The sequence below is a fragment of the Lycium barbarum genome, chromosome 10 (genome assembly GCF_019175385.1).
Source record: "Lycium barbarum isolate Lr01 chromosome 10, ASM1917538v2, whole genome shotgun sequence".
Taxonomy (NCBI): domain Eukaryota; kingdom Viridiplantae; phylum Streptophyta; class Magnoliopsida; order Solanales; family Solanaceae; genus Lycium; species Lycium barbarum.
The window spans coordinates 2,666,781-2,738,869 of NC_083346.1; the positions used below are offsets into that span (position 1 = coordinate 2,666,781).

The 72,089-nt window shown below is 34.1% G+C and overlaps 4 protein-coding genes and 1 pseudogene across 7 annotated transcripts; 2 read left to right on the forward strand and 3 right to left on the reverse strand.

Moving 5' to 3' along the window:
• Positions 1 to 4,604: 4,604 nt before the first annotated feature.
• LOC132614370 (F-box/FBD/LRR-repeat protein At1g13570-like) lies at positions 4,605 to 6,731 on the reverse strand. The gene is made up of 3 exons (XM_060328812.1): positions 5,428 to 6,731; positions 5,165 to 5,335; positions 4,605 to 5,058 (listed from the first exon to the last, which is right to left on the reverse strand). Exons 1-3 carry the CDS (start codon positions 6,247 to 6,249, stop codon positions 4,768 to 4,770), a joined length of 1,284 nt encoding a protein of 427 aa, XP_060184795.1. The 5' UTR covers positions 6,250 to 6,731; the 3' UTR covers positions 4,605 to 4,767.
• A 24,097-nt stretch (positions 6,732 to 30,828) lies between these two features.
• LOC132615881 (F-box/FBD/LRR-repeat protein At1g13570-like) lies at positions 30,829 to 34,170 on the reverse strand. 3 transcript variants are annotated; one of them, XM_060330477.1, is made up of 4 exons: positions 34,039 to 34,170; positions 31,741 to 32,580; positions 31,481 to 31,645; positions 30,829 to 31,324 (listed from the first exon to the last, which is right to left on the reverse strand). In XM_060330477.1, exons 2-4 carry the CDS (start codon positions 32,557 to 32,559, stop codon positions 31,022 to 31,024), a joined length of 1,287 nt encoding a protein of 428 aa, XP_060186460.1. In that variant the 5' UTR covers positions 32,560 to 32,580; positions 34,039 to 34,170; the 3' UTR covers positions 30,829 to 31,021. The 3 variants fall into 3 exon arrangements, with proteins under 3 accessions (XP_060186460.1, XP_060186461.1, XP_060186459.1); XM_060330478.1 differs by lacking the exon at positions 34,039 to 34,170 and adding an exon at positions 33,293 to 33,992; XM_060330476.1 differs by lacking the exon at positions 34,039 to 34,170 and adding an exon at positions 32,776 to 33,992.
• Positions 34,171 to 35,693: 1,523 nt separating this feature from the next.
• On the forward strand, positions 35,694 to 38,970 carry LOC132615519 (F-box/FBD/LRR-repeat protein At1g13570-like). 2 transcript variants are annotated; one of them, XM_060330122.1, is made up of 4 exons: positions 35,694 to 35,830; positions 37,201 to 38,003; positions 38,098 to 38,244; positions 38,355 to 38,969. In XM_060330122.1, the coding sequence occupies exons 2-4, from the start codon at positions 37,218 to 37,220 to the stop codon at positions 38,646 to 38,648; spliced, it is 1,227 nt and encodes a 408-aa protein (XP_060186105.1). In that variant the 5' UTR covers positions 35,694 to 35,830; positions 37,201 to 37,217; the 3' UTR covers positions 38,649 to 38,969. The 2 variants fall into 2 exon arrangements, with proteins under 2 accessions (XP_060186105.1, XP_060186104.1); XM_060330121.1 differs by lacking the exon at positions 35,694 to 35,830 and adding an exon at positions 36,479 to 36,734 and having other exon boundaries at positions 38,355 to 38,970.
• Positions 38,971 to 41,103: 2,133 nt separating this feature from the next.
• On the forward strand, positions 41,104 to 43,965 carry LOC132615899 (F-box/FBD/LRR-repeat protein At1g13570-like; annotated as a pseudogene).
• Positions 43,966 to 49,937: 5,972 nt separating this feature from the next.
• LOC132614762 (potassium channel SKOR-like) lies at positions 49,938 to 59,743 on the reverse strand. The gene is made up of 13 exons (XM_060329287.1): positions 59,253 to 59,743; positions 55,265 to 55,489; positions 55,100 to 55,163; positions 54,034 to 54,373; positions 53,606 to 53,901; positions 53,369 to 53,449; positions 53,093 to 53,191; positions 52,780 to 53,001; positions 52,296 to 52,484; positions 52,115 to 52,190; positions 51,731 to 52,025; positions 51,018 to 51,139; positions 49,938 to 50,633 (listed from the first exon to the last, which is right to left on the reverse strand). Exons 1-13 carry the CDS (start codon positions 59,447 to 59,449, stop codon positions 50,392 to 50,394), a joined length of 2,448 nt encoding a protein of 815 aa, XP_060185270.1. The 5' UTR covers positions 59,450 to 59,743; the 3' UTR covers positions 49,938 to 50,391.
• Between the last annotated feature and the right edge of the window lie 12,346 nt (positions 59,744 to 72,089).

The following is a 72,089-nucleotide window of genomic DNA, read 5'->3' on the forward strand; positions in this document are numbered from 1 at the left end:
TAAGGGGTGTGTGCATGAGCTAAAAGAGACACTTATTTTGAAATGGAAGGAGTATTAAGTAGACTATTATATGAGCCATTAAAGTGAAATTATTTAGAGAATTAATGATGGAACTTTTGGGCTTCCAAAACTACTCCTCTCATGCACGTTGTCCATGTTAATTATAACTTATAACTGCTGCTAGTATTAATTCCCTTTGCTTTTAATTCTCTGACATTTAACTTATGTCATAATAGTTGGTACAGATGAGTAGCAGAAATTAATCAAAACTATAATAAAAAAAAGAGAAAAATGCCAAAAAAAGGAGAAAAAAGATAAATGCAAATGCTGGTCATAGAGAGGTGTCACATCACCTTATCTATGCTTAGCTTTATAATATATACTGATATTGATGATTGATGTATTATGCCAACCGAGCAACTAAAGCGACTGAAATGAACATATACTAGGAATATCGTCTATATAGAAGTATTAGATGAGATACGTTCAGTCACATGCTGTACCTCATTTCATAGATATATGAAAAATCATATTCCTAATATAGATATATGAAAATTTTATTGTCCATCTTTGTAGGTTTTTACGATATTCAATCATTTTGACATGACAAAGAATTTATTGTACGATGATCCACGTTGATAGACCCTGAACATTATTCTTTCATGTATAATTATTTAGTTATTTTTTTAATAGTATTGATATTATTTTGCACTAACATGTACTACATGACTCGGCATACACGTGCTGAGAAACTATTAAAATAAACATAAGCTTTTTTTTCTCTAGATTTAGAACATCAAATCAGTGACTTTACTAGTATTAAAATTTGCAAACTCTAAAGAGCGGATATAATTGCAGCATAACAGTAATGATTTTTATTTTTTCTTAAAATGGCAGTAAATATCAAATACCTTTTATGAATGCTTCAGCTGTAGGGCACTATTTGGACTCTTCAAGTCTTCAATATGAGTTTCAACTCTTTAGAGGGAGAGAGGAATTAGGAAAGTGGATTTATAGTTGGGAAAAGGGCCTGATTTACCCTTCTACTTTAAAAAAAAGTTCATATTTACCCCTCGTTATACTATCAGGCCATTTATACCCCTACCGTTACAATAGTTGAAATATTTGCCCCTATTTTTAACGGAGGGGTAAATATGAACCTTTTCCAAAGTAGAGGGGTAAATCATGCCCTAAAAAATAAAACACCCTAAAGTTTCCAAACAAAACTTACTTCGGGTACATTTTCAACCCCTAAAATGACTATCCGAACGTCTACATATCCTTGATGTATTGAGCCTACATTATTGTACGTAGAAAAAATATCAGGTTCTATATAAAATATTAACGTTTCGGAATCTTGACACACCACTAATCATTGGTCAAAGTATGAATAAAAAACTAAATTTTTTCAAACAAAACTTAACTTCGGGCACCTTTTCAACCCCTAAAATGACGATCCGAACGTCTACGAATCCTTGATGTATTGAGCCTACATTATTGTATGCAGAAAAAAATATCAGGTTCTATATAAAATATTAACGTTTCGGAGCCTTGGCACACGACTAATTATTAGTCAAAGTATGGAAAATAACACTAAGTGTTGCAAAAAATAAAATTGGCCAATTTTTGTTTACTGTTTATATAACGCAGTAAAATACTGTGTTATAGGAGCACCAATTTTTTTTTCTATAACGCAGTAAAATACTGCATTATAGCACTTAACGGGTCTGTCTCCGTTAGTGCTATAGCGCAGTAAAATACTGCGCTATAGGTACTTTAGTAACTTTTTTTTTGTTGGAGTATTTTGGTTCAAACTGTTTTTTTTTTAGGCATTTTGGTTCCGGACTCACCAGTTTCGTTTGAAAAAACTTAGTGTTATTTTTCATACTTTGACCAATGATTAGTCGTGTGGCAAGATTCCGAAACGTCAATATTTTATATAGAACCTGATATTTTTTCTGCGTACAATAATGTAGGCTCAATACATCAAGGATTCGTGGACGTTCGGATCGTCATTTTAGGGGTTGAAAAGGTGCCCGAAGTAAGTTTTGTTTGAAAAAATTTAGTTTTTTATTCATACTTTGACCAATGATTAATGGTGTGTCAAGATTCTGAAACGTCAATATTTTATATAGAACCTGATATTTTTTCTGCGTACAATAATGTAGGCTCAATACATCAAGGATATGTAGACGTTCGGATAATCATTTTAGGGGTTGAAAAGGTACCCGAAGTAAGTTTTGTTTGGAAACTTTAGGGTGTTTTATTTTTTAGGGCCTGATTTACCCCTCTACTTTGGAAAAGGTTCATATTTACCCCTCCGTTAAAAATAGGGGCAAATATTTCAACTATTGTAACGGTAGGAGTATAAATAGCCTGATAGTATAACAATGGGTAAATATGAACTTTTTTTAAAGTAGAGGGGTAAATCAGGCCCTTCTCCCTTTATAGTTTTATTGAAAAGCAGGGAAAGAGTAAATGAAAAACATCACACTTTAACTGCAGGTCTTGGGATTGAGCAGTCGGTATGAAAAAATCATATTAAGAAAGCATTTTCATTGAATGTATCTTATCTTACGTAGCACGAAATCAAATTAATCGAATCCCAATGCAAATACTGAATACTAGGTGAGAAATAAGTTTTTTTTTTTAAAGGGAAACCAAGGTAGGGTGAAAAAAATTGGTACGAAGTATTTATAATTATACGTAGTGCAAATATGAATTAATCAAGTTAGAAAACATGAAATTTCAAATAATTAACAAGGAGCGAAAAGGTATGACATTGTAACTTGTAAGATTTGAATTAATAATCTTCGGGTTATTTACTTGGTTTGTTTTAAAAACAATAGAACTCCTGTAAGATTATCTTTAGAAGGGTAACTTTGATAATTGTTATCTGGATATTAGATATTATAATTTTCAGGTTGTTAATTTCATGTTGAATGTCGGTGTCGTATTAAATAATACTAGTAAGATTCATGTATAAAGTTATATTGGGTATTAACTATACAAAAACTGAAATGATCACTGCTCAACCCTTAAACTATAAAAGAAAAAAGTCATACTCGAAATGTTTAACAACTTGAATTTGATGGAAGAGGAATGAGAAATGTTAAATTTGTTTGTTGAAAAGAAATGCAAAAGAGAATAAGATCAAGAGTAGTAAACTTACATAGACCACAGATGCAAATTGACGCAAATTTTGTGATTTAGAGCAGATATATCTCTCGTTAAAAAAGTGATGTATATATACCATTACCGTTACATAAATGGTGCACCTATACCCTTTTTCCTTAACGTAATTTATTTTAAAATTAAAAAACTTACATGTGTTGTAATTGATTGACTTGTATTAATTACCCATTCTCATGGACGTAAAAATCAGGGTCCGTGGCATTTTGCACCCTTAATGTGTGCTCTTTTTTTCAACTTGCACCCTATCCTATTTTTTTTTATGATTTAAACCCCAATCTCTTTATTTCCTTGCAAAACAATAAATTCACCCTTTTTATAAATTTACCATGAGGGCAAAATAGGAATACAAATAATATATCTTTTTTTCCTTCAATTTATTTATTTTATTAGAACTGCAACAACAATAAATTTTATTTTCAAAGCTCTTTTTTATTTTTTTATTTTAAGTGATATTTCTCTATCAATAGTTGCTAAACATTTGGAGTTCTTATTGTTACAAATTTGTCGCTTTTCCTTTATAATTTAATTACTACTAATTTATAAAGGAAAAACGACAAACTTGTAACAATAAGAACTTCAAATGTTTAGCAACTATTGATAGAGAAATATCACTTAAAATAAAAAAATAAAAAAAAGAGCTTTGAAAATAAAATTTATTGTTGTTGCAGTTCTAATAAAATAAATAAATTGAAGGAAAAAAAGATATATTATTTGTATTCCTATTTTGCCCTCATGAAAAATTTATAAAAAGGGTGAATTTATTGTTTTGCAAGGAAATAAAGAGATTGGGGTTTAAATCATAAAAAAAAATAGGATAGGGTGCAAGTTGAAAAAAAGAGCACACATTAAGGGTGCAAAATGCCACGGACTCTAAAAATCATCAAGAAATACAAAGAAGTTTTTTCTCCCTCTTTAAATCTTCCGTTAAAAAAAAATTAGTTTTATCACTTTCTCGCAATAATACTAAATCGTTTTCAACCCATCTAAATCTAATCCCCTCATTTGTCGTACGTCTATCACACACATCACACTAGAACAAAAGCCATGAGAGCTATAGAAAATGAAGTTTATACCCATGCAAATATTAAGAAAACAGTGAACATGAACAATGTAACTTCGGGTCGGAAACAGAAAGCTCCATAAAATAGGAGATTACATGAATAATTTATCATACAATATTAAGTTACTTTGAAAAAAAAAAAAAGTTACATATGTGCTGACTGGTAGACAAACTATAATATTCATACCAGCACTAAATCTCAAATCTCCATGTCTCTACCTTAGCATAGCTTCAAGCTGTGCATATACATGGAATTGACCAGGTAGAGAATCAACACACTGCAACCCACAACAAAATATTGAAACAAACCACCACAATATCTATCATTCCATAAATCCAGCACTAAATGTAAAAATCCCTAACATGTAATGATAATGTTATGGCAAACAAACTAATCAAAACATCCATCCAGAAATGCTCATGTTCCCAACATATATTCACTTGTCTCTTTATCTTATTACAGAAACTCAGCAAAGGCAAAACATGCTGTTATACTACTACATCGACAAAGATCATGATTTTTTTACTACTTCTGCTTTAGGTGACGCACGCCAATATTTTGATAGCTCAGTGAATGCATCTGGTCTTATTCTTGTTACAATAGCTTCATCTGGAAGCCATGTATCAATTAGAATTCTCACCAATACTGGGGACTTGGCTAACAAAAGCTTGACAAGCTGCATCTCAGGCATTGTTCCTTCAAAGCGTTCTATCTTAACTTCCCTGAGGTGATTAAATTTCACATCTGAGAAATGTTCGAGTTCAAGGGATTCTACAATACCATTATCCTCTTCAATGGCAACCTAAGAAAGATAACAAGAAGTCAACTCTCAGATCATTGAGGATCTTAGAAGTATGACAAAAAAATCACTAAATAAGAGAGAAAGAAAGAGTCAAAGCACTAAGAACCTGTATTTCGAGATACTCTAAATATGGGAAGCTTCTTATCAAGCAAAGAACACATGAGAGCTCATATGATTCCCCCAGAATAAGAAAAGGCAGGTAAAAACACTTGACACAGTTAACATCAAAGGGAAGCCTTGTTGGTACTTCGTCTTCATCTGGTTCGCCAGGCTCTAACTGAAAAAGATAGCAAAATTCAAGATGAGTCTGCCCACAAGAAGTTCCATCTGTTAAAGTGCATAACAATGAAGTAGTGAAGCATTATCTACCTCAGGAAAACTGAAGTGCAAGAGGAGTCCCTCGAGAGCAGTACAAGACTCAAAAAACTTTGCAAAACCAAAATAGTCTGCCTCCATAGAAGAACTGCGATCACAGTGCAGACATGCTTTTGCCAGAAGAGAGACATTCGTGAGACAGATAGAACCTATACAGCCTATGAAATCAAAGGATCTCAGATTGGGGGCATTAATTTCTATTATATTTGAAACTTCTGAGATTTCCAGCACCAACTTCTCAAGCAATGGACAATGAGATATTAAACTCCCGAGTAATTCAGAAGAGATTGTGACATTACGTAGTTCCAGGCTAATTAACCTATCAAATCCTTGAAAGGCCGATGGAGGATGTATTAAGCAGTTATTAAGAGTTAGATGCCTCAGCTGCAAACATGTAAAAAGTGAGGAAGGCAAGTTGTACAGTTTACCCCCTGGAAGCCGAAGAACAAGCTGTTGAATGTCATTCCTAGACAGGAAATATATGAAGTTGTCAATCTTAGGACAGCTTTTCAGAGAAGCAATGTCGAGGGTGAACTTAGTAATGGGTCCTTCATGAAGGGTCAAAAGCTGGTAGATAATCTTTGTAAATTTAACTGTAGGGTATAGCTTATCCTTTTTTGTTTCCCAAAGAGATGTATCAATCGTCAATTCTGTAATTCTACACCAGTGATACCTCCATTTCTTTGATAAGATGCTTGTCCTCACAGCTTCTTCACAAGGCAAACGCATTAGAATGACATCGATTACGTTATTAGGAAGGTTGCTAAGGAAGTCAGGAGGTAAACTTCGGCAATGCTTTCTTCCCTCAGTAGGCATCACATAACACTGATCACTAAGAATCTGTAGAAAATAAGCAACAATACAAAGTAAGGAATCTCCAAACTATATGGACAGAACTGACAAAATCTCCAAACTATCTGAACAGAGCCGCTATTCACATGGCCAAATTAACACAAGAATGAAAGGATCACTTATAAAAATAATCACCAAGAACCCGTAGAAAATAAACAACAATACGAAATGAGATATCTCCAAACTATCTAGACAGAACAGCTATTCACATTGTCAAATCAACATAAGGCATAAAGTTGCATTCTAGTTGAAATTAAATCAGTCAACATCTCCTCTTTTTTCTTTTGACAGGTAGTGAGTAATAATTTTTTTTTTTTTTTGGGAACTGATAACTAAAGAAATAGTAGTGAGTAACTTTTCTTATAATACCAGCATAAAGGAAATGGCGACCAAAATTACAACCAAAATGTGCCAACATCACAAGTTGTGTAATGAGATAAGAAAGTCAACAACGGCGTTACTATCATTTACATCAAAGGGAGCAGCGTTGCACCAAAGACTAAGCAAAAATATACAATTGTTCTTGATATTAAGTATTGAATGCATGAACTGTCTCCTCTTAATATCTATGCTATATGGATATTTAATTTTCCTTCAGATACCCATGTAGAACGGGTATGATAACGGGCATGGATATTTCGTGCAGATTCTTCAAAATATATGAAAAATTAGAAGGAAAAAAGAACTTTGACATACCCATAGAGTATTTGTAACATAGCTATCCATTAATATCATTTTTACAGCAAAAACACCTTCCATCAATACTTCATACTTCACAAAATACATTTGTGGATTGAAGGGAAAAAATCCAAAGAATAGAAACCAGAATCACATTATCAGTTTGCTTCTTCTAAGCTTATCAACCATCATGGCTACAATAAGGAGGAAAAATAATTTCCAAGATTTGGTCATTCTTAACTTATAAAATAAGCATAAGAAGCTGTTCACCAGATTTATTTATTTTTGGCAAGTAACTGTCACATTTTATTTACCAAGTGTTCCGTACAAAGCAAGTAAATTCAGAAGTCTGAGCTTTAGCAGCCTCATCCTTCAAGCCTATTACATCAGTTCTCCCTAACCAGTATGCTAGTCTAAACCAAGGATAAAATTTTAAACTAGACAGTTTCCTACTTAGTCTACCTTTGACACTTCCCCTACAAAGAACCTCATCCTTCAAGTCTATTACATCAGTTCTCCCTAACCAGTATGCTAGTCTAAACTAAGGATAAAATTTTAAACTAGCCAGTTCCCTACTTAGTCTACCTTTGACACTTCCCCTACAAAGAACCTCTTGTACAACCAGCTTGACAATAATATCTTCACTTTTCTGTTCAACATATTTTGCTTAAATTGAACATCAAATTAGTAGTGTTAACAACAACAACAACATACCCAGTGTGGTCCCACAAGAGGGGTCTGGGGAGGGTAAGATGTATGCAGACCTTACCCCTATCTTTATGAGGTATAGAGAGGCTGTTTCCGATAGACCCTCGGATCGAAAGAAAAGACAGTGATGTGACAACAAATATCAAGATAAAAAGCATGGTATCAAGAGAAATATGGCAACAAAAATAGCATAACAAAAAGCAAATGAGGTAACAGATGGTAATACACATTGAAGAAACAAAACTACAGGACTACTGCCTAATTAGAAGTGTTATGAGTATTAATATTTGAGTAATTAATATTAATTAATTACTCAAAGATTAGGGTAGTAGTCAGTCAAGTATGCTTGTCGCACTGTAGGTGGGAGAGGTAGGGGCCAACCCCTATACAAGTATTTCTTAGAAGTAATATTATTTAGTAATCACATAGTTGTCTACTCTTCGATGTGTATCACTATCTCTTGTGTTGTTGCTTTGTATCTTGCTCTTTTGCTGTCATCTTCCTTTTTATACTTTATTATTTTTTAATGATTGCATCGATTACTCCTTTTCCTTTAATTTCCTTTGCTTTTCTTTAATTTTCTTTCCTTTCGAGCCGAGGGTCCTTGGGAATAGCCTCTCTGCCCCACAAAGGTAGAGGCAAAGGCGGATCCAGGATTTAAATTCCAGGGATTCAATTTTAAGATTTTAAGTATTGAACCTATTATATTTTAAAGTTAAGGGTTCATCTCTACTAATTATTACAATTTTAATAATTTTTTAAATATAAATTTACGCTTCGCGTCGAAAGTTAGGGGCTCAATTGAACCCCAATTTACCGTGCTAGATACGCCCCTGGGTAGAGGTAAGGTCTGCGTGCATCCTATCCTCCCCAGACCCCACTTGTGAGATTACACTGGGTATGTTGTTGTTGTTGTTGTTGTTATGAGTATTAATATTTGCAAACCCTAAAGAAGCTATATAACTGCAGCACAACACAAGTGCAACTACTGAATGTTTTGAACATACATACCCTAGGAAAAAACAACATTCTAAAATGAGTATTAAAGGGAAGAATATAAAGCATTTTGTTTCACAGATTAATATAATCCAAAAGGGAAAATAATAATTTTGACTATATAAGAAAAGGAGAGAAATATTCCTCAACAGTAAAAATGATAGAAATCAGCTGGAATCCAAAATATTCAATGCCTCAATATATATAAATTGTCCTAATAATAACTCAAAATAACAAAAGAATATCAATAGATAAGTTAATGACTTACCTAAAGTTAATGACTTACCTAAAATCGAAAAAAAAAATAAAAAAAAATAAAAAAAAATATATATATATATATATATATATATATATATATATATATATATATATATATTGGAAGCTCTGTCGGCGACAATGGTGAATTTGGTAGCAAGGAAGAAATGAAAATTGGGAGAAATATATTAGTATAGCACTTTATTCTATAAATATATGCGACTATATATATGTCCCGCCTTTTGCAACGGTTATCACTCGAGAATATTATCAGAATGGGCCTTAATTTATGTGGGTGGTGGGGTTTGGATTGTTTATATATATAAAAGGTGATAGGGGGTTATATTTTTTGTTTCAATAGATATATGGTATCAAAAGGTGATAGAGGGGTTATATTTTTTGTTTCAATAGATATATTATTTTGATAGAAAGAAAGATAGCAATATTATGTGTTTTTTTACTAGTATGTTAAACAATCCTACTCGGTACTCCCTTAGTCCTTGATTCCTCTTATCATGTAGGTATATTCTTATTTTCTGCCTATTCTCCCTTTTTTATAATTTTCATTTTTTTTTTTTTAATAAATCCGTTTAGTTATGAATCTTTATTACACTGTTCATCTCTTTCTCTTAATTTTGGTTCTTAATATTCGTCTTCTTCAATCACACCCCGGTTACCATGGCCAACATTGTCCTTTATCATTTGGACATTAAAACGGTCTTTCAAACACCTAGGAATTTACAGGTTAATCCATCGAGTCCATTAAGAAATTAAGAGAATAACCATATACTAAGAGTAATATATTCATAACAACAGGTAAGTAATTACTCAAATATTATTAACATAATATTTTAACTAAACATAAAATAATTTATATATGATCTCCGTTACTAAAATTACACTTTATAATACTATGGTCTGTTAATGCTCTATATTTCTTTTCTGGGTATATTTTTAAGTCTAAGTATTCTAGATTTTTTAAGGTATCTATTTTTCTAGGCTTATTTATTATCCTAACGGAATTGTTATTTTACAAACTTTCTTATGGTGCTCTATAATAGTTGTAAGTCTTGCCATATCTTCTCTTAGACCGTGTAATTCCCACGTCATAGCAGAGATTGTCTCTTCGTTAATCTGACTTTGTAAGTGTCTATTTTGTATTAGTAATGATAATGTTTCTGAATTTATTATTTCTAGATATGTACTTAGGGCTTTTTCTACTTGTTGATATTCTCGTCTTTTCTTTATATCTCTATATAAATACCAATGATTAATATGTATTTGTCTAACAAAAGGTAGCGTTCTCATACAATTAATATGGTCTAAATCGTTTTTGTTTTTTTGAGGTTTTTCTAGATTTTATATATCCTAATAATTTATATTCTAATCCTGATATTATATCTATTAATGTTTGTAGTCTTAACTGATTTTCGTGAGTAATACTTAGTCTAGTATATTCTGGATATAATTTCTGTAGCTCTTGTTTTATGGCTAAATAATTATCTTGCATTACCTAAAAAAAATTTAAGTGAAACTAGTTTGTATTTTTGTCTAAAATATGGGTTTAAGATATAGATTTAGGTCCAAAAATCTTCTTGCTCTGATACCAAGATTTTGAAGGAGGTGATATTAATTTTCAAGATAATGCATTACAAGCTTTGTCATAGGACTGGACTTTATGTTACTGTTATACCCCGTATATTTATATGTCAAATTATTCGCAAGCAAGTCGAATCAAGTTAAAGGCGGAATTATTTTCGGACACAAAATAGAAATCTTTAATTCTCAATTTTAATTAAAACATAAATTGTTTATAAATTTTATTGGTATAAAGATATTATTGGAGATTAGGGGTAAATTAACTATGATTATATTATTAAGTGGGATTAAAATTTAATCACTTCATTAATTAAGCCTAAGGGGCCGTGTGGGCCCCACCTGAATATAAAAAAATATATAATGAAAGCATCAAAATCTGGAAATTAAAGAAACAAGGTGCAAAAGTGAGTCATCAAAAGAGGGAATACGTGTAGCAATATGGGGAATAATATATAAAATAAGGCATAGTGCAAATGACACTTTCCAACTCCATTTGTTGAAAAATCAGCTTTCAAGAACTAAACAAACCAAGAAAAAGAAGAGTTGAAAGAGAAGGAGGTCACGGCCAGATTGGAGGAAAAAAAAATCAGTTTTGTGATTTAATATAATTCTAAGGAGAAGACAAGGAGAGGGAGGTGGAGAAGCAAGAATAAGTATAAGAATTTAAGACACAAATTGGAGCCAAGTATTCAAGGTAAGAATTGGTTATTTCTTTTACATTTAGAATGAGTTTGGATACATTATGAACATGTATAGATGATGAATGAATGTATATAATTTTTTGCATGTTGGTATTGGATTGTTGTTGTTGAAGTTGAAGTGAGCCGTGGGTGATAGGTTTAGATGGAATCATGCTTAATCTTCTTGTACATGTATTGGGAGTAAATTGAATGTGTTGTGGTGTGGATAAATGGATAAAAATCATGAAGTTGTCGTAGTTGTGTTGAAGCCGTGTAGGGGGCTGTTTTCGGCCAACATAGAAAAAAATTGTGGATTGTTGGAAATATTATGTGAATTGTTTAGAATGTTGTTGGTATGGGTTTGGGTTAATAATCGAATGTACGAACGATATTGTGGCTTTAAAGTAAGCCATTAAATTGAATAATTGGAAAGTTGTCGAATGGTGTAAAAGAGAGCTACTAATGTTGTTTTGCCTTTCGGATTGATTATTGATGATACTAGGTTGGTTATTGTGGTTGTTGTTGTTGATTTTGAGCGAGTTAAATTCTCGGGATGACCTATTTACAAGGGAAATGCTGCCGAATTTTCTGTAGAATTGAGAGTTAGTTTGGAATGAATAATTACTTAAGTGCCTATGGTTAACATTGGATATTCATTGGCATATTTGTAGACCTTGGGGAGCCCGAGGCGTAGATTTGGATTAGCGTTAGATTGGCTAGCTTGGAGTGCGTACAAGGTATGTAAAGCGCAACCCTTCTTTCTTTTGGCATATCTTAGTCTTCAATAGGCTAGATTATAAGCCTTGAGGAAAATTCTAAGTTTCGAAATCCGAGCATGTTATGAGCCTTATATATATTCCTTGGCACTCTTATGTATGATTTGATGAAATATGAACCATTATGTTTTTGAAAGAAGTGATTTCCAAACTTTGTACAAAGAGGTTTCACTTTAAAGAATTTCGTAATTTGTGAACGCCATATCTTTCACCGAAAGGCTCGGATTGCTTCAATATTTTTGTAGAAGTTTATATGGCATATAATGAGTATATTTTCCATAGGCGGGCCCGATTCGGGTCAATACCCGTCCGTGGGTCCCGCGACTTTCCTTTATGTAATTCGGACGACTTTTGAAAGAATTTGGTATGATTATCATTTCGAATTTCAAGTATGGTCATTTACTTATATTTGAGTCTATGATAATGATTTTATGCATATGGTTACTCATGACTCTGCTCGTGCGTTCTGTTATATCTTTCGCCGGTTCCCGGGCCGGTTCTGTTATCGTGCGCGCTTTGATATACTCCGGAGTTATGCTGTGTTTATGGTTCACCGAGCTACTCGCAAAAGAGGGTCGGGTTCCACATATATTTGGTGTTATGCTGTGTATGGCGTTATGTTGTGATGTGATATGTGACGGGGATACGGAGATTTGAAACATTCTGGTGTTATGCTGTGTTATGGCGCCATCGACGGGCGGGCGACCATATTCTTCTGTACCCTACGCATGACTTACATATTTTTGAAAGTAAACAAATTTTGATATGTTGGATTTATACTTATGTTTTGTACTACTATTTCGTTTATGCCTCAGATTTGTTTCTGTATTTTCTGCTTTGCATACTCAGTACATATTTCGTACTGACCCCCTTTCTTCGGGGGGCTGCGTTTCATGCCCGCAGGTACAGACGCACAGTTTGGTGATCCACCAGTTTAGGACACCCTCTTCTGCTGTTTGGAGTGCTCCTCTTATTCCGGAGCCTACATTTTGGTATATATACTTGTTTGATGCATATGTATATATTTGTTCAGGGGTACGGCGGGGCCCTGTTCCGCCATATGATCCGTTTGGTCTGTTTAGAGGTCTGTAGACGTATTTGTGGGTGTGTGTGCCTACTTCCGTACAGTTGTGTTTATATGATCTCTTTCGTTATGGCAGCCTTGTTGGCGTGCGGTTTGTATATGTTTTGGGTCGTTGTGCCAATTGATAGCCTTGTCGGCTTTTGACATATTTGACAGCCTTGCCGGCTTTTCGTTATATATATATATGTCCGCACACGGTTGCGTTGAAATGTGTTTGAAACAGTTTGACATAGTTTGAGACGGCATATAGTATTTATGGCCGTATATGCTATCTGTATGTATTCGATTTGGATAAGTGTGTTACGATTTGGTATGTTTGTCTGTCTGGGTGTCCAAGTAGGGCACCAGTCGCGGCCCAGGGGGCTGGGTCGTGACAGTTACATAATAATGACAGTTGTATGATTACAAGAGATGGAGTAATTTTCTTAAAAAATATTACTCATACACCAGTACAAGTTCTTAAGACTGAAACTAGAATCCGTCATAAGAAGATCCCTACCACAGATCTGCAAAAGAAAAAAGATAGTTGTTGTAAAGAGTGTCAAGAAAATAATACATGTTGTAAAGACAAACCAGAAATAAAGAATTTAACTCTAGAAGAAGAAGAAATTCTAGGAGAAGAAGATTTGTTAGAAAAGGATTATACTTTAATAGACATAGAGACAGAATTATATAATTTTAAAACAGGAATAGAAAGAATAGGAATAATAAATAATCAAAAAGACCTAGATAATATAATAAAATACTAGATGAAATAGAAATTATAGGAGAAAAACCATTAAAACATTGGAAAAATAATAGGATTGTATGTAAATTAGATATAATAAATCCAGACTATATAATTAAAACAGCTTCTATTGATGCAACAAATCAAGATGTAGAAGATTTTAAAGTACAAATAAAAGAACTATTGGACTTAGGAGTAATACGGAGATCTACTTCTAAACATAGATCTGCAGCATTTATGGTAAGAAATCATAGCGACATAGTAAGAGGAAAAGCCAGAATGGTGATAAAATATAAAAGACTTAATGATAACACTAGAACAGATGGATATAAGTTACCAGACAAATAGTCTAAAACTATTTAATCCATATATTACAGCTAAAATTTCCGCATCTATACTACTCATATTTCCTTTTTCTTTATACTTACCACTTTGATAAGCACATAGCTCTGATACCAGATGTAAGTTAGGAGAATTAACTGTCATAAAAGGTAGATAAAAGAAAAAGACTTGGAAGAGACAATAACTTGGTTCAGAGAAAGATGAAGAAAGAAAGACAAAAGCATTGAAAAGAGGCATCATTTCTCAGAAAAGTAAATGAAATGAGACAATAATGGAAGGCATTGAAAAGAGAGACAATGACATTTGAAAATGACATCTTTCATAAAGATAAAGATGAGACAATCACATTAAAGAGTAGAAGACTTTGGTGAATAACATCAGAAAAAGAATAGACTTTGGAGAAAACTAAAAAGGACATTTCAGAAAAAGGAGACTAGACTTTATTAAAGTAGCTTTAATAAAGTAGTAATTTTATCTAGAAATGGAACAGCTCAGCAAACGGACAAAATTATAAAGTATCTTTTGAAAAGTTTCACGTGACGATGGGGCCCAAAGAGTACCCGGCTGAACTCAAAAGATTCTTCACAAATTTGAAGTCCGCATTTGAAGTCCGCCAGACTCCTATAAATAGCAGTGTTTGCAGAGAAGCAGATCATCAAGAACAATCACCAAGAAAAAAGTCATCAACGAGAAAAGTTTCTAACATTTCTCTCACAAGCCAACTACTCCATATTCCTCTTCCCTTTCACAAATGCCCCAACTCCTATTCCCAGCAAAATCCTTTGTAATATAACTTCCCTGTAAAATAGTTTTAAGCTTTCCAGTAATTTTCTTTTAAGTGTGAAGTAGTTTTCGGGTTCCCCGAAAGGGAAACCTCTCTCCATCTTCAAATCATGTAAGTTTTATCTATGTTTTCTGTACTAATCTCCCTACTATGTAAATTATTTTATGTTTAGTTAAAATATTATGTTAATAATATTTGAGTAATTACTTACCTGTTGTTATGAATCTATTACTCTTAGTATATGGTTATTCTCTTAATTTCTTAATGGACTCGATGGATTAACCTGTAAATTCCTAGGTGTTTGAAAGGCCGTTTTAATGTCCAAATGATAAAGGACGATGTTGGCCATGGTAACCGGGGTGTGGTTGAAAAAGACGAATATTAAGAACCAAGATTAAGAGAAAGAGATGAATAGTGTAATAAAGATTCATAACTAAACGGATTTATTAAAAAAAAAACGAAAATTATAAAAAAGGGAGAATAGACAGAAAATAAGAAATATACCTACATGATAAGAGGAATCAAGGAGTAAGGGATTACATATATATATATATATATATATATATATATATATATATATATATATATATATATATATATATATATCACGTAGTTAAAATAGTTTTTAATGTATAGGAAATGTGAACCTTTTAGTACTTTATGTATATGACGTAATCAAAATAGTTTAGGACGGATCACCTGTCGGTCTATGATCAAAGAAAATTATATCTAAGAATGAGATGTATGGAAAGATGATCATTTTAGTCCTAAATCTTGAAAGTAATGACGCAATTTAAATTTTTATGAAGTTTAACCAATCACTCATGTGAAGGAAGAAAAACTACTTTTTATAATGGAGTATACATTTTTCTTGCTTTCCTCATAATATAATTTTTGTTCTTGCAACAAAGATCACAATTGGGATATGATTTCAAGGCAAATATTGGCACCAGAGTTTTCATTAAAGGTAGCAAAAGTTGACTTTTTTTGTCATCATACTCCCTCTGTTTTAATTTATATGAACCTATTTGACTGGACACGAAGTTTAATAAAAGAGAGAAGACTTTAAAACTTATGGTGTTAATCGAGTCACATATATTTTGTGTGTCTATAAAACATTGCATAAAGGTTAATTGTCTCCAAATATAAAAAGGAGTCATTCTATTTTACACGGATTAACGAGAAAATAGGTTCACATAAATTAAAACGGATGGAGTATAATGTATCACTCCAAGTTTTTGTTTTGTTTTTATACAACTCAGTAAGTTGCCGGTTAAACTTAACAGATTCTTTTTACTTGCACCCATAACTTTAAAAGTGTAGGACTAAAATAGTTACTGTTTTTCATGTCGCACCCCATTTTAACCCGGATAGGATTTAGGGAGCACGACGTATTGGTGATTCCTATTTATTTTGTTTTAAGGAGTCGCCACCTAATTAATTTAACGGTGAATTAGGACACCTAAATGTTAACTAGGGTAAAGTTAAAAAACTAAACCTCTGTTAATAGTCTGCTTAACCAATGTGATTCTAGGTAAGGGCTCTATATTATCCTAAAGGGAAGGGGTTAGACATCCTTTAGAATCCGCTAACTACGGTTATCCGACCAAACTTAGGTTAATTAATTAGGATTAACTATAATGCTTAAATCTTTAAGAAAAATAAGTTGTAAATATTATTGAGGTTTTAAAAGGAAAACATAACAATGCTATTTAAATTGACTTGAAGAAATGCACAGTAGTCCACTTAAAAAATAAACTTATAAATGTTGTTAAACTTAAAATAATAATTTTTATTGTAAAAAATGAGACTGACAAAATATAACGATTTATATATAAATAGAAGCTTTTAAGAGAAAAACTAGCCAATATCGCCCGTATAATAGTGTAAGAAATCTAGACTTGTTTTGAAGATAGACAGCAAAGATGATGAATTTCTTTCTCTTTTTACTGATTTATTTAATTAAACTCTGCTAAAAATAGACGTGACTGATTCAAACTTGAGTTATTTATAATATGTTTGAACTTATGTTTGCATATTAATGATGTTTTGAAATTAAGATAATAAAAATATGAACCCTTTAATTCGAAAAATATGAATTTTATACTATCAACTATTCTAGAAGTAAATATTAGGGATACTATAAATAACTTCAAAAAAAAGATGAAAAAAATGGAATTGATGTTAGTCTTCATTAAACTAACTACCCGTTACTAAAACTAAATCTACTAATTCATTAGGATTCATCTAAGTTAATAAAAATAAGATAAGATTAGTCATACAAAGCAAATAAAAATACACAACAATAAAATAAGGAAGAGAGAGGAAGAAAAGATGAAATGGATCTGGTCCATCTTAAGGCCCAACTGCTGGAACTGTGCGCGTGATTGGGCTTAGGCCCAATAAATTTTATATGTTGCTGCTTATTGGGCTTTGGCCCAGGATTTTTATGCTTCTTATTTTGCTGCGAACGGGACTGATGGGAGATGACCCGAGAAGATTGTGTTGGGTTTTAGCCCAACACCGAATGCGGAAGGAGACGAGTCCAAGGGACTCGTATGCGATGTTCATGCATAAAAACGGAAGAAAAGGATTAGTATATAATCGATGAATAAAGACAAGCATATGAAATATAAGCGCAAAAACAGATCAGATTTTAAACGTTGTGTGTATATTTTGGTATATCTTATGTATATACGTCCCTAAGGATGTATTTTCCATGAACATATTTTAAATACATATCTGTATGCCTACTTCAACCAAAACATACTTGCAACAAACGCACAAATCTAAACAAACCAAATTCGAAACTGGCGACCTTATAGGCAAAACATCCGACAGAATGACTGCCTCAGGGAGGTACCTATGATATTCTGTCTCATTTTAGTCCACATTTTCATATTTACAAACGAAACTGATGGCTGTACCCAATATCACCCCTACCAGCAGCTTGCGATTCATCAAATATGTCTATTGGATTCATGTTCAACATATATAACCGATACAAGCGCATTTATGGCACATAAACCAAGCAGCCACAGAACTAAACAGAATCAAAAGAATGCAACATCCATGGCCCTTTGGCATGGACAGAATTGAGATAAGATATGTTACTGTCTAATAGATTTTGGCCAGGACATGCTTTATACATTCAACTTATGATAATACTCGAGTCTCATACTTTCAGTTTGGTCACGGGCAGAATTTGGGGGGATGAATCATCCATAAAGCCAATGTTTCACGAAACAAGGAAGTTCTACCATGTCGTAACCCATTTAGGGAGTTCGTAGCCAGATGATGAAAGTAAGAAAGGGACAGGGGAATGAGGACAGGGATGTAGAACTAACATATATGCATTTGAAGATTAGGAAGCAGTTCTGCAAGTGGAAAATTACTGATTTAAGAAGTTATCTTTAGTAACATTCAAAAGGAAAGAAAAGAAAATAAACTGGGCAACAAGTATTTAGCTGCACATTCGCCTTAGTTCAGTTTCCAAAACACAGAGACATGAGCAAAGCTTTAAAGAAAAAGAAAATCAAACTTCAACAACTTAAAGCAAAGCCGAGGAAAAACCAAACATTGCACATTTTGTCAAGAAAGAAAAAGAAAACAACAAATCTTTAAGCCAATTGAACCTTATGCTGAAGCATACACTAACTCATAGGTTTTTAGTGAACATCTGATACCCTTTTATGACAGTGGGAGAAAACACATAAACTCTTGCTAGTGATATTAATCAGTTCATAAGTGGCGTAACTTAATGACTCATATATGACTAATGATGCAAATTGTAAGCCTTAGACATGCAAGATTAAGCCATTCAATTACGCAAATATGATCTTTGAAGATGACTTAGGCAGATAGCAGATCATTTTCAGAGGTTAATCTAAGTTCAACTAAACACAGAGAAATTAATTCTGTCAGAAAGTTTACCAAATGATATAAGACTAAACATAGATAAGATGAACAGTAGGCAACTAGGATGAACATGCACAGTTTACATCGGGTGTGATTAAGATTGGGCATGTACATAATTAGGCAACCCACAACTAGTTGAGCTTATCCAGTAAACTACAGATTCAATGTTAAAACAAACATGGTTAAATGAGCCTGATCAGGTACAAATTTAAATAGAGATGATCATATAGTACACAACTAATAGTTTTGTCCACAAAGGGCTTTAAACAGTATTACAGGACTTAATAAGGCATTGGTACAAGTTTGCAGACTATGAAGCAACACACCACGAAAGAACATTCGGTATATCAAACACAGAGGTCACAAATGATCTGGAACTTAACTTAACAGATATGGACACATCTCGGACATTCAAAATCAGCTGTACATTAATCAAAAGAAAACAGACAAAGGGTTGAGTGTGCTAATCATGATGCCAAGCAGGGAAGCTTATGTATTATCTCACAGGTATTCAAATAAACTGATCAAATCCATCACCCGATAATCCAGGTCTGATATAATCAATCGACAGGCTTAGAAAAATTAAAACCATATTAGCAGGATGGGTAGGCCTCTAGATCATAAATGAACACAGAACTCATTAGATGTCATAATAGTGAAACGACAACCCCAGATTTTAGAGGACATGCAAGGATTATCACTACTCTTCTGAACAGTATGTGAGAGCAAACATAATAGGCATTATAATGGTCCTTATTAGATCTTAACTGGATGAGATAGAGTCTAACTAATCATAAAAAAAAACTACTGCACATAACCACGATTAACAGGTCTCCTAATCTGAACCTACACACAATTAATCTAATGACATACTAACCAACAAATATAAGCATCAGATGAATCTAGACCTGCATATAAGGCTAATATACTTCCAGAATTAAACTAAGCAGGACTGAACATGTTTAATTCGACCAGAATAAACTACAAACGCAATTAAAATACGACTACGCAAACAAGTCGACAGAATAGTTCAAAATACACAGACGATTATTAAAGAAACTTGCAGAAAGGGGATTCACCTTCTTCGGGTGCAGCGAAGTGGAGCGAATCTTCGATCTACACTCGAACACTTTGAAATTCGAACTTGCGTATGCTCGGATTTGCAACAACACAAAGCAAATAAAAGCAGAAAACAAAACGAATGTTCTAGAATTTTGACTAGATAGTTTGAGACTATGATTTACTAAAGAAACTGGTTTTTTTACGGAGATTTTGAGGCGGCTAATGAACTAGTATTACTGGTGATTTTGCCACTGAAAAATAAACTTGTTTCTTGCTTTAAGGGGTTTTGGGGGTTCAAGGAACTGTGATCCTTTTATCATTTCCTGCGATTCCCACCCCTTTATAGAGTAAGGAAAAAGAGGAGCGGAGGGAGCGGAGGTGATGATGAAAGAGGGAAGCAGGGGCGGCGGTGAGTGGAGAGTGGGGTAGCGGGGTACGACGATGATGATGATGAAAGGGAAAGAAAGGAGCGGGGGTAGGGAAAGGGAACGGCGTGGTGGGGATGATGACAAGAGAGGAGCGGCGGCGTGGTGGGGATGAAGATGATGAAGGAGAAAGGGATCGGGGAGGGGGAAGCGGCGTGGATGAGAAAGAGATGAAACCCTTAGGGGTTTCATTTTTGTTATAATGAGAATTGGGCCGGGTCGTGGGTTAATGGACTGGGTATTAAAATGTGGATTGGTCCGAAGTGTTGGTTAATTATTTGGGCTGGGGTGAATTAAGTTGGGCTGGTAAATTACAATGATACCAGGTAAATTAAAATGTGGACTGGTATTGTGAATTGATCCGAAAATAATATGAGTTGATTGGGCTACTACATTTAAATAAAATACCTATTTAAATAACTTGTGTTAAAATATTACTTAATATAAAATATGCAATTATTAGTGCTCAAATAAAAAATGGCGTTGTAATAGCCGTACAATAATATTTCGAAAATCCACAGTAAAATAAATACTATTATTTAATTATGCAAAGATAAATGCGATGTGTGTGCGTAAGCTGGTAAAATGTCGAAATGATAAAAAAAATTGTGAATTATAGTACTAATAATAATAATAATAATAATAATAATAATAATAATAATAATAATAATAATAATAATAATAATAATAATAATAATAATAATAATAATAATGATAGTAATCGTAATAGAATAATGAAGTGCCGGTATTGATAAGAGGCTAATAATTTAGTAAAAAATAAATATATATTTTTTAATTTTCTAAAAATATTAGAAGCGTAAATAGGTATTTTGGAGGAGAGGCGGGACAAAATTGGGTGTCAACAACTTGTCCCTCTTTGCCCGATAATGATGAAAAGAGTTGTCGGGCAAAGACGTTGACTCAGTAGCCTATTTTGTCCCGGCTAAAGGAAAATTGAGAGGATTATGACCGAACTCCGGTCTCTGAGTTGCCTACATATCTCGGGCTGCACGAGAATCAGGTCGAGTGTAGTTCTGGAACAATTACGACACCTGAACCCGATTAGCGCGAATCTTGCAAAGTATTGTCCCAGTGTTGAATTATGATAACACTGGGTATTATGATAGAGACTTGAGAATTCAATTGCTGGAATGCAAAAGAATACTTGTGATTAGAGACGAGTGTTCGAGGTAGATCCTTGACCCGTGTCGGAAAGTCTTATTATCCTTCCCGACAAATTGCCCCAGTTCGCTGCCGAAGAAATAGTTCCACGAGTTGATGTGTGATGCCAACTTCGATATTGCCAAAAAGCCAACAGCTAAAAACAATTGTTAGCAATAAAGAAATATATGTGTAAATAAGACGAGGTTGGAGAAGTTACACTTGCAACCCCTGTTTTGAAAGTTGAATCCACATTCGTAGGTGGGTGCCTGAACTGAAATATAAAATACCCGCATTCGGAGGTGGGCGCCTGAACTGAAATATAAAATACCCGCATTCGGAGGTGGGTGCCTAAACTGAAATATAAAATACCCGCATTCGGAGGTGGGTGCCTGAACTGAAATATAAAATACCCGCATTCGGAGGTGGGCGCCTGAACTGAAATATAAGATACCCGCATTCGGAGGTGAGCGCCTGAACTGAAATATAAGATACCCGCATTCGGAGGTGGGCGCCTGAACTGAAATATAAAATACCCGCATTCGGAGGTGGGCGCCTGAACTGAAATATAAGATACCCGCATTCGGAGGTGGGCGCCTGAACTGAAATATAAGATACCCGCATTCGGAGGTGGGTGCCTGAACTGAAATATAAAATACCCGCATTCGGAGGTGGGCGCCTGAACTGAAATATAAAATACACGTCCACTTCCACAGTTCAAAAATATAAATCCACGTCCGCATTTCACGGCACAAAAAATGTAAATCCACATTCACTTCCACAGTGCAGAAAAATAAATCCACGTCCACTTCCACAGTGCAAAAATATAAATCCACGTCCGCATTTCACGGTACAAAAAATGTAAATCCACATCCACTTCCACAGTGCAGAAAAGTAAATCCACGTCCGCATTTCACGGTACAAAAAATGTAAATCCACATCCACTTCCACAGTGCAGAAAAATAAATCCACATCCACTTCCACAGTGCAAAAAATATAAATCCACGTCCACTTTCACTGTATAAAAAATAAATCCACCTCCACTTTCACAAACTTTAAAAATAAATCCACTTCCACGTCCACAATGTTCATATGAATCCACATTCTTTCCCACGATATAAATCTACTTCTACTTCCACGTCCACATCCACAATGTAAATCCACGTCCACTAAAAAAAATAGTATTGTAGAAAGGTATCCACATTTATATCCACATCTTAATCCGTGTTCCGTTTGTGAGGGAAGTTAAATCCATAATTATCCCCACAATTTAATATACGACGCAAGATTTCAATCTTGTTATCTTATTAAAATACCACATTCTAAAAGAACTTGTTAGCGACTTGAAATAAATAAAAATGTACAAAGTGATGACAAAGTTGAGGAATTCAAACCAATAACAGGTGTCCAATGTCAGTATCCACTTTGAAGAAGGTTAAATCCACGATTATGTGCACTTGATCCATCGAGAAATGCCACGAGCTAAAACAACTGTTAGTGATAAGAATATGTAAATAGCTGGGTTTGAAAGAATTATGCTCACAGCCCTTGGTTGAGAAGATAAATTTGTGTCCACTGCTGTGATCGAAATTTCATGACGAGTGGCATGACGACCACCGTTTAGCGCGAGCTACCTTTGCATCCATGTTTAAGAATATTTGCATTTTGAAGAAAGCTAACTCTTTGATCATGTCCATAATTTAAATTTTAAGATAAGTCAAATATGCACCACATTCATGTTAATGAACCTGTCTCATCAAAGAAAAATTGTGAGTTTAAAAGAAAATTGATTGACTTGTGCATGTCGGGGAACTTGGCCCTTGAATTAATCCTTGTTTCGGTCGCGTCCACGTTCTTCGATACCTCATTCCATATTTTGCCTTGACGGGGAGTTTCAGTCATAAAAGTGTACTTTACAAAAATAAGAGTAACGAGATTTGGATGATTTCGAAGGGAAATACTTAGTGGCTCTAATAGGTAAAATGATTAGGAAAACTAGATTTTTGAATTTATCCGTATTTTAGAAATATATGGATGGACTTTTAAAATTGTTAAACATTTAAGACCACTTTTATGCTACTTCTAAAAAATTTGTCCCAGTTTCCAGTCCTGGAGGAGCTTGGTTCTGAACAATTGAAAAGTGAGAAAGTTGTAATGAAAGTTTTTGGAAGCGATTTGACCGATTTCAAAAATTTGTCCCAGTCTCAAGATAGTAAGACATATGAATTTAAACAGTGGAAGACCAAAATCTTATATAAAAAATCCTTATGTATCTTATAGGAATTAAAATGGTTTGGACAAACCGAAGATATTGAAAATTTTAAAATAGAAGGGCCGAACCCGCCTCGGGTTGCCTACGTATCCCAAAGGAATCAGGCCAGACGTAGTTCGTGATCAAAATAAGAACTTTTGAGTTTTTGTTTTTTTTTAATAAAAGGGAGGGCCGAACCCGATGTGGGTTGCCTAAATTGAAATTTAAAATACCCGCATTATGAGGTGGGCGCCTGATTCGGAATGAGCTGGTCGTGAAGAGGTAAAATAGCTTGTTTGGTTTGAGAATCTGGCATAGGCAAAGTCTAACGAACCCCATGAGATGGAGTTATATGTGGCGGATTTTGAGAAAATGACCGGTTTTGAAGTACCATGTGGCTTAATTCAGCAACTGTTGCTCAAGACGAGGAATGATCTCCAAATGTGTCTCTGGTTCATTAGAAGATGTGGGATTACTTGTGATTTATAAACTAAGAGATGGATCAGATGAAGTAGTTGCATTGATCAAAATTGCTCCATTTTAGAATGAGTCTTTTAGTTAACCAGATGATTAATGATGAGTCAGAGTCTGATTTCTTGGCTCTAGACCGTGTGAAATATGGATGCTCCGCCAGTTCCCCTTTAGCACAAGTCAACCTTTTTATTTTGAAAAATAAATTTTAAAAAGAAAAAAGATAAAACAAGAAAAAAGAAAAAAAGAAAATGAGTCAGTATACGGTAAGGACATATTATTGCATATAAACACATTATTGCACATAATACATCGCGTTCTATAATGCAAGGGACCTCTTTATGCCAGAGGTAGGCCTAACGAACATTTGAAGGACAAACATGTTTTTTGATGTGTCATTCCATAACTCTTTCTAAAACTAGTTTACAAGAGTAATAAAAATTTATTACATGCCAGTCAATAATACAATTCAAAATTAATCTAAGATATCTAATACTTCAACTCCACTAATTTCCTTTGGCTGTCTTCAAACCTCCGGCATTAATTTTGGATGCTCCACAACAACCTGCAACAAAAGGTTAGTTTCCTTGAAATATTTATCTATAGAGTATTAGGTCCACATAATCCACATATTTGTCCTTCAAATAATGCACATAAATAGTGAATAGTGTCACTTAGAGTCATAGACTCATTTGGACATTTGGTAAGGTTGACTAATGAACTTAATACCCCAAGGGTATTAAGCCTCCTAGGTTTAAAATGATGCATGTCCTTACAAGGTTTTGTTTTTCGCTCTACCTAGGTAGACTAAGAGTGGTTTTCCTATGACACAAGGCTCCCCCAAGCGGACAACTTGGAAGTGGAAAGTCCGTGGCCGTCGACTGCACCGCCGATCGACTAAATCCACAAGACCAATCCAACTAAAGGGGTAATTTAGTAGTGCACGGGCGCAAACTGCGAAGCCGCTTTAAGTGTGTGAATATGTGTGAGTTTCCAGGAGTGGAAGAAATATGAACGGAATGCCAATTTAAGGAAAGCAATAACATACATATTACATAGAAAATGCATATAAAGAATAAAACAATAATAAAACATTTAAAAACATATAAAGCAAAAAATACAAAAAAATAAATAAAGCAAAACAAACAAAACATCCAACAAATTATTTATTAACCTAAGTTGTTATGGTTAAGAACCTAAAGTCCCCAGTGAAGTCGCCAAGCTGTCGCACCCCATTTTAACCCGGATCGGATTTAGGGAGCACGACGTATTGGTGATTCCTATTTATTTTGTTTTAAGGAGTCGCCACCTAATTAATTTAACGGTGAATTAGGACACCTAAATGTTAACTAGGGTAAAGTTAAAAAACTAAACCTCTGTTAATAGTCTGCTTAACCAATGTGATTCTAGGTAAGGGCTCTATATTATCCTAAAGGGAAGGGGTTAGACATCCTTTAGAATCCGCTAACTACGGTTATCCGACCAAACTTAGGTTAATTAATTAGGATTAACTATAATGCTTAAATCTTTAAGAAAAATAAGTTGTAAATATTATTGAGGTTTTAAAAGGAAAACATAACAATGCTATTTAAATTGACTTGAAGAAATGCACAGTAGTCCACTTAAAAAATAAACTTATAAATGTTGTTAAACTTAAAATAATAATTTTTATTGTAAAAAATGAGACTGACAAAATATAACGATTTATATATAAATAGAAGCTTTTAAGAGAAAAACTAGCCAATATCGCCCGTATAATAGTGTAAGAAATCTAGACTTGTTTTGAAGATAGACAGCAAAGATGATGAATTTCTTTCTCTTTTTACTGATTTATTTAATTAAACTCTGCTAAAAATAGACGTGACTGATTCAAACTTGAGTTATTTATAATATGTTTGAACTTATGTTTGCATATTAATGATGTTTTGAAATTAAGATAATAAAAATATGAACCCTTTAATTCGAAAAATATGAATTTTATACTATCAACTATTCTAGAAGTAAATATTAGGGATACTATAAATAACTTCAAAAAAAAGATGAAAAAAATGGAATTGATGTTAGTCTTCATTAAACTAACTACCCGTTACTAAAACTAAATCTACTAATTCATTAGGATTCATCTAAGTTAATAAAAATAAGATAAGATTAGTCATACAAAGCAAATAAAAATACACAACAATAAAATAAGGAAGAGAGAGGAAGAAAAGATGAAATGGATCTGGTCCATCTTAAGGCCCAACTGCTGGAACTGTGCGCGTGATTGGGCTTAGGCCCAATAAATTTTATATGTTGCTGCTTATTGGGCTTTGGCCCAGGATTTTTATGCTTCTTATTTTGCTGCGAACGGGACTGATGGGAGATGACCCGAGAAGATTGTGTTGGGTTTTAGCCCAACACCGAATGCGGAAGGAGACGAGTCCAAGGGACTCGTATGCGATGTTCATGCATAAAAACGGAAGAAAAGGATTAGTATATAATCGATGAATAAAGACAAGCATATGAAATATAAGCGCAAAAACAGATCAGATTTTAAACGTTGTGTGTATATTTTGGTATATCTTATGTATATACGTCCCTAAGGATGTATTTTCCATGAACATATTTTAAATACATATCTGTATGCCTACTTCAACCAAAACATACTTGCAACAAACGCACAAATCTAAACAAACCAAATTCGAAACTGGCGACCTTATAGGCAAAACATCCGACAGAATGACTGCCTCAGGGAGGTACCTATGATATTCTGTCTCATTTTAGTCCACATTTTCATATTTACAAACGAAACTGATGGCTGTACCCAATATCACCCCTACCAGCAGCTTGCGATTCATCAAATATGTCTATTGGATTCATGTTCAACATATATAACCGATACAAGCGCATTTATGGCACATAAACCAAGCAGCCACAGAACTAAACAGAATCAAAAGAATGCAACATCCATGGCCCTTTGGCATGGACAGAATTGAGATAAGATATGTTACTGTCTAATAGATTTTGGCCAGGACATGCTTTATACATTCAACTTATGATAATACTCGAGTCTCATACTTTCAGTTTGGTCACGGGCAGAATTTGGGGGGATGAATCATCCATAAAGCCAATGTTTCACGAAACAAGGAAGTTCTACCATGTCGTAACCCATTTAGGGAGTTCGTAGCCAGATGATGAAAGTAAGAAAGGGACAGGGGAATGAGGACAGGGATGTAGAACTAACATATATGCATTTGAAGATTAGGAAGCAGTTCTGCAAGTGGAAAATTACTGATTTAAGAAGTTATCTTTAGTAACATTCAAAAGGAAAGAAAAGAAAATAAACTGGGCAACAAGTATTTAGCTGCACATTCGCCTTAGTTCAGTTTCCAAAACACAGAGACATGAGCAAAGCTTTAAAGAAAAAGAAAATCAAACTTCAACAACTTAAAGCAAAGCCGAGGAAAAACCAAACATTGCACATTTTGTCAAGAAAGAAAAAGAAAACAACAAATCTTTAAGCCAATTGAACCTTATGCTGAAGCATACACTAACTCATAGGTTTTTAGTGAACATCTGATACCCTTTTATGACAGTGGGAGAAAACACATAAACTCTTGCTAGTGATATTAATCAGTTCATAAGTGGCGTAACTTAATGACTCATATATGACTAATGATGCAAATTGTAAGCCTTAGACATGCAAGATTAAGCCATTCAATTACGCAAATATGATCTTTGAAGATGACTTAGGCAGATAGCAGATCATTTTCAGAGGTTAATCTAAGTTCAACTAAACACAGAGAAATTAATTCTGTCAGAAAGTTTACCAAATGATATAAGACTAAACATAGATAAGATGAACAGTAGGCAACTAGGATGAACATGCACAGTTTACATCGGGTGTGATTAAGATTGGGCATGTACATAATTAGGCAACCCACAACTAGTTGAGCTTATCCAGTAAACTACAGATTCAATGTTAAAACAAACATGGTTAAATGAGCCTGATCAGGTACAAATTTAAATAGAGATGATCATATAGTACACAACTAATAGTTTTGTCCACAAAGGGCTTTAAACAGTATTACAGGACTTAATAAGGCATTGGTACAAGTTTGCAGACTATGAAGCAACACACCACGAAAGAACATTCGGTATATCAAACACAGAGGTCACAAATGATCTGGAACTTAACTTAACAGATATGGACACATCTCGGACATTCAAAATCAGCTGTACATTAATCAAAAGAAAACAGACAAAGGGTTGAGTGTGCTAATCATGATGCCAAGCAGGGAAGCTTATGTATTATCTCACAGGTATTCAAATAAACTGATCAAATCCATCACCCGATAATCCAGGTCTGATATAATCAATCGACAGGCTTAGAAAAATTAAAACCATATTAGCAGGATGGGTAGGCCTCTAGATCATAAATGAACACAGAACTCATTAGATGTCATAATAGTGAAACGACAACCCCAGATTTTAGAGGACATGCAAGGATTATCACTACTCTTCTGAACAGTATGTGAGAGCAAACATAATAGGCATTATAATGGTCCTTATTAGATCTTAACTGGATGAGATAGAGTCTAACTAATCATAAAAAAAAACTACTGCACATAACCACGATTAACAGGTCTCCTAATCTGAACCTACACACAATTAATCTAATGACATACTAACCAACAAATATAAGCATCAGATGAATCTAGACCTGCATATAAGGCTAATATACTTCCAGAATTAAACTAAGCAGGACTGAACATGTTTAATTCGACCAGAATAAACTACAAACGCAATTAAAATACGACTACGCAAACAAGTCGACAGAATAGTTCAAAATACACAGACGATTATTAAAGAAACTTGCAGAAAGGGGATTCACCTTCTTCGGGTGCAGCGAAGTGGAGCGAATCTTCGATCTACACTCGAACACTTTGAAATTCGAACTTGCGTATGCTCGGATTTGCAACAACACAAAGCAAATAAAAGCAGAAAACAAAACGAATGTTCTAGAATTTTGACTAGATAGTTTGAGACTATGATTTACTAAAGAAACTGGTTTTTTTACGGAGATTTTGAGGCGGCTAATGAACTAGTATTACTGGTGATTTTGCCACTGAAAAATAAACTTGTTTCTTGCTTTAAGGGGTTTTGGGGGTTCAAGGAACTGTGATCCTTTTATCATTTCCTGCGATTCCCACCCCTTTATAGAGTAAGGAAAAAGAGGAGCGGAGGGAGCGGAGGTGATGATGAAAGAGGGAAGCAGGGGCGGCGGTGAGTGGAGAGTGGGGTAGCGGGGTACGACGATGATGATGATGAAAGGGAAAGAAAGGAGCGGGGGTAGGGAAAGGGAACGGCGTGGTGGGGATGATGACAAGAGAGGAGCGGCGGCGTGGTGGGGATGAAGATGATGAAGGAGAAAGGGATCGGGGAGGGGGAAGCGGCGTGGATGAGAAAGAGATGAAACCCTTAGGGGTTTCATTTTTGTTATAATGAGAATTGGGCCGGGTCGTGGGTTAATGGACTGGGTATTAAAATGTGGATTGGTCCGAAGTGTTGGTTAATTATTTGGGCTGGGGTGAATTAAGTTGGGCTGGTAAATTACAATGATACCAGGTAAATTAAAATGTGGACTGGTATTGTGAATTGATCCGAAAATAATATGAGTTGATTGGGCTACTACATTTAAATAAAATACCTATTTAAATAACTTGTGTTAAAATATTACTTAATATAAAATATGCAATTATTAGTGCTCAAATAAAAAATGGCGTTGTAATAGCCGTACAATAATATTTCGAAAATCCACAGTAAAATAAATACTATTATTTAATTATGCAAAGATAAATGCGATGTGTGTGCGTAAGCTGGTAAAATGTCGAAATGATAAAAAAAATTGTGAATTATAGTACTAATAATAATAATAATAATAATAATAATAATAATAATAATAATAATAATAATAATAATAATAATAATAATGATAGTAATCGTAATAGAATAATGAAGTGCCGGTATTGATAAGAGGCTAATAATTTAGTAAAAAATAAATATATATTTTTTAATTTTCTAAAAATATTAGAAGCGTAAATAGGTATTTTGGAGGAGAGGCGGGACAAAATTGGGTGTCAACATTTCATACGTTAAGAACTATGAAGGATTAAAATGAGCATTTCTTTCATAATTGAATGACAAGGATAACCATCATTTGCTTTATTGGTTTAATGGATGGACTAGCATTCACCCTCTATGTAAGGGCGGAGCTAAGGAGACTCAAGGAGTTCAAAATCTCTATACCGGAAAATTAAATTGAATCGATAATGTCAAAAAGTATCTTTTATGTATAAAATAAGGAGATAGAGTACATATTGAATTTCCTTAGCTTCTTCTTGTATTTCTTATTTTATATTTTGAATCTCTTTAGTTGAAATTCTCTTACTTCGCCACCGCCTGTATGGCACCCGGGGGCCTTCTAAGACCAGCCACCATTTCTTCCCTCCTCTCACCCTCCTTTCTAAACTCTTTTATATGTTTTATACTTTTCATGCTTTCTTTTTCTACATGATTTAACAGGAGTATCAATTCATGTGTATGCCACATTTCTAAAATCATTCATGCGCAGGAATGAGAAGTCCTTAATATGTAATAACAATGTTATTACAGAACAAACTATTCAAAACATCCATCCAGAAATAGTTATGTTCCCAAACAGATATTCACAAGACAAAAGACTGTGTTATACTACTACACTTGACATTTCTTTCTATCTATTAACCTCCAAAACATTTCAGCCAAAGATCACGATCTGATTAAAAGGGTCTACGTCGACTACCCCTCCGTTTCTTCTGATTGGTAGACTACTTCTGCTTCAGGTGATGCATGAGAAAATTTTGATACCTCGGCGAGTATTTTTGATCTTGTGTCAGGAGGTTCATCATCTATCCATGGATCGATTAGAATTCTCACCAATACTGGAGACTTGGCTAATAAAAGTTTGATAAGCTGCATCTCAAACGCTATTCCTATAAAGCATCCCAGCTTAACTTCCCTTAGGTGATTAAATGTCACATCTGCAAAACGTTCGAGTTCAAGGGATTCTGGAACATGATCATCCTCGGCATCATTGTAAACCTAAGAAAGATAAAAAGAAGTCAACTCTCATATTATCGAGGATCTACGAAATATGAAAAAATACCACTAAATAAGAAAGAAAGAAAGAATGAAAAGAGCAAAAAGCACAACAAACCCGAATAGAAAGAAAGAAAAAAGTAAAAAAGCACTACAAACCCGAATCTCGAGATATTCTAAATATGGGAAGCTTCTCATCCAGCAAAGAGCACATGAGAGCCCATATGAATCCATTAGCACAATTGCTGGCAGGTCAAAACGTTTGACACTGTTAATATCAAAGGGAAGCCTTGTTGGTGCTTGATCTCTTGCTTCCGTAAAGAGCTAGGGAAATAAATACCAAAATTCAAGATGACTCAGCCCAAAAGAAACTCCATCTATGAAAGTGCATAACAATGAAGTCATGAAACAATATCTACCTCGGAATAGTAGAAGTCCAAGAGGAGGTGCTTGAGAGCAGGACAAGACTCGAAAAGTTTTGCAAAATCAACATAACCTGCCTCATGAGAATCCTTACCTATCAGAGATACTTTAGCCAGAAGAGGGACATTCTTTAGACAGAGAGAACTTATACAGCCTTTGAAATCAAAGGATCTTAGCATGGGAGCATTAATTTCAATTGTGTCTAAAAGTTCTGAGATTTCCAGCACCAACCGCTCAAGCAAAGGGCAAAGAGATATTAAACTTTTGATCATTTCAGAAGAAATTGTGACTTCACATAGTTCCAGACTAATTAAGCTATCAAATCCTTCAAAGGTCGATGGATGGTGTATTATGCAATTATGAAGGTTTAGATGCCTCAACTGCGAACATGTGAAAAGCGAAGAAGGCAATCTGCATAGATTATTTAGCGGAAAGTGAAGAACAAGGTGTTGAATGCCATTCTTAGAGAGGAAATATATGAAGTTGTCAATCTTAGGACAGCTCTTTAGATGAAAAACGTTGAGGATAAACTTAGTAATGGGTCCTTCATGAAGGGTCAAAATCTGGTAGATGATCTTTGTAAATTTAACTGCAGAGTTTAGTATATCCTTTTTTGTTTCCCAAAGTTCATAATCAAGCTTCAACTCTGTAAGTCTGCACCAATGATACCTCCATTTCTTTGATAAGATGCTTGTCCTCACAGCATCTTTACAAGGCAAACGCATCAAAATGACATCGATTACATGATCAGGAAGACTGGTAAATGCATCAGGAGGTAAACTTCGACAATGCTTTTTTCCCTTAGGAGGCATCATGTAACAGTAATCGTCAAGAACCTGTACAAAATAAGCAATGATACGAAGTAAGAGATCTTCAAACTATTTGGACAGAACTGACAAAATCTCCAGACTATCCGGATAGAAATGCTATTCACTTTTTCAAATAAACATAAGAACAACACGATCACTTATAACAATAATCACCAAGAACCTGTACAAAATAAATAAATGAAGAAAAATGTTCAAATTTACCCGTGAAGTGTCCGATCTGTCTTACATTTGATCTCTGTTTACCAATTGATCCATGAAAGATTCTACCGTTGTCTTTCTTCTCAAATATGCCCCTCCCTCTAATGGTTGTCTAGTCTTGACTTTGACATTTTCCAAGGTAAAACCACATAGACAAACAAAAGTGCTAAACTTACTCCTAAACTATCAAATCGGTTTATATAAAAACTACTGCATGCCCTGGACAATTGGAAAGGTCCAAATATAACACTTGAACAAGATTCAAACATATCTGTACATGTACATGGCTTCCACCGATTCAACCAAATCAAACCAACTTTTCCATCAATAGTTTATAAATACATTTGTGGCCTCAAAATGGAAAAATAAGAAATAATAGAAACCATAATCACACTATCTATCTACTTTCTTGTTCTAAACTTATAAACCATCATAGCTAACAATAAGAAGAAAAATAATTTCCAAAGTTGTGATCATTTTAACTCATATAATAAGTTTCTCCAAAGGTCCAACTCCATACCTGGCTTCCACAGATTCATCCAAATCAAACCAACTTTCCAATCAATACCTTATACTCCCTCCGTCTCAATTTATGTGAAAGGTGTTTGACTAGACACTGAGTTTAAGAATAAGAAAGACTTTTGAAACCTGTGATATAAAATAAATCATAGATATTTGTGTGGCTATAAGTGATCTAATAAGACAAAAAAGGAAGTTTAAACTTAAATTATTACTAAGAGCCCATTTGGCTTAGCTTATAAGTAGTTGTTTTCAGTTTTTTTTGAGTGTTTGGCTGACTAGGTTATAAGCCATTTTGTGCTTAAAATAAGCCCAAAAAATAAGTTGGGTGACTTATAAGTTATTTTCAGCTTATAATGTGTTTTTTTTTTTTAAACTAAGTCAAACGAGCCTTAAATATAAAAATGTGTCATTCTTGATCGAGTAAAAAAGTAAATAGGGATAAAGGGAATACATGGTTTCAAAAGGAAAAATAAAAGGAATAAAAAACATTATCAAACATCATCTTCTTGTTTTTTTCTTCTAAGCTTTTATCAACCATCATCAATAAAAATAAGGAGAAACAATAATTTCCAAAATTGTGATCATTTTTACCTCCTAAAAATAAGCTTAAGAAGCTGTGTCAACGGAGCTAACTAAGATTTGACCATCAAATTAGTAGTTTTAGTGTTAGAATTTTGCAAGCCCTAAAAGATCCTATTAACTGCAGAAAACACAAATTAAAAAGGAGTGAAAGTACAATTATACCCTTATCAGCTTTAGGGAACTGTTTGGATTCTTCAAGTCTTCAGTCTCAATTTAGGTATTTGGTTCATAGCCAGTGGATAGAGGAATTGGGGTAAAAACATTATAGAGTGAAGTAAGTGTGCAAGGAATAAAAAAGGTCCATATTGTAATACTCCATCCCTCTCAAATTATCTTGGTTTTTTTAATTTTACAAGTCATTCCAGAAATATTAATTAACAGGGATATTTAACTAATTTTATTCTTATTCAAACGTGAATTATAATTTTTTCATTAAATGTTTATTTTATTTATATATCATCTCAATAACATGATAGAAAAAAATAAAAAATTAATTATGCGTTCAACTTCTAAAATAATAAATAATTTAAAATATTTATTTTAGTAACATGACAAATAATTTATGACGGAGAGAGTATTAGAACAAAGAGAAAATGTTCAAATTGGGTTAAAAAAAAACCATTTACGCGGTGCCAATTTTGCTCTAAATAGAGGTAGCTAGATTTTGTAAATAATTCATAAAATGACAATAGTATTATATAATTTTATAATCATTGTACAATGTAACATAATTAAAGTTTTTCTCCCTCCTTTTTTATTTGTGATATCTTCGTTACTTCTGTTTTCTCTTTTTAAATCTACTTTGATATGTGTTATTTGAGCTAAGGATCTTTCGCAAATAATATTTCTACCTCGAGGTAAGAATAACGTCTGCGTATACTCTATTCTTTTCAGACTCACTTTGTGAGTGTTCACTGAATAATTTATTGTTGTTGTATAATTTAAGGTTTTTTTATCGAGCGTGAAAACTTCATAATCAGATAATAGTAAGATTGGGTCTCACAATTAAATAAATAAATATATTAAATTTCTTTTGCAAAAAATACCTAATTCAAAATAAATATAGGTAAAATATCAAATCATATAGAGTACATGATATGCAAAACTTTATGTAACGGAGGATTGTTATATGCCACGCATTAGACACGAGGCTTAAAATTACATCCACTTCCTCTCTACCTAATACTTATAGGGTAAGGGGAAAAATATACCACCCCTTTCGGTACAAAATAGTGCAAACATATACTCTTGCTGTACAAAATGATATAAATATACCCTTTTTCGCTAACGAAATTAAAAAAAAATTATTTAGATTATTTTTTAATTAAAAATACTACGTGACTTTAAAAAAAGTCTACCCATTTTTTTAAGTACACATAATTTTCTAAAGTCACATAATAATTTTTTTTTTTACTGATGGGTCGGGTTTGGTTCGTTTAAAAAATGAATAGACTTATTTTTTTTAAAGTCACGAGATATTTTTTAAACGAATCAAACACGACTCATTAGAAAAAAATTTACTATATGACTTTAGAAAAGTATGTCCACTTAAAAAAATAGGTAGTGTCTACTAAAAAAAAAAAGGTAATTTTTTTTTTAAAGTTATGATATTTTTTAATTAAAAAATAATCTAAATAATTTTAAAAAAAAATTCAACAGCAAAAAGGTATATTTACACAATTTTATAATGACAAAGACATATATATATATATTATTTTTATAACGAAAAATATATCTGCTCTAAATAGTAAACTTGAAGGGTATATTTGTACCTTTGTCCATGCTTATATAACAACACACTTCCATTTGTCTTACTGGTAAGCAAAAAGTACAAAAGTATTGCCGTAAGAACTGAAGCACAGAAGTAACTAGTAAGCATAAGGGGTTTGTAACAACTACCCAAAATAGAAAGGCAAAGATTCAATCCTTTTGGATCTTACATCATCTTGCTTTGGTAACCTTAAAATCTTCTTCCATTATTTATTTGTTTATTGTGTTTTTTATATAAAAATATAAGTCTTTTAACTTGTGTTTATTGCTTGGGTTTGTACATTTGTTCTTTCTTTAAGTCAATAGAAGTGTGATAAAGGAAGAATTAAAATAATTATAGAGATGTACTATATGGAAAATTCTGCTCAGGAAAAAATAGAGTCGATGATCTTTTTCTCATTTGCCTAAGCTCGAGCTCGGGTGGACAGAGTTGCCCGGCACTTAAGGGTTTGGGGGTTGTGGGGTTGGGAGTGGGGGTGGTGGTGGTGGCGGGGTGGTGGGTTGTGGTGGTGGTGGTGGTGGCGGGGTGGTGGGTGTGTGGGGGTGATGGGTTGTGGTGATGGTGGTGGGGGTAGTGGTGCTTTGTGGGGTGGTGGGGTGTGGGATGGTGGGTTGTGGTGGCGGTGGCGGGGTGGTGGGTGTGTGGGTGTTGGGGGGATAGTCGAGATGTGCTTAAGCTGGCCTAAACACCAGCGTTTAAAGAAAACAATATGGAAAATTCTTGGATTACAAAAAGACCCAAGACAATTGTATGGAGTGGGAATTGGATTACCAAAAAATTGAATCTTTATTTTAGAAACGAGACACAGAGTTACTTCCCCCCCCCCCCCCCCCCCCCCCCCCCCCCCTTAAAAATGGTGGTGCCTTGGCTAGCTTTTGCACCTTGAATATTTCGGGCACTTGTAAACTAGATCCATCAAGGTTTAAGCAGATGGAACGAAATCTCCTAAATCTAGATTTGAACCTAGTCTCCTATGGTTTATGTCCCACCGATAGGACACACCCTCGGTTAAGGAAAAGAATAAAACAGACCCAAGGCAAAAGTACTTAAAGAAGAATCGAAAATCTTCCTTCACTGAAAAACTTAGGTTGGTAAGCTCAAAAATTGTCTTTAATTGCTTTTAGGTGAGCTGAGTGTTATGCTACATTTCCTCCATTGGTAATTTCATAAAAAATTTAACCAGATATTTAGTAAATACTAATGTAAGTATTAGTTGATCCGAAATCTTGTAGTAGCTGATTTGATGTCAAATCCAGCCAAAGCTGTGAAATAGCTGCTTAGCTGATTTTAAGAGTGAAAATTACCAAATGCTGAAGCTATTGATGTCTGTTGAGAAGCTTATTAGCAGCAAAAGATAGTGTGTCTCTTGTGTGTGCTGTTTGGACTTTTCCTTTCCAATAACAGATCTGTATAATCCCTTTTATTCTTGCTCTAAAGAATGCAATTCCTCGATATCAAGATGAGATGGAGGATGAGTGTCGTATCATGTATGTGTACTATCTGCAGATTATTTGGAGATTTCTTACCTTTGTGTTCTTTTTTATTTTCTGCAGATTACTATTGGTGTTGTATGATGCCTCCTAAAATTACTGATCTACCTGAGAATGCTATCAATGCCATTCTGATGTGTTTGCCTTTGCGAGATGCCGTGAGGACAAGCATCTTATCAAAGAAATGGAGGTACAAGTGGTGCAAACTTCCAGAGTTGACCCTTGATGATAAACTTTGGAAGACGACAGATAACTTACTATCCCCTTCTATTAAGTTTACAACCATTATGTACAACATTTTGACCCTTCATTCAGGACCACTTACTAAGTTTACCCTCTCTATGTCTGAACTGAAAAAGTATCCAAAGATCGGCAGCTTGATACATTTCCTCTCTAGGAATGGCATTCAGCATCTTGTTCTTAAATTTTCAGAGTGGAACCGATACAAACTGCCTTCTTCATTATTCACGTGTTCGCAGTTGAGGCATTTGACCCTCCAAAATTGTCTAATATGTCCTTCACCAGCCTTCGAAGGTTTCGATATGTTAATTAGTCTGGAACTGTGTCATGTCTCAATTTCTTCCGAAGCACTAGAAAATTTAATCTCTTCAAGCCCATTACTTGAGAATTTAGTGCTGAAAATGTCAGATACTTTGAACCACATCCAAATTAAAGCTCCCAAGTTGAGGTCCTTCGAGTTCACAGGCTGTATAAAATTTATCTCCTTAAAAAACGTTCCGCAACTTGCTAAACTCTGTCTTTTGTATGGAGAATCTTTTGAGGAATCAGAAAAATGTGATCTTGACAATTTTTTTCAGTCACATCCTGCTCTTGAGCATCTCCACTTGGAATATGGAAGTTCCCAGGTAAATGTTGCTTCAGAACTTCATTGTTATGCATTTCCACTAAATCTACCGTCTTTGGGCTTCGAGTCATCCTGATTTTTCTTTTTCTTTGTAGTTCTTGGTTGCTGAAGTACCAACAAGGCTTTCCTCTGCTCTTAACTATCTTAAACATCTTTACGTATCTATGGATGAATTAGATGATCTTTCCTGCGCTCTTTACTTGATACGAAGCTCCCCATGTTTACAAGATCTTGAAGTGGAGGTTATTTGCGATGTTTATTTTTTTCCTTTTTCTTTTGCATGTGTTGTTCATACATAATGGCGACTTATTTTCGGACTCATTGGATCTTCAATTTTCTTAATCTTTCTTAGGTATCTATGGAAGAATCGGATTACAAGGATGACATAGTTGACGAAGTTTCTGCAAGCTTCTCAGATGTAGGATTGAATCAAGTTAAGACGGTTAAGATTGCAGGAATAATTGGCACCAAGCTTGAAATGGAGCTTATCAAGCTTCTATTGGCCAAATCTCCGATGCTGGTGAGAATGATCATCCAGCCCGAACAATTATGGGTAGACAAAGAAAAAGGTGTCAAGATACTTGCAGAGTTATCAACATTTCAGCGGGCATCACGTAAAGCTGAAGTTGAATGTCACCTAGAATGAGTCAGGATGTAGTAGTATATGCTTGTTTTTGCCTAAGTTATCTACACAGTGGTTGTTTATTTTCAATGTTATCTGGGGTGTGTTGGTTCTCTACTTTTTGTGTAATGACTCAGTTTCGGATAGTTTACATAGGTTTGTTAGCCATCATAGTGCGATTACGCGCCTTCTGCTCCTAGTACTCAGATTTGTGTGAACTTAATATCATTAATGTTTCTTTCAGAGCAAAAAAGGGGACCTAGGAAATGCACATCTCATGCTCCATTGTTGAAGACTTTTAACATTGCTTTTCCATTAAATCTAGTGTTATGCAGCTTCTTCAGTAATCAGTTGTGTTTTTTTTTTTTTTTTTTTTTTTTTTTGTTGATATGTTATTTATTCTTTTTGTTTTTGGTTTAGCCATTCTGATTTGTGTTAAAGATTTCTGATGAAGGCGGGATAAATGTTCGACTAACTTTGATTCGTGTTAAGACTAGTGATTAAGGTGGGATAAATGTCCCACCACATCTCTCGTTGATAATATGATATTTATTCGTTATCTGACATGGAGATTATCGTTTTAAGTTAACTTATGTGATATTTACCAAGATCTTATGTCTCCTTCCATTTGCTTGATATAAGAAAGAAAAGAATGGGCACAATGCAAAACACAAAGAGCTTTAAAGTTTGATACAACACAAGTATTTTAAGGTAAAACTGTACTTCTATAATATGTAATTGTGAAAAGAGATAATCTAAAGATTGAAAATATGATTGATATGTTTTCAAGAAATTGTTATATTATTTCAACTTTTTAATATAATTTATATCGATATAGTTTATACATATATTTTACCAGGATAATAATCCAGGGATTACTACCTAAATAAAACTCTCACAATGACACATTTACCCCTTCCGAAGATAATCTCATCCTTTGTTTTTTTTTTTTCTTTCTTCGTTCTTATGAACAAAAACTAGATTCAGATTGAAAAAAAAAATATCATGTTTAATTTGGAGTTATAAGGGAGTCATATATCTCATATTTTTTCTAGAAATAAATCAAACAAATCATGTTGATTATTGTATATGTTTAGAAATTAATGAACGAAATTATCCTATATATTTATAGTCCGGTCCTTCCCCAAACTCCGCGCATAGCGGAAACTTAATGCATCGAGCTGCCTTGTTTTTGAAAAAAAAATATAAATACTTAATGAAATAGTAAGTTAAAGCTATGTTCATCTGAACAATACTACTATAAGTACTTGCTCTGCCTCAATTTACGCGGAACACTATTCTTTTAAATTTGTCTAAAAAAGAATGTCAATTTTATATATTTAGAAAATAATTTAACTTTATGAGATGATTTACAACCACACAAATATCTAATACTTATTTTGAAACACGCATTATTTTATACAACTGAAAACTAATTAATTCTAAAATTACATTTTGTTTTTTCTTGTCTCTCACTAACTTCAGTCTGTACTGTTTTGGCTTTTCTCAGGTATGTTCACAGTTAAAATTGTTGTTTTCTGCATTTACAGAGGTTTCTTTAGGGTTCACAAATTTTAATATAGTAAAATTACTAATTTGATGTCCAAAATCAGGTGAAACATCTTCTTAACCTTATTTTTATGACTTAAAATTGACTTATTTTTGGTTCACTTTATTGTTAGCTGTGTTTAATAATAAAAAACAGAGAAAAGCAGAGAAAGAAGAAATGAGGTAAAAAAGAAAAAATAGAGTTTTATTTAACTCTACCCCGTTAGAGATGACACATTATGCTATAAAGCTAATACTAATAAATTCAATTGTAATTCCAAAAATGTAAAAGGACTAAACTGCATAGACATTAACTGCAGTATTATCACTAATAAAATTTGTAGTTGGAAGTGGAGATATGTTGTTATGTACAACATATGTAACTTGTTTAACTTTTAGAACAAAATCAATTGCCTTTATTTTACCAACATCAATCTTTAGGAAATAAAATTGCTTGGCAGATCCTATAACTCCATATTTTTACATACATTAAGGACTTTCTATTAAGCGGAGTATATGAAGGATCAAAGTAGTCCAAACCCCGATACATTACGGACCATTTTGATCAATTTCTTGTGGAAGTATCATGTATGGGTATGTCCACACGAAATAACCGTGCCATTATTGTACCCGTAAATCAGTATGTCATAGATATTAAGAGGAGGTAGTTGACTGATTTCAACTAGAATGCACATTTCTTTCTTTATGTTGATTTAACAATGTGAATCGCAGTTATGTCCAGATTGTTTGGAGATTCCTTACGTCGTAATATTGTTTATCCCCGACAGGTTCTTGGTGATTATTGTTGTGAGTTGTGACTTGTGACTTGTGATTGATCCTTTTGTACTTATATTGATTTGACAATGTGAATAGCAGTTTTGTCTAGATAATTTGGAGATTCCTTACTTTGGATTGTTGCTTTTGTTATATGATGCCTCGTAAGGAAAGAAAGTGTAGTCGAAGTCTAACTCCTGATGTCCTTAGCAACCTTCCTGATAATGTAATCGATGTCATTCTGATGCGTTTGCCTTGTAAAGATGCTGTGATTACAAGCATCTTATCGAAGAAATGGAGGTATCACTGGTGTAGACATACAGGGTTGACGCTTGATATATCTCATTGGAGAACGAAAAATGATTTACTATACCCTACGGTTAAGCTTGAAAAGATAATCTGCCAGTTTTTGACCCTTCATGAAGGACCCATTACTAAGTTTACCCTCAACATTGATGATTTGAGAAGCTGTCCTAACATTGACAACTTCATAAATTACCTCTCTAGGAATGACATTCAACATCTTGTTCTTCACCTTTCACGGCATGAGCTATACGAATTGCCTTCTTCACTTTTCATATGTTCGCAGTTGAGGCATCTAACTCTTCATGATTGCTTAATGCATCCTCCATAGGCCTATAAAGGATTTGATAGGTTAATTAGGCTTGAACTTTGTAGAATTAGAATTTCTTCTCAATTGCTGGGAAGTTTAATATCTCACTGTCGTTGCTTGAGCAGTTGGTGCTGGAAATTTCAGAAACCAAACATAATTGAAATTAATGCCCCCAAGCTGATGTCCTTTGATTTCACTGGTAGAGTAAGTTCTATTTTCCTAGAGAATGTCCCTCTTCTGGCAAAAGTATCTCTAATAGGTGACGAGTCTATGGAAGCAGAGAATCTTTTGTTTTGCAAAGTTTTTCTTGTGTTTTTTTGCTCTTGAGCATCTCATCTTTAACTACTCTTATTACGAAGTAGATGTTGCTTCATGACTTCACTGTTATGACTTAATGCACTTCCACATGTGGAACTTCTTTTGGGTTGACTCATCTTGAACTTTGGTATTTGTTTTTCCTAGATGGCTCTTGATGAACCAAATGAAGTAGCAATAAGGCTTCCCTTTAATATTCACTCTATCAAACGTTTTTACCTGCCTGAAATTGTTTTGGAGGAATCATATAAGCTCGCGCCTGCGCTTTGCTTGATAAGAAGCTTTACACATTTAGAATATCTCGAAGTTGAGGTTCGTAGCGCTTTGACTCTTTTCTTTCTTTCTTTCTTATTTAGTGGCTTTTATTTCCCTTCATACTTGTTAGATCCGCTATAATCTGAGCGTTGACTTCTTATTAGCTTCCTCAGTTTTCCAATGAATTTAATTGTTGTAAAATTTCTTGAGCTCGAACGTTTCTCGGATGTGACATTTAATCACCTCATGGAAGTTAAGCTAGAAGGCTTTTCAGGAACAACCCCTGAGATGCAGTTTATCAAGCTTTTATTAACCAAGTCCCCGGTGTTGGTGAGATTGCTAATCAATGTATGGATTCTAGATCGTGAACCTCTTGACACAAGATTAAACATATTCGCTGAGATATCAAATTTTTCACGTGCATCGCCTAAAGCAGAAGTAGTCTACACAGATTAATCAGATCACGATCTTTGGTAGAAGTTGAAATTGAAAAGAGAGAAATAAACGTTGTTGAGATCCTTTGATTTCGAAGGAAATATAAGTTCTATTTGTCTAAAGAATGTCCCTCTTCTTGCAAAAGTATCTCTGATTGCTGAGGATTCTTCTGCAGAGGAACAAAATTTTGATTTTGCAGAGTTTTTCGAGTCTTGTTGTGCTATCGAGTACCTCTTCTTGGACTTCTTTTATACTGAGGTAGGTGCCTAGGTGGTGCTTTCCGTCTTTATTGTTATGCACTTTCACAGATGGAACTTCTTTTGGACTGATTCATCTTGAATTTTGGTATTTCCTTCCTAGTTCTTTACAGAAGAAGCAGATGAAGCACCAACAAGACTTCCCTATGATCTTAGCTGTGTCAAACGTTTTTACCTGATTGGTATTTTGTTGCATGAATCATATAAGCTCTCATGTGCTCTTTGCTTGATAAGAAGCTTCCCATATTTAGAATATCTCAAAATACAGGTTCTTAGTGCTGTGACTCTTTTCTTTCTTATTTGGTGGTCTTTTTTCATACTTTTTTGATCCTCAATAATCTGAGAGTTGACTTTCTGTTATCTTTCTTAGGGTTACTGTGATGGTGATGGTGAAATTCTAGAATCCCTTGAACTTGAACATTTCTCTGATGTGATGTTTAATCACCTCAAGAAAGTTAAGCTAAACCACTTCACAGGGACAACGCCTGAGATGCAGCTTATCAAGCTTTTGTTAGCCAAGTCCCCGGTGTTGGTGAGGATGCTAATCAAACATGTTCTATCTGATGATGTACCTCTTGAAGCGAGATTAAAAATGCTCGCTAAGGTATCAAACTTTCGGCGTGCATCACCTAAAGCAGAAATAGTCTACATTAATCCTTTAATTGAATCATGATCATTAGCTGAAGTGTTTTGGAAGTTAAATTTGAGCTGATATAAATGCTAATGCAGTAGTATAACAGTGTGTTTTGTGAATATCTGTCTCGGAACATCATCACCATTTCTGGAAGGATGTTTTGATTAGTTGTTCTGCAATAACAGTGTCTACATGTTAAGAATTTTTGCATTTAGCGTCTGTTCATGAATGATTTATGGAATGTGACATACACATGAATTGATACTGTGTGGTACTTTTAGCACTTCTTCTCGGCTATGCATTTTGTGGTTGGCAGTGCATAACTCTCTACCTGGCCAATTCCATGTGTATGGCTAGCTTGAAGTACTTCTTGGAGATTTGATTCGGTTTGATTTTTATAGTAGGATTAGGCCTTATCAAAGTTATCAATAATTTTCTTATTTTTCAATCAAATTTTTCATTTTTTGGTTGATCAATACACACACTCCCTACTTTTAAAGTGACAACTTTGGGAAAATTTTAAGTGCTTCTTTGAGAATCCCAAATTTATATTAGGTGCAAACTTGATTTTAATTTTGTATTTCTTGTTTGGCAAGAACTGAAATCTCTTTTTTGTGCTTTGTGGATCACAAGGCACTAGGGGTGTTCATGGTTTGGTTTGGGTCGGTTATTGATTAAAACCATAACCAAACCAATTTAGTCGGTTTTTAAATGTCTAAACCATAACCAAACCAAATAAAATAATAACCACCGGTTTGGTTATTGTCGGTTTGGTTCGATTTTTCGGTTTCTGACTAGCAGTCATGAGACTTATCAGTAAAACATTAAAAATTTGAAAAAGACATGTCTTTTTTTTTGTTCAAACGATAACTTTTATTTATCATTTAAGGTGGAACATACATCATAGAAATATTTTCACTATTAGTGATAGTGTCATACTCAAGTTACCCAAAGTTGCTAAACTATTACATATAGAGCTAAAAACTAACTAAGTAGTGGCTGCATCATTTTTGTCATCTTAATACACATACCTGGAAATAAAGTAGAGCATAGGAGCTTTTAGTTATTGTTACAAACATACATATTAATTAAACATAAAGACTACCTAAAATTAAAATGAAAATATATAAAATAAAAAAACTTTGTGTAATGATCCCAAACTTTGGGGCAATACTTGCATTTTGTCTTCAATTCTCCCATTTTATTAAAAATACTATGTGTAATGATCTCAAACTTCAGATGTTTTTCTATCATTATCCCCAGGGCTAGGGTCTCGACTACAAAGAGTTGTTCTTTTCTGCCTTTTAGGAGGATTACCCACGGAAGAAGTATTAGGGCATTACCATGTGCTTGAGTTGCAGCAAATGCTGATGTCACTGAAGTATCTTCTATAGGAACCTCCAAATATAAAACCTCTGTCCTTTTCATATGAAAAATATTAGAAGTTTAGGACCCATTCAGACAAGAAAAAAGAAAGGTATAAATTTGGGGGAAAAAAGAAGAAACAACCTAAAATCAAATGGTTGACAAAGAAAGACTAAAAATTTAAGTTAAAGACATTAGACTCTAACGTGAGCTTCTGTTGGTAAGTTTATACTTAACACTTAAAGAGTTAAAAGACTTAAAGACATGGGCTTGGACATATTCTTAAAAACATAGGCCTTAAACAATCATGTGAAATAAGTAGACCAAAAATTAAATTAATGATTAAAAGGTATAAAATATTTATAATTATTTATGAAAAACTAATATTATACATATAAATAATTATAAAATTTATGTATATAATTTATCGGTTTGATTCGGTTATTTTTTAATATAATCATAACCAAACCAAATATTATCGGTTTTTAAAATTTAAAACCAAATCAAACCAAACCAAATGTCAATTTTTTTATTCGATTTGGTTAAATTTTCGGTTTGATTTTGATTTTAATCAAAATCTTGAACAGCCCTACAAGGCACTTGTGAAAAAAAAAAAAGTTTGAAAGCATAGTCCCTTTTTTTGCTTAATTTTCTTGGCATCAAAGTCCCACTTTATTGTCATTTTCCTACCTTTATTTTTTGTTCTTGTGAAGAAAGATATTGGTGGCCAAGTCAATTTTTCTTTTATCTTTATGTGAATTTTAACTTTTTCTTTCAAAGCAGACGATTCAATGGTGGATAAGTTCACGGTTTGAACTCGATACTTATTATTATTGTTTATTAACTCCAGATTGTTTTGTGAACTATAAAATTTAAATTCTGAATCTGTTTTTGATCAATCTTGCACCTTTTTATTAGTAAAAACAACACAAATGCCCATTGAAGAGAAAAAAAATTACCTGTTCATACCCCCGCCTAAATAAATAACATAACTATTCGTACAGCTGTTAATTAATTACCCGTGTACCCCTTAATTTTTTACCCAAAACTTCGGCGCCGAATATGGTGCACTTCAAGTGCTCTCGTACCAATTTTTTTTGTTTTTTTGTCTTATTCTCTTTTGCCTTTTTATATTTTATTCATTTAGATTTTTGTCTTTTTTTTTTTAAGTTCATTTATTTTGGTCCTTTTTTTGGGTCTTTTTTTTTAAGATAAAAATAATATAGAAAGCTAAAACTATTAGCTAACTATTTTTAATAAAAATATAAAACTTAAATAATTAGACTTTAACAAGAAGATTAAAAAAAATACTAAAATCACTAACTTATTTATTAAAACTTAAAACAATAGAAAATATATTTTTATTTTGATCACCAGTAAAGCTGCTAAAAATAATATAAAAATTAACTCTTTTTACAAAATATAACTCCCTAAAAATGATATAAATATTAAAATATCAAACACTGCTCAATCTTCTATAATACCCAGGTGGTATATCATATATTGACAGAGTATCATAAAAGACTAATAGTTCATTCCTTCAAGAAAAACACTCGGTCCTCTATAATATCTTTTGAGTATATGATATATTATGGGTTAGATGTGCAATTTTAGCTGGAACAACCGTTTACTAAATGATCCGCTTTATATCTTGTTGCTTATGGACCATTTAAACCACTGTCTAAAGATTTCTTTTGAGCAAATTGAAATCTTATGATAAAATATTAAACGATGCTCGACAATCTAAAATTTTGTAAGAATAACAAACGTTATACGTCAATCTAATATTTTATCCTTAAGAGTGAACAATATAGGAGCAATATTAGACCTAAATTTAACGTTGTCCAAAAAATTAATTTCTCAAAGGGTTATATTTGTACAAACTTTTAAATGACAAATGGTGACCTAAAAAGGTAACAATTACGTAAATCAGCAGGTTTAAAAAGTCAGTCAATTTGAGGTGGCCACCATTATCTTTCACCACAGAAAATAAGAGATTGCAAAGAAAGTGCGACTTGGGTGGCAAGTAAACATTAGAAATTAATGGACTATGCTTTCAAACTTTTTGGTCCCACCAATAATTCCAACTATAAATTAATTTAACCTCTTCACATATTCAATAATTACTTGCCATCTTTAATCCATTTCATACTAATTTTCATTCAGTGAGTTATTGCCAATTTACCATGAATCTACAACAAACTGCATATATTCTTTCAAGAATTCCAATTTTGGGTTGTGTTATGCACACCCTTTTCAAATATCTTTGTCGTGAGAGCTTTAGTGATGAAATTCATGAGAATGATACACAATTAACTGACAGGGAAATCAATGAAGATACAGCAAATGCTAGTAATATAGCAGCTCAGAAGCATTTTCAGCAAGTTCAACATATCAAAGGTGCTTGAGACTATCAACTAGCTAAGCTATTTAAAGGGGTGATTTGGAAGAATGACCTCCATAAGGTTGGTTTTGAACTTTTTCCACGCTTAACAAACCTTCTAAAAATGATATTTATTATCCATCGGGCATAAGTTGTGGACGTAACTTAATTTTGTCTATGAGGCAGAAGTTCGGGATGTTTCAATACAGTGAACCTGTCACAAGGTTTGCTCCATAGGCAAAAGTTGCTTGAGTAGCTCAATCGTTTGTAACTCAATACAACTGAAACTCATGTCAAATAAGCTATCATTATACTATCTTCACTATATGTAACTTCTTGAAATGTCTCGTACCCTTGCCTCACAGGCAAAACTAACGTATGTGCACATTAGAACTACAACTTATGCCCGGATCGGCAATAGATGTTACTTTAAAGATTTCGTTTAGCGGGCCAAAAATTCAAGACCACCCGTTATGGTGTCTTTGTTCAGCAGTTTCTTCATTTTAAAAGCATATGCATAATAAGTGTAAAATCATATAGTGTAAATAGTTTCTCTCTGTTCTTCTTTTCTATTACTCTCTTAGGTTGTTAATTTAGCTACTGAGGAAAGTCATAAGTCATCACTGCTGTAAGACTTATGATTATGGTTTTGAAAAACTGAAGCAGATTTTTGTTTAACAAGCTTATGAATTGTATCATTGTACTTCTTATTATCCTTTGTTAACTTCTTTTTGAGTTCTTTAAATTTATTTTTGTTAGCTCAATCATTAAATTACTAATATAAGAAAGAATTTCAGAGTGGGGCTTAAACAATATGGAGCAATTGGCAATAATACTGAAAAAGTGGTAAAGAAAATATCACTACATCAATAAGTCAGATGCAGAAATAAGTAGACGTGTGGAATAGAGACTCGTGTGCCATAATTTTCAAACCATGTGCCTGGAATTTGTTTGATCAAGTCACGATCATGCATGTTGACTCAATGCATAAAATCACGAGTGGAGGATATTTTGCAGGTCGGAAAACATTTTAGTATGCGTGTGGAGAAAATTATACCGTCAGTTTTTACTTTTAACCATCTGGTATTCGAAATCTATGTGCCAAAAGTAATTCAGGTTCACGTTGTATAGAGCACTAGAGGGATTAAAGTGCTCTACTGAAAGATACTCGATTCTATGTGTGTTCATACTTCATAGGCCTCAAGTTAAGATGGAGGAATCCCAACAAATAATAATTCTGCAACAGTCTCTCGGTGTTATTCTACCAAGAGTCTGACTATTTAATCATAATCATAATATACTAAAAGTGATAAGCTTCAAAGTGCAAAGTTGAATTACCAAAATGTCCATAAAATATTGAGTGACCATTTTATCCTCTACTCAAACTCTACGTCTATAACATTCTTTGTACAAAAACGTAAACAAACATTTTATCATTATTATAGATTAAATATTCTTATCAGGCAACTGTAGAATTTACTTCTCTTTGTACTGTAAAAATAATTGAGGAGTACCATTTTAATACCACAACATGGTCTATATTCATCTACCAAAACGCATATTGTAATTTGAAGGGTCATTTCTTTATTGATAGCTTGATGATAAACAGATATATATAGGCACATACCTGGAAGCACTGAAACTATACAAATATGGCATATTCCACCTATGATTTTTGAATTACGATCAATTCTTAAATCTTGATATGACCACATATATAAAAATAACTATTCTACTATTCTTGAACTAATTCTTGAGCCGAGAATAAGAAGAGAGAATCATGATGTTGGAAGCTCCCGACTCCTACAGTAACTCTAACACCTTATTATTTCCAATTGCATTCCCTTGGATTTGTGTTAGCTTTTCATTCTCTTATGAGTAGTTAACTTCAAGTTGTATATATGTTTTGAGTGTTCGAGATTTAATATATATGTACAAAAAGTAAATTTTACTTCCACTAATTCATCATTTGCATCTTAATTTTCATTGTTTTTATTGAAGATTTTTGTTTGTGCTTATGGGTTATAATCTGTTTACGATGTTGTAATTTTTATGCTATGTAATAATTACTATACAATCATCACACCCCTTTTTTTTTGCCTTTTCATTTTTATAATATTCATATGTTTGAGTCAAAGCAAGATTCATATAGACTTCTGACTGTGTTGGGTTGATCATGACGGGATTGAATATATGTATCAGTTTGGTTTTCATGCATAATAGTTACTTTTATGAGGTAAATATTTTAGCGTGTGCATATATTTATATATGTTCGAGTATGTATTTGTCTTTAAATTAAAGTACTATATATGTCATTGAAGTAGCATCAAGTTTGCAAGTATTCCTAACTTCAAGTTGCAAAGTTGTTACTCTTTTATATGTTTTGATTTTTGTTTTGTAGCTCAAAGAAAGCTTAAAAATTTGAGTATTTTGGGATAAACGTACGAGGCACGTTCCCAAAGACTAGTATATTTAAAAGTCTCGGGTTCGAGTCTTGAATACAGGTTGTCTTTGCTAGAGAGCGCTTTATCCTCAATGTGGAACTTTTTGGTGCGAATCCGGATTTAGGCGAGCCCAATGAGGATACCGGACGCTGGATGGGAAACCAAAAGAAGAAAAGAATCCTAAAGATTGAGTCCATCGAACCTAAAGATTAAGTCCGTCACATTTAATCCTGAGTCTCGTCTTTGCCCAAAAGCAGGCTTCTTGAGCCAAATTTATTAGGCACTAGAAGTTAGTTGTAACAGAATAAATTGATAATACCAAAGCAAACATTATCATGTTACATAGCATTAGCAACTAGCAAGGTACAAGTAATGAAACAAAATATACAAAAAAGATGAAGCTTAAATTGCTGTGGAAAGAATGATTTCTGCTGTTACAACATGGCATCCTTAACAGGAGATACTCACTTCTAAAATACCTTTCCGTGCTCTATGTTGCTCGGACTCTTCAAATGCATTGCAGCACCCATATCGGATCCTCCAAAACTGCATTAGTTTTTGAAGATCCGACACGCGCCGGTCGGTATTTTAAAGAGTCCGAGCAATATAGTTTGTATACAATGTAAGAATTAGAACTAGAACTTGAAGAGAGTTCTATTCATCTTCATTTTAGTGGAACAAGATTTACAAACAACCAAAGCTACAACAAAATACAACAAGAATTACATGAAGGAAGTGGAAAACTCAAGTTGATTCATTGTTCAAGTACAATTTTTGACCATCAACAATCATATCTACATCAAGAATTTTACCAGCATCTTCTGATAATATACAAGAGCCCGACGGAAAATGGAGTTGTTCTGATGCTGTTGCAACGAGCTCCTCAATCGTCTGAGGTATCCATAGGACAACACCATGTTTTCTCAAATATTTGGACTCCCATGGATGGAAAGGAAACACAGTGCATTTCCTCGGACGCAATTTGTCTGTCATTGCACCAAAAAAATGTCAAGCTACAAGAATTGAATACCAAGTAGACTATATTGTTACATTGGGGATTGTTAGAAATATAAAATATATCCACATAGGATATATAAGTACATCCAAAAGGGTTATAAAGGTCTTGAACTGCTCCGTTTATTGCCTGAATGTTTTAGAATAGATATTTCAGATTCTTTCACATGGTAGTAAAATTATCCAAAATTTGGTAAGTTCGTTCACACAATTCTCGTTCTGTATTCGGAATTTATGAGGCTTTGATTTTCCTAACACGCAGGAGTTTATGAGGTTTTGGGTTGCATGCTCAGATCAAATCCTTCAAAGAAGAGTTTAAGTTATCTTGCAAGATGACAGAGTTTTTCAAGCAATACCTGAGATCTCATGTGGAAAATCAGGAAATTCAGATAGTTGGGCAGATTTTGCTTCTTCCAGAAGACTGATCATTTGCTTGTTTCCAATTACTCTAGCTTCATCAATTGGAGTATTTCCCCATCTGAAACATGACAAAGATTTAGCTGCAAAACTTGCAATCTGAGAGTGTAGTGCACAATACTGCTTGTATAGTTCATATTTCAAAACAAGAGTTACGGGGATGTTTAAACAACAACAACTGCGCCGTATTCTATGAATTCTCACTGATCATGGTTTTTCATTTAAGCTCAACTCAAGTCATTAACTTTTGTCAGCACGTAATTAAGAAATGAGCAAAGAAACTAAACCAAGTTTGAGGTGAAATCAATTTTCCTAAGTCATATGAACCATGATCAGATGGTCTTGCAGAAAACAAGGCAGTTAAGCTTGAATTCCGATTAACTAATTACTATCCAACCAAGGTCATCCATGATACTCCCTCTGTCCCACTTATGTGAAGGGGTTCGCAGTACGAGGATCAAAAACACTGAATTTGACTATGAATTCGGCTATAGATTCTTCAAAAATTTTGTAAAACAAATTGCATATTTGGAAACTACTCGAAAACCTTATGAAAATTGTGCTCACAGAAGGTGGCATACTCTAATATAGGATTGTGTACTATTCCAGGGAAATTAATTCAATAAGATAGCAATCAAGATTAAACTGGTACCTGTCTTTTGAGAAAACAGAAGCACCAGCTCCCAAAAGCAACTTTGCCATTGGGTATTGCCCTTGTGATGCAGCTACATGGAGTGGCGTTCGCTGATCATAGTCTTTGGTGTTCGGATCAACACCATTGGACAATAGCCTTCGCAATAAATCTGAATCCCCCTTTGCTATCACCATACACAAGAAGCTACCAGCATTGTCAATGTTCAACAAGGCTCCTTCCTTAACAAGTAATGAAGCAACGCCATCATGTCCACCCTTTATTGCTTCAAGCAGGGGAGTGTTGCCAAATTTATCTATATGGTAAATAGCAACATTAAATATTTGCACGAAGTCACGAACAAGGGATTGTTGCAGGTGAAGTAGACTCGTTTGAGAAATTTACCTGGAGCATTGATATCAACGCCTTCTTGGATAAGATAAAGAGTTATGTCTTCATAGCCTCTTGATGCTGCAAGATGCTGTTAAACAACAAACATTGATTAGGAGAAGTTGGCAGCGATCAAACTTCAGTGTTCATTTAGAATTATTTGATTTGTGTATATTTCATTTGAATAAGCTCATACCAGAGGTGATCTTCCATCATAATCTTTCTTGTTCGGATCAGCTCCAGCTCGAATTAGACTCTTCAGCTGGTGCAAATCACCATGATACGCGGCACTATTCACTTTCAAAGCAAGCTCTGCCTCATGCTTCCCAATATGGAGTGCGATATCCGACTCTAGTTGCTTCACACGGAGATTAGATTCTTTTCCCTGTCATTTAATACTATTTAGACTCATCGAATCCGTAACTTAGCACTTCATTTCTGAAAGTCCTTGCCTTTTTCTAATGCTGCTCATACTAAGATAGGAAAATACGAGTAGGTAGATGGCATGGGAGCGGTTTAACTCATAATTCACTTGATGCTTTTATGAATGTCAACTGAATATTGTACTATTGTAAGTAAATTGTTCCCCCCTATTGATGAAGTAAACCAGATAGTTATATGAGTGAAAGAAAACGGCTTTTAAAAAAAGAAGTAAAAAGGTTGGGTCTCATTTCCCTTACCTGTAGTAAATTACTCAAGATTCTTCTTCCATCATGAAAATAAATCTCTAAGATATTGGAAAATGACTGCTTATCGATATGTAAGAGCCTGCATAGTTCACAAACACGAACTGTATATGGCTGAGGAATGTTGCAAACGATGGAAATGTCTCCGAATGAGCTGTTAGGCTCAAGAAGTGACACTGTCTCTTCTGATCCGTCCTTCGCTATACCGATCTCCTCCTGGATTTGAGAAAAAAAAATACAATGAGTCTGGCCTTATTAGGAAAACATAAAGAGCCGAGCAGGTGTAATTGATTGTAGAACATAGTACCAGAACGCCATGACAAACAAAATAAAGCTGGTCCACTACATTCCCTTGTTCCATTATCACTTCTCCGGGGAGGAAAAATTCTTCGTGAACTCGAGTTACCTGCAAATTTAACAGTACGTGAAATCAGTGATACACTCTCAGCTAATTTTCTTCAATTCCAATTGTGTCCCGATCAAATCTCAAAAGCAAACAGAAATGTATGAAGAAGCCTTGCATTTCAAAGGGCATACACTATCAATGTTCCGCGAATGAATAATCGCAAAAGAAATTACTTACAACTTGACTTATGAATTCAGAGGAACAGCCCTTGAAAAGTGGAACATTTTCTATGTAAGACTGATATAAATTCTGAGATATCTGCAGAAAATGTTGGAAGAGTTTGTCATGGAACTACCAATGGAGTATGACATGCATCAGCAATAATAGTGAAAGTTCCCAGATAATCTCAAGCTCATTGATTATGAAGCAAATTTTACATTTTCTTACATCAAGATTTTTCTTTCGTATATTTACCTTGGCACGGATTGAGATTGGAATTTCTTGGAGAACAGCTGCATCAGTGTAAGCGCTTTCATATTGTAATCGCAAGTGACCTTTTATTTGACTACGGATATCCCTTCCGAGTCTATTTCTGTTCATATATTTCAATAGATCCGTCGTCTTATCCCTGTATCGTTCAGTTTTTGATCCTTTCACGATTAGAGCTGTCATGTTACCGATCAGATAAGCACCAAGAATCATATCAAAAGAGACGTAAATCATGACAAATATCATTTCCCTCAAATTGACTGCATGTATATCTCCATAACCTGTAAGATAAAAATGTTATCTCAAAATTATTAGTAAGATGAAATTGCTATACAAAGTCAATAAAAAAATCAATAAGATTATGAAAGGGACCTTAAAGACGAGCACTTGCAATGAGAGGCGAATAAACTTACCAACAGTTGCCATAGTAACAATGGCAAAATACATAGAAGTAACGTATCGCGTCCATAGATCAATATCTCTAAAGTTTGAATAACTGTAATCTCCCAATTTCAAACTACCAATCCATGTGTAACCTTCTTGCTGTTCGGACAGTGTAGTTGCTAAGTAGTAAAAGATGCAGGCAGCTGTATGTGTGCAGTATAGTTCTACGGTGATCAGTTTAATGATCCTCGTGAAGAGGTAATTGATCCGAATATCTTTCTCCATCTTCTGGAAACAGTAAGTAATTCTGCGTGCCCTGCTCAACCGAATCCATAAGAGGTATCTCACTTCCTCTTTGCTGCCAACAGCCTGATTAAAATCAAATTTCACAGCATTTGTTAAAAGAGCTAAGAAATATGTAGAAAACAACTGCTAATTCAACATGCTTCCACCATAATATTTTTATTTTTTCAAGGTATCTTGGTGGGAAACAACATATTACTCCATTTGTCTCAATTTATGTGACACTCTTTCCTTTGTAGTCTGTCTTTAAAAAAAAAAGGTTAATCTTTCTATATTCAGAAACAATTTAACTTTAAACTTCACATTTCACTCTTAATGAGATGATTTCTAGCCACAGTAATGTCTATGCGATGTTTTACTTTTTTTTTTCAACTTCGTGCTCAGTCGAACATCCTAACATAAATTGAGACGGGGGGAGTATGAAACCTAAGTTTAAGATGAATGCTTTCTAAATAAGTCAAGAATCAGAAACACATTGGTCTTTCAACAAATTAAAGCAGGTTTGTAAAGAGGGAGCTATTGTAAGAACACAGCTCCCTCAGTTTTCAATATATGCGACATTTTTTCCTTTTTGAAACTTTGCTAAATGCTTGACGTCATTTTACTAACAACATTATTTTATACAGTTTAAACATTCATCAATGGAGATTCATTTAATCATTCAAATTTACTAACATCTCAACCATTACATTTATATTTTCTTTCACTACCACTAAAATAATACGCCAAAAAAGGTCAGCATCTTAAACTCCATATCAAGTCAAAAATTGTCAAAAGAAACGAACGAGGTACCTTATAAATTACATCCCAGGGCATGCAACTGAGAAAATCCATAATAAAATGAGATTTTAAGTACCTGAAATTAAACCAAAGGAAAGTCAGCTAAACTACTAAAGCAATAATAATTTTTTGTTGCATAAAGTGAAAAGTAGGAGGGAAAATTAAGAGAGTACTGACCGAAGAGCGATAGGGGTTCGTTTGTACACCATCTTGTAAGTCTGGCTATCTCTATATGCAACAAAGAATTGGAGGACTATATCCGCAAGAAATACTATTTGACCACAAATGTCTAAGAGAAATAGTTTCCTAGGTAATCCATTGAAGAAGGCAAACTCCATTGGTGTGAAAAATGATGAATATATTGACCATATAAGGATAAAATTTTCCCACATCCTGTACCACCTGCATTGAATTTTGATCTGTTAATGTTAAGTTGTTAACAGATAATCTTGAAAGTACATTAGAATTTAAAAACACAAGAAGCTTTTCATAAAAGTAGCACTGTGTGGAAGTTGGTTAGTACGAACTTATGCACACATTATAACTAGTAAAACTTATATCTGATCACAGTAGAAGTTTTGCCTAGAGGATTTTCTTTAAAGAATTTTCTAAGTGGGGTCAAAATTTCAAGACTACCCTTATTGAGATACCCACACAATTCTTGCTTAGGTACAACTTTTTACAAGGGCGAAGTGCACAAGTAGTCGCTTTTTGGACCTTTATTTAAAAATAGTCGAAATTTATGAAGTTTTTAACATTTAGTCGCTTCAAAATTAACTTCAAACATGCGGCTCTCAAGTTGAAATTGCAAGTCTGGAGTTTCCAAATTCAAACTGTTGCGTTCGAAATTGGGCTTTGCCAAAACCTAAAAGTTTGAATGAAATTCAAATGCATACATTTGGTCTGAATTTAAACCCTGGCAGAGTCCAACTTTAGCAAAAATAGCACAGAAAATTGGGGATTCAAGAGTAGAAAGCAAATACATTTAATTTTCAGATTTTAAAAAAATAAATTATACATATTTAACAATTACATAAAATACATCACCATTTTAATTCAAATTAATATTTTTAGAACATTTACAAATATGTTCTAGTTCAAATTTGTTAAGAGTCCAATTATTTTGTACTATTTTCAAAAGTAAAAATATCCTTTTTGAAAACGAAACTTCAGCCTCCAGCTTGACTAATGGCAAAAGAAAAATATAATTGATGAGAACTTAGGTATTATGGTTAGTCATTTCCATTCTCTCTTTTCTTGTCCTTCACAATTTCGACCATATCCAATGTCATTAATCAGTTTCCTCTTTTTATTTTTCCAACTTCATCATTTAATAGTTAAACAAAACCAAGTTTAGTTGCACGCTTTGAAACAAAAAACACAAAATAAGGTCTAGTTGCACCGCAAGTAGCACGCAGATAAAAAAAATTATGACCATAGTGTTCGGACTAACTAATTTGCGCGTATTCCAATTATTTTATCGATTATTTACTATTTATCACCAGCATAGATATCGAGTAATCCTGTTCATCAAAACTTAAAACAAAAGAAAATTACCTAATATTTTTGTTGATACAGTACTAGCTATTTCTTAAATAATTATTAAACTATGTTACTATATAGCTATGTCTTGAATAATCATGTTAAGATCCACTTAAAAACACTAGTACTTCTTCAGAAACCTCAAAAATTAGTCCTAATTCTCACTATACTTGTGCATTCGCATTTACATACATCGCGCTAGTCATATTTGGAGTAATGCATGTGTGTGCATGTGTGTAGTCGGTCACCCGTTTCAATAAGCGGCGGAGTCAAAATTTTCAATAAAAATATTCAAAATATAAAAAATACACACAAAAGCACCTAAGAAGACTCGATATCTAATATATATAAAATTAATTTTATCTACGTATATACAACGTAATTTTCCGGCATATGAATCCCTTGCGCCTCTTGCAAGCTCCGCCCTTTTACCCCATCAGTTGTCCAGTATCTACTTTGAGGCTCTGACTAATCCAAATTCTCATTACGTAAAGTTAATCAAAGGGGAGACACTGTTTACCAATTTTTTTATTCATTCTCAGAACTCGAACTCAAAACCTTTAATTAATAGTAGAGGAATGGATAGATGGTATTTCAATCTGTCATATCTCACTATGAATTTCCAGTACAATTATAATAATAAAAAAAAAAAAAAAAGAACAAGTGTGATAAGGGGTGACACATTTAGAAAATGACAATTTTCGACGGTTGCTTTCAGTTATACAGTTGAACATGATATATATATATATATATATATATGCTTGCTGATGATTATATATGTGGCAATATGTACAGTTCAATCCTCCATTACACGTTATTATTTGGACTTTATCTTACGCTGCAATTTGTCCACTTGACAAACTAATTAATTAGTCTATTCATAGACAGTTGAGACAACGTCTCTCTTATCGTATTAATAAGTAATAACCAACTCATGCATGCCCTTTTGTAAGGGACATCCCGCGTGAGAGTCAACAAATTCTTAATTATAATAAAAGGGATTTAAGTTATATAATTTACAGTGTATACTTTTTGTATATTTTATATATTATCAATATATAGAACTTTGAGAGTTATAGTCAGCTGGTTGTTTCTAAAATTAGACTAAATTTAGAAAGTCACCAAATTAAAACCAAATGCACATCATTTTCTGTTAATTCAGAGAGAAAATAGCACTTTTTCTGGTCATTATATATCTAAGAATTTTACACATACATGAGATCATGCATGATAAGAAATAAGTTGTTTAACTTATACAAGCAGCCATCAGTTACTCCCTTCGGATAAAAAAGAGTGTCCACTTAGCCATTTACACACCCCTTAAGAAAATACTATAACTCCTAGACAAAAAAAGATAATTTGACTAAACTGCCCCTAATTAAATAGGTATTGGGATTTGATCACATCACGCTTAATAGGAGCAAATTTGGAAAAATAAGGTTAATTCTTTCGTGATTTGATAAGTGGACACTCTTTTTTATCCAAGACAAAAAGGCTAAGCGGACACTTTTTTTTATTAGGAGAGAGTGGTACCCACTGCTCTATATATTTGTTTTCCAACCAAATTTTCTAAATATAGCCAGGCCAAATTGTTCATAGAGGAGCGTGTGGTCAATATTGTTTACTACTTGAAACCTAATTAGACGCCGCCGTACTCGGAAATATGTTGCTTATCTCCCTAAAAATAATCATTTAAGTTATATACGGGCATGATAAGCAAATAATTTATCATCAGTTTCATGTCATTAGCTACTCGTAGAAGGTATTATTCTATTTTTAAGTTGTCAGACTTGCTTTCAAGATTTAATTACTAGTTGTTCTAGGTCAATTTAACTTAGTGGTGTGAAAAATCTATATGTTTACAATGCAACCGTGCCATAACTTAACAAACAATAAGTCCGCTAGCATTTTAAGTATTCCATTTTCCAGTGTCATTAAGGGAAAATGAGAATGTTGGAACTAAAACTTTTAGTACTAAATATAGAAAGAGAGTGTCATTAAGGGAAAATAACAATGTTGGAACTAAAACTTTTAGTACTAAATATAGAAAGATGGTGACGATATTTTAAACATGCTAAGGAGGGAAGTAAGACACATAAATTGAAACAATTGAATTGATTGGACTATATGCATGTATTGAATTTACTAAATAAACTAATTATGTGTCCTAGTGGTTATAATGAAGTGGTTGAGAACCGTAAGGTCTTAGGTTCAAATCTAACAGAAGTAAAAAAACGTTAGGTGGTTACTTTCTAACTATTCAACTCTTGGTGGACAGAGCTACCTGATACATGTGTTGACGGGAGATATCAGGTACTCATTGGCCCAGACATCACAATTACAAAGGAAAAAATAGTTGGCTCTAGATAACTATCTATATATAGTAAGTATGAACTTAGATCTCAAAAAGTAGTAAATAACGGTTACAAGCTAGATATATAAAGTAAAAACTAACGTTCTTATCCACATCCTGACTTCTACGTTTTCTCTTCTAATATAATTCACGATTCTTATTTCACAAGTTATAGAAAGAGATATTTTAAAAAATTACGGAAGTAACATACTCACGTTTTCACCATTATTGTAGAATTACAGTAGAGAGATAAAGTTAATTAATTAGTACCTGTTTTCAGGATGAATAACGAAATGAGAGAGATCCTTAAGGCCATTAATAACACTTTGCCTGCTAATTTTCCGGCGAAACAAATCTATTCCAACGAGATCGTTTTCGATAAGTCGAAATCGACTTCCTCTAGAAGATTCCACGTTATCTCTCATATCTTCAACTTCATACTCTTCTCCTCCATTATTAATGTTCATCTCCACTTCTTCTGCTCTCCTCGTAATCAATTCGACGTGTATATCGAATGTGTATATCGTAATGAGAAACTAAAATTTGAAGTTTTCGAATGTTTGTTTGATTAATTGGATATTGTATAATCTAACCTTTTCTAGAGAGTTCGAGTTTATATATGAATATGAATGAGAAAGTTTGCAAAAAAGATGAGTTTTCACGAGAAATGATATTGTATGTATGTATGTATAGAAAGAATTATGAGCCTGAGAATTATATTGTATGTATGTATATATAGAGAGAGAAATGATGGAGAGATTTATGAGAGCTAGATTTGATGAATTGTTTGACAAGGAGGTAGATGGCTATTTATATGCAACTTAAAAACTCTACCACAACTTTTTTTAAATGTTTAATACTTCCTCTGAATCAAAAAGAGTGTTCACTTATCAAATCAAGAAAGAATTAACGTTACCTTTCCAGATTTGCTGCTATTAAGTGCTATGTGATCAAATTTCAATATATATTTAACTAGGGATAGTTTAATCAGATTACCTATATTTATCTACGAGTTAATATTTTCTTAAGGTTGTATTAATTGGACATTCTTTTATCCGAAGAGAGTAGTCTAAATTGAAATATAGGAAAATGTGACATCACGTGTGTTTATGCGCCCACAAACACTTGACAAGTTAATTTTAATATTACTCTGCGGTCTAAAAACTACTAATGATAGTAATTAATATTGCTGTTTGAATTTAATTAAAAATGATGTGAACAGAGATGCATTGGTACGAGAGAACTACTGAGTATTAATCATCATTATCAAAATTGATCTACTTCCTCCGTCTCAAATTTTCTATCACTTTTTTATTTTACACGTCTTTTAAAAAAAATTTCATCTGGATCAAAATGAGTATTCACTTAGTCTTTTTTTTTTGAGTCAAAAAGAGTGTTCGCTTATCAAATAAAAAAATAATAAACCTTATGCTTTCAAATTTGCCCCTATTAAGTATTATATGGTCAAATCTCAATGCCTATTTAATTAGGGGCAATTTAGTCAAATTACTTCTTCTTTTTTATAGGAGATAGTATTTTCTTAAGGGGTGTGCAAATGGGTAAGTGGACACTCTTTTTGATCGGGAGGGAGTATTAATTAAGATGGGTTTTGACTAACTTTACCCCTATTTATGTCTAAATTAGCATCTCTCTTCTTTAAATGTTTATTTTATTTATGTGACATCTCCATTAATGATAAAATTCTACTAAGGGTAAAATGAGGAAAAAAATTGCACCCTAACCTTTTAAAATGACAAATAATTTAATTAAGATAACTATTTTTTGTAACAACGAAAAATAATTTAGACAGAGAGAGTAATTTAATAAGCTAACTAGTATTACTCCTATACTAGTTGTAGTATTTAATACTTTGGGATGTGCAAATTATATTATGTGATATCAGTAGATCCGGTCAACGAAGAAAATCATACCCTGTGACGGTACATATTTACCCACGCGAAGTATAAGGTCTAATGATCAATAACGTGTGAAGAATTATCATATTTCAAGTTTAAATTTTAGCGGAGACAAAAATATTAGGTGAGATTTTCTCATCTGCTTAAGGTTTGATGGACAAAAATACTTGGTACTTATGTTGTTGGGAGATAGCATGTTCCTGATAAAATTAAATAGTGGAATTGTGCACAAGCTGACCGGAACATCACCATCATAAATAAATAAACTTACCCGCATTTGGTATATTTACACTAAACCATACGGCTAGTTTAAGATTGATGAACTACTGATAAATTAAGATAAATATATGTACTACAGTATTAGTTACTTATAATTCAATAATAGTATTATATGTGAAGATCTGTATGTTTTGTCTTTCCAAGTTGCTGAAAGACCATTTAACAAATAACCAAAGGATGAGATCAATTACTCCATTCCGGGCAAGCTAGGTCAAGTTGGCAAGCTGTCTAATGATGCAAACAAAAAGAGTTGGCGGCTTGACCGACTACTTTGCATGTAAGTTTTTAAGTTTACAACACTACAACAATGAAATCTCACAAAGTGGGGTTAGGGAAGGATAGAGTGTTCGGAGACCTTAACCCTACCTTAAGAGATAGAGAGCATGCTTCAGCTAGCAGACCCTTCGCAAGAGAGCAAGAAATACAGAAGTACGAAATAGAAATAAGACCTTAATCCTATCTTGGGAGTTAGAGAGCATGTTTCAGCTAGCAGACCCTTAGCAAGAGAGCAAGAAATACAACAGTACGAAACAGAAATAAGACCTTAATTCTATCCTGGGAGGTAGAGAGCATGTTTCTGGTATACCCTTGGCACAAGAGCAAGCAATACAGCAGTACGAAACAAAAATAACTAAATCGAATGAGCCATGACAAAATACTATAAGAAGCATGATAAAGCAGTCTGAAAAAAGGAGCAGTAACTACGATAATTAAAATACAAGAAACGAAAGATATATAATAGCATAAATCAATGAATAAGAAACTACAAGAATAATACGACGCGACTAGTATAAGTTATCAGTGCATAATATTGTATATAATCATCAACGGAGAGAGTATTATATAGATCACGCATGCATGCAATATCAAGATATATGTTTGACAGTAATTGTATATATATTTGTATTTTGTATGTTTGAGTTTGACATGTTCAAATTACTACTTTCTCCTTGGTTAGTAAAATAATTAGTATATTATTCACTTATTTCTAATAAATTAATTGGCCAACTTGGTTTTTGAACTAATTATGTCAGAAGGTATAGAGGTATAAAACAAACGGGGACGATGCTGTTATTATTTGACTTGCAAATCAAGTGTTGGATTAATTTTGCGATACACAAAACTGTGGGGTATATTTGTTGCAAAAATAAAATAAAAACTAGGCAAATCAGTTATCGAAGTTGAGGGTTTGTCCACTTAATTAAATGGTCTGCATGTTTCTAAACCACAATGGGTCTCCACAAAGATTAATTAGTGGGAATTGATTATAGAAGTACAGCAAGACCTTTTTCAAGCTGTGGTGTCCATCTATTGTTACATTATCCCAAAGAATATTAATTATCATTAATTTATAGGTACAATAAAATTTCGACTCTAATCAATCGATGGATTGTGATGGAATTTCGAACCACAATGTTCAAATCCCGAATTTGCTCCAGCAAGAGTTCTAGCGCAGTGATAAGTACTCCTTCACACTTAACTAGAGGTCTTCGAGTTCTAATTTGGGTATGGAGTCGCCATTGTTATAGCTAGGGAGTGCTTTAACCACCGCCCCCCCTTCCCCCGCCCCCAAAAAAAACTACCCCCAATCTGGTACTTCTCGGTGCTAATTCAGATTTAATTAGTCGGGTTTTAATGCGGATACCGAACACCAGGTGATAAATCAAGAAATTAAGATCCCGAATCCCATTTTAATAATATATTAGGTAGTTTACCTGTATTTGTGTTAGTTGAAATGTAACAAATACCCTATACCCCATAGAATTCGTCAAATTATAAGCAAGTCGATCCGAATATCACGTTTATTGGGAAAAATATTATAGGTAGTATACCGTGGAGAGAAAGAAAAGCTAAAAGAATTGGCAAAGGACCTAACTGCACAGTCATGTTTCTCCTTGGACATACTTGTATAATAATTGAATATTTGATAAAATGCATAATCAGGAATCTAGTATTTTTTCCAAAAAACAAATAAAGATAAGAGCATGGAGATGAGGAATTCTGTTATTACGTACGCAACCATAATATATATTTAACTTATTTTGGCTTTTAATAAAGTGATCATTAGGTTCTAACAAAACAAAGATAGACAAAATTTAATGTAGGTATTTTTGTCAGTAATATTTTCAGGGGTCAACCACATTTCACATGAAATTAGTTGTTATATATATGGACTTATAGGCGGAGGCAAATGTTATGGATTCTAAATTCTAGAGAATAGTAATATCAGATTATATTAGTAACTTAATTAATTCTATATTTACTTTTTTTAATAAAAATATAGTGTTCGGACTAAAGCTATTGAGTTCGACTGAATCCGTAGATAACTTTCTAGTTCCGCCCTCTATATGGACTGTGTAGTTTTATGGCGTTAATTTACATGAGTAGTCTTTTTTTAAAAATTAAAGCCGCTTTTGGATGGCGGATTTCATTTTATTGCATCGATATTATTTAATTATTACTTTGTAGTAATGAAAACGTCATTTCACTATGCTTGGTAATATAGAAAGTTACTAACCATTTTTTATAATAAAAGTCACTCAACTTTGTATAGTATCAAGTAAAATTGCTAGTTATAGTCACGTAAAAGAAGGTGAAAGATAGTTTGATGAATATGTTTTGCTTAGGTAAAGTCGAATGATCTTTTAATTTTGTTATAAAAACTAATTTAATGACTTTAATTTAGGCAATAAAGTCACACTTAAATGATCATTCATGTAGTTAACCCTAGTTTTATTTAAAGCTATTATTCATTTGGGTCCTTCAATTTCTATATATCCTTTGAAATGTAATCAAACATTAAAATATGTTTCTCTTCAACAAGTCTCTGTTCGAACAATTAGCTAGAAAACTAAGTGCACTTAGCTTATGAATTTATATATGATTAGCTTGAACACGCAAGTATAGAATAATAACATCATCTTATTGCTAGACTTAATATTATTAATTAAACTCCACATCAGGCCTTAATGGAGAGTGATGTTTGATATATAACTTTTGCTTAACAACTTTAATTAGTTCTTCTAATCTCAAAGGTTATTTTAACGCCACTTCTAATAAGGTATTTGATGTAATCGTCCATTACTTCTAAAATGTAATATGTATTAAATAAATATAGAAAATAAAACATAAGAAAGAAAACACTAAACTTTTTATAAGAGCAATTAATTAAAGAATAGACAAAAGAAGAAGCAGGAAATGGTGAACCACACATATGAACTCTAAGCTGTTATACGCCCGTGTTCAGAACTGTAGAAAACCAGAACCAGAAACTGGAAAAAACCAGTAAGTAGAAAACGAAAACAGAAACTGTGTGCAAAAATTAAGAAATATCCGAGACCACAGAATTCACTGTGTGTCCTTAAGGAATTTAACCCCCTCACTGTACCCGAGGTTACGGATTATTTCCTCCCAGGATAAAACAGATATACCTGTCGCAGGAGTGGCGGTACCTCAAACGCCTACGACTTCGGCGAACTCAAATTTGGCAACGAAACACAGTAAGACTCGATAGTTTTATTTCTGGAAAAAGAATGCAGAATTTGCAATGCAAGGAAAAATTTTCAGTAGTCGAAAATTGAGGCATTGCCTCAGTTTATATAGCCTCGAACATGCCTGTTCAGAATAGGCTTGGTGGCTGTTCGGAGAGGCCATGCCTTTTCCGAAAAAAATAAGAACGTTGGGGAAGTTTTAATTTTATTCCGTCAAAATTTAATTAATTACTAATTAATATTTTACGGCGGAAATAAACAAAATAATTTCAGAAAATGAAGATTGAATTTAAATAAATTTGGTCCAAAAAGATTATCAATCAATCATTTGACCAAATCCAAATCCAAAGCCGAAGCCGAAGCCGAGCCGAGCGACGATGACGGCGCGAGGGGAGTCCCTCTTCTCAACCCTTTAAGAGCTAGAGGAAGTGCTTTCTAATATAAGCACATAACTTTCCCTTTCTACCACCAATGTGGTACAAAACTCCTTTTCAAAGGAACTTTGCTTTGAACTTCATTTTCCTTCCATTGTCTTTTTCCCTCCATTTCTCATTCACACCAACTTAGCTAGCTTCAATCATTAACTAGCTTTAACAATCCCCCACATGAATGGGAAATGGCTATATGATGGAAAAACATGCATGACAAAAACTGTGTGATTCGTAAGCAAGGATTAATCGCATCTGGATAAGTAGATTTCTCTTTGAACTTTCCGTAGTGAACACATGTCGGATATACTCGGTCAATCGGTAGATTTGATATCTTTGAACCGTAGAGCTTTGGTGTATACCTAGACAACCACATGTCACACAATTAACCCTTTAACCATCTTTGGTTCTCATTGTTTTGTTCGTTTCAGCCATGAACACTGCCTGGTTCATAAGTGCGTAGAGAATTGGCCTTACAGAATTCTCCTTGAAGCGGCTTACACTTCACACTTACATAGGTGATTTCTAAATGTGTCATCCCGTAGATACACTATTTGATATACCCCGTATCAAACTTAGAAACCATTAAAAAGCCGTAATGCTTTATCCTGGTACTGAACATTGTCTCATCACGAGAATGGACCAAAAAGTTATTGTGACAATGTTGAACCGTCATCAATGACTTTGTTTGATCTCTTTGAACCTAGATCTTGGGATCTCCAGTCTTCTAGGTAGAGTTACCGCCACGATGACTTGTCCTCGGCCAAAGTTCCATTCCCCTCGGTGATCTTTCAACCACCTCTCTAGTTAGGCCTTTAGTTAGTGGATCCGACACATTATCTCTTGACTTAACATAGTCAATTGTGATAATTCTACTAGAGAGTAGTTGTCTAACGGTATTATGTCTTCGTCGTATGTGACGAGACTTTCCGTTGTACATAACACTCCCGGCTCTTCCTATTGCCGTTTGGCTATCGCAATGTATGTGTCACGCCCCGAACCATGGCCTGGGCGTAACACGGCACTCGGGCCTTGCTTGCATGTGTCCGAGCGAACCTCATGGCTTGCTTGTCAACATGGGCATCAAAACAATATAATCTATATGATGCAATTTAAATAAATCATGAAAATGTAATTTGCGGAATAAAGTCTTGAAATTATCTCATAGCATGAAATATCATGGAAACACAATAGTTTGCAAACATAAAAGCATAACTGACTCTGTGAACTAACATATGTCTATGAAACCTCTAAAACATGTCTGAATACTAACTACCAGGACATAGCCCTGGACTACCATAAACTGAATACTAATGCAGACTCCATGTTGAACCCCGAGAGAAGTGGGGCTCACCAATAAGCTGATAACTGAAGTGATCCTACTGCGCAGATGTATGCTCCTGAAAACCGGTATCTGCACCGTGAAGTGCAGGCCCCGGGCAAAAGGGACGTTAGTACATGGTGAATAGTACTAGTATGTAAAACCTGCTGAAATGAATAACATGGCACAACATAGATATAGGATATGAACTGAAATTGAATGTAACTTGAACATGAACATGAAACGTGAGTGAAGTCTTAAAACAGTAATCAATAGAAATACTTGTATGTAAAACTACTTGTAACGTGGGGAATGCTATAGTATAACCGACAACATGGTCTGGTACTTGCGTCCTACCAGCAGAACACTCACAACCTTGCCAGGGATATGAGATTTAAGTAATAATAAGCATGTAAGGATCCAAACTGCATAATGAAGGTGTTGCCTCCTTGCTGACAACCCTTATCCTACGGTGGCTACGTAGTTTCAGGCTATCTGAGCCTTCTCGGTTAACTAAGCAATTCCCAAAAATATGAACATAAATTCGTGAAATAACTTGTAAATAACTTGTAATCATGATTTCACGAAATAATTTGTAAACACGGTTTCATGAAATATCTGGTAATATGGTTTCATGAGATAACTTGTCATAGTCTTGCAAACATGTTCTTGATTCATGAGTAATAACAATAGTTCATAATTATATATATATAATTGACTTGAAAACATGCTTGGAACTTGCTACATAAAATCATAAAGTTTCATATAAACATAATGAGAATACATGAGGAAGAATTCATGATTCATCGATTAAGCTAGGGTTCCTAATAACCGTAATGGAAGATTAGGAATACAATAACGAATATAGATACAAAATTCATGTACATAAATACATAAATACGGGCTACCAATATGTTGGGTTTAATGCCCTAGGGTTTGAACTTCATGGATATCAAGAAACGGAGCATGGGGAAGAACGTAGAGATTCCCACATGTGGATGGAAGTTCTACATACCTTAATTGCTCCAAAACTTCAATTAAAGACTTGAGCTTTGAAGAAGATTTCCAAAATCTTGAATTCTTGAACCTTGAGATGGGTTTTCTTGAAAACCCTAGTTTAGGAATGATAATTTCTTGTTTAGATTACAAGGATAGGTATTAGAATTGATTTGGAATAAATAGAGTAGGCTTACCTTGGTGTTCTTGATGATGCAAGAGGGTAGGAAGTCGTTCTAGGGCTTGAAGGAATGAAAAATAATGATTTGAACTGATATGGACGAATATATACTGTTCTGGAAAAATTCATTTTTCGGCCCAGTTAAATACTGGCCGTATTTCAAAATACGGGCCGTATTTTGAAATACGGACAGCACTGCCTCTCTTCAGTAAAATGGCCATAACTCTTTGCACAGATGTCCGTTTGACCCCCATAATATACCGTTGGAAAGGTATTTCAAATCTCTACAACTTTCATGAAGGAAGTTTTCCCAAATTCCAAATAAGTTTTTAAATACGGGCCGTATTTTGAAATACGGTCCGTATTTAACCATTTGACATCAAATTGCCAAATTCCAGAATGCTCAGAAATCCTTGGTTTCAGTTTACGATTTGAAATACGGGCCGTAAACTGAAATACGGTCACTGTTCATGGGCGTAAACCACCATCTTACAACTGAAGAGGAAATTTCCAATTCCCACATTCTTTATCTGATTTTCTAAGTCTTGGATCATGGTCAAAGCTTAGGTTAAAGGTACGGGGTGTTACAGTATGCATATAGGAGCCAACGGTTTGGGCCAAAATGGAATATCTTCTAAGAAATTTCGGAGCCATTCAGCTTCTTCACCGGCTTTGTCTAAAGCTATGAACTCAGATTCCATTGTAGAGCGGGCGATACATGTCTCTTTGGATGACTTCCAAGACACTGCTCCTCCACCTATGGTAAAAACATATCCACTTGTGGATTTAGTTTCAGTTGCACCGGTGATCCAATTTGCATCACTGTATCTTTCAATAACTACAGGATACCTATTATAATGTAAAGCAAAGTTTTGAGTATATTTCAAATACCCCAAAACTCGTTTCATTGCCAGCCAATGATTTTGGTCGGGATTACTAGTGTAGCGACTTAGTTTACTTATAGCACACGCAATATCAGGTCGCGTACAATTCATGATATACATCAAGCTTCCCAACACTGGCATAATCCAATTGAGAGTGACTTTCACCTTTATTCTTTGCAAGAGCAAGGTTCATATCAATTGGCGTCTTTGCAACTTTAAAGTTCAAGTTTCAAGTACCTTTTCAATATAATGAGATTGAGATAATGCTAGACCTTGAGGAGTCTTATGGATTTTAATTCCCAGAATTAAATTGGCAACTCCTAAGTCTTTCATATCAAACTTACTAGCAAGCATGCGCTTAGTAGCATTTATGTTAGCAATGTCGTTACTCATTATCAACATATCATCCACGTACAAACAAATAATGACGACGTGGTTCGGAGTGTTCTTAATGTAAACACATTTATCACACTCATTTATCTTGAATCCATTTGTCAGCATCGTATGGTCAAATTTTGCATGCCACTGTTTAGGTGTTTGTTTAAGTCCGTAAAGAGACTTAACAAGTCGACACACCTTCTTCTCTTTCCCTGGAACTACAAACCCTTCAGGTTGTTCCATGTAGATTTCTTCCTCTAACTCTCCATTTAAGAAGGTTGTTTTCACATCCATTTGATGGATTTCAAGACCATACACGGCGGCTAACGCTACTAACACCCGAATAGATGTAATCCTCGTTACCGGCGAGTATGTATCAAAGTAATCAAGACCTTCTCGTTGTCTAAACCCTTTAACAACTAGTCTTGCCTTATATTTATCAATAGTACCACCAACTCTCATTTTCCGCTTGAAAATCCATTTGGAACCTAAAGGTTTATTCCCTGGAGGAAGATCAACCAATTCCCAAGTATGGTTGTCCAATATGGATTCTATCTCACTATTGATTGTCTCTTTCCAAAATTGAGCTTCCGATGAAGACATAGCTTCATTGAAAGTTCGAGGCTCATTTTCCAACAAAAATGTTAGAAACTCTGGTCCAAAGGAAGTAGACGTCCTTTGACGTTTGCTGCGTCTTGGATTTTCCTCATCAGGAACATTTTCCTTTGTTTCTTCCCGAGGTCGTTTAGATTCTTTGCTAGACGACTCACATTCCTTTTTATACGGATATATGGTTTCAAAGAAGTCAACATTATCTGATTCAATTACCGTATTCACCTGAATGTCGGGATTTTCTGATTTGTGAACCAGAAATCGATATGCCTTACTATTTGTGGCATATCCTATGAAAACACAATCAACGGTTTTAGGTCCTATTTTACCCTTTTGGGTTTAGGAACTTGCACCTTGGCCAAACACCCCCACACTTTGAAATATTCCAAATTGGGCTTCCTTCCTTTCCACTTTTCGTATGGAATAGATTTTGTTTTGCTATGGGGCACGCGATTGAGTATTCGGCTAGCTGTTAGAATAGCTTCCCCCCACAAGTTCTAGGGTAACCCAGAACTTATTAACAGGACATTCATCATTTCTTTTAGTGTTCTATTTTTCCTTTCTGCAATTCCGTTTGATTGTGGCGAGTAAGGGGTAGTCGTTTGATGAATAATACCATATTCCAAACATATTTGTTCAAAAGAAGATTCATATTCACCGCCCCTATCACTCCTTATCATTTTAATATTTTTGTTAAGTTGAGTCTCAACATCAGTTTTGTACTGCCTGAATGCTTCAATTGCTTCATCTTTACTATTAAGTACATAAACGTAAAAATACCGCGTACTATCGTCAATAAAAGTTATGAAGTAATTCTTTCCACCGCGAGATGGGATTGACTTCATGTCACAAATATCTGTATGGATTAAGTCTAAAGGACTTGAATTCCTTTCAACTAACTTATAAGGATGTTTAACATACTTAGATTCAACACAGATTTGACATTTTGATTGATTGCATTCAAATTTAGGCAATACTTCCAAACTAATCATTTTTCGCAAGGTTTTATAATTGACATGTCCTAAACGTGAATGCGATAAATCATTTGACTCAATCAAGTAAGACGAAGCAGAAACTTTATTATTATTAGCAACAACCATTACATTTAGTTTGAAAAGGCCCTCTGTGAGGTAACATTTTCCTATGTACATCTCGTTCTTACTTATTACAACCTTGTCAGAAATATAAACACACTTAAAACCGTTCTTCACTAGAAGTCCGGTAGATACTAGATTTTTCCTAATTTTAGGAACATGACAGACGTTGTCGAGAGTCACCACCTTGCCAGAGGTCATCTTCAGCAGTATCTTTTCATAACCTTCAATCTTGGCCGTTGCAGAATTTCCCATATATATGGTCTCGTCGGGCTCGGCGGGAGCATATGAAGCAAAGGCTTCTCTAACAGCACAAATGTGGCGAGTAGCGCCAGAGTCAATCCACCACTCCTTCGGATTTCCCACTAGGTTGCACTCAGACAACATAGCGCACAAGTCATCAACCTCATCGTTTGTTTCAACCATATTAGCCCGACCCTTCTTCTTTTCCTTCTTCGGAGCACGGCAGTCTGCAGCTTTGTGTCCGATTTTTTCACAATTGTGGCAGTTTCCCTTGAATTTCTTCTTGTTGGGATAGTTCCTTGGTCCCGATGCCTTTTTCCTCCTTTTCAGATTAGTTAGGGCAGTTTCAACAATATGTGCTCCCCCTATGGTTGATCTCCCATTTGCCTTCTTCTCCGCTGCCTTGTTATCTTCCTCGATTCTCAACCGGACGATGAGATCTTCCAGTGTCATCTCCTTTCGCTTGTGTTTCAAGTAATTTTTGAAGTCCTTCCATGAAGGAGGCAACTTCTCTATCACTGCCGCAACTTGAAACGCCCCACTAATCACCAAACCCACACCAAACAATATGTAAGTAATAGTGTACTGAATACTTTCGACAAAGGTATTAACTAGATTTATACCTTCAGCGAGGACATCGTGGATGATAACCTGCAACTCTTGAAATTGAGTAACAACAGACTTGCCATCTACCATTTTGTAGTCCAGAAACTTGGCAGCGATAAACTTCTTTAATCCAGCATCTTCTGTTTTATATTTATTTTCCAACGCATCCCATAGCTCTTTTGATGTTCCCACATTGCTATAGATGTTGTAAAGATCATCCTCCAGTCTGCTAAGAATATAATTCTTGCACAAAAAATCTGAGTGCTTCCATGCCTCAGTTACAACAAAACGTTCATTCTCAGGTGTTGATTCCGGTAGAACCGGAACGTCCTCCATAATAAACTTTTGAAGGCTTAAAGTAGTTAAATAGAAGAACATCTTTTGTTGCCATCGTTTGAAATCAATCCCGGTGAATTTTCCGGGCTTCTCTGCCGGAGCCGGTGCTGGTGCAGTACGACTGAAGGACGTAGCATTGCTCGTAGAACCAACCACGGGGGCTGGTGTGGCAGTAGCAGTAGCAGTAGCATTCAAATTTGGAGTTTGGTCTCCCATTTCTGTCGCAGGAAACAACAGAAAAATTTAATAAACAGTGAATCAGTTTAAATTCGAAAAATCTTCGAACTGAATCTGTTTTGACAGCAACAAATATAATACACAACGGTGAAGATTTTATTTCTT

What these genes read in the sequence shown, in the direction of transcription:
- LOC132614370 (XM_060328812.1), bottom strand. Translation starts at nt 6,249, where the DNA reads ATGCCTACTGAGGGAAGAAAGCATTGCCGAAGTTTACCTCCTGACTTC. An exon ending in TGCACTTCAGTTTTCCTGAG is followed by an intron (nt 5,336 to 5,427) that starts GTAGATAATGCT and finishes TATCTTTTTCAG; the next exon opens with TTAGAGCCTGGCGAACCAGA. An exon ending in TAGAGTATCTCGAAATACAG is followed by an intron (nt 5,059 to 5,164) that starts GTTCTTAGTGCT and finishes TATCTTTCTTAG; the next exon opens with GTTGCCATTGAAGAGGATAA.
- LOC132615519 (XM_060330122.1), top strand. Translation starts at nt 37,218, where the DNA reads ATGATGCCTCCTAAAATTACTGATCTACCTGAGAATGCTATCAATGCC. An exon ending in TGGAATATGGAAGTTCCCAG is followed by an intron (nt 38,004 to 38,097) that starts GTAAATGTTGCT and finishes TTTTCTTTGTAG; the next exon opens with TTCTTGGTTGCTGAAGTACC. An exon ending in TACAAGATCTTGAAGTGGAG is followed by an intron (nt 38,245 to 38,354) that starts GTTATTTGCGAT and finishes AATCTTTCTTAG; the next exon opens with GTATCTATGGAAGAATCGGA.
- LOC132614762 (XM_060329287.1), bottom strand. Translation starts at nt 59,449, where the DNA reads ATGAACATTAATAATGGAGGAGAAGAGTATGAAGTTGAAGATATGAGA. An exon ending in ATGATGGAAGATCACCTCTG is followed by an intron (nt 52,191 to 52,295) that starts GTATGAGCTTAT and finishes GTTGTTTAACAG; the next exon opens with CATCTTGCAGCATCAAGAGG. An exon ending in CGTTGATATCAATGCTCCAG is followed by an intron (nt 52,026 to 52,114) that starts GTAAATTTCTCA and finishes TTTACCATATAG; the next exon opens with ATAAATTTGGCAACACTCCC.
- LOC132615881 (XM_060330477.1), bottom strand. Translation starts at nt 32,559, where the DNA reads ATGATGCCTCCTAAGGGAAAAAAGCATTGTCGAAGTTTACCTCCTGAT. An exon ending in TGGACTTCTACTATTCCGAG is followed by an intron (nt 31,646 to 31,740) that starts GTAGATATTGTT and finishes TTATTTCCCTAG; the next exon opens with CTCTTTACGGAAGCAAGAGA. An exon ending in TAGAATATCTCGAGATTCGG is followed by an intron (nt 31,325 to 31,480) that starts GTTTGTAGTGCT and finishes TATCTTTCTTAG; the next exon opens with GTTTACAATGATGCCGAGGA.